General features: G+C 44.2%; 2 protein-coding genes and 2 pseudogenes across 4 annotated transcripts; 2 read left to right on the forward strand and 2 right to left on the reverse strand.

Moving 5' to 3' along the window:
• Positions 1-13,819: 13,819 nt before the first annotated feature.
• LOC123183343 (disease resistance protein RGA2) lies at positions 13,820-20,175 on the forward strand. 3 transcript variants are annotated; one of them, XR_006492498.1, is made up of 4 exons: positions 13,824-14,143; positions 18,608-18,849; positions 19,426-19,509; positions 19,615-20,175. XR_006492498.1 is itself a non-coding variant. In XM_044596132.1 (3 exons), exon 1 carries the CDS (start codon positions 15,273-15,275, stop codon positions 16,650-16,652), a length of 1,380 nt encoding a protein of 459 aa, XP_044452067.1. In that variant the 5' UTR covers positions 13,820-15,272; the 3' UTR covers positions 16,653-18,849; positions 19,426-19,509; positions 19,615-20,175. The 3 variants fall into 3 exon arrangements, 2 of the variants coding, with proteins under 2 accessions (XP_044452067.1, XP_044452066.1); XM_044596132.1 differs by having other exon boundaries at positions 13,820-18,849; XM_044596131.1 differs by having other exon boundaries at positions 13,821-18,849.
• Positions 20,176-27,966: 7,791 nt separating this feature from the next.
• On the reverse strand, positions 27,967-29,180 carry LOC123161429 (MDIS1-interacting receptor like kinase 1-like; annotated as a pseudogene).
• An 8,085-nt stretch (positions 29,181-37,265) lies between these two features.
• On the reverse strand, positions 37,266-42,705 carry LOC123161440 (receptor-like protein kinase HSL1; annotated as a pseudogene).
• Positions 42,706-53,539: 10,834 nt separating this feature from the next.
• On the forward strand, positions 53,540-56,409 carry LOC123183344 (RNA polymerase sigma factor sigC). The gene is made up of 7 exons (XM_044596133.1): positions 53,540-53,810; positions 53,989-54,161; positions 54,243-54,821; positions 54,902-55,129; positions 55,223-55,363; positions 55,483-55,683; positions 55,896-56,409. Exons 1-7 carry the CDS (start codon positions 53,678-53,680, stop codon positions 56,175-56,177), a joined length of 1,737 nt encoding a protein of 578 aa, XP_044452068.1. The 5' UTR covers positions 53,540-53,677; the 3' UTR covers positions 56,178-56,409.
• The last annotated feature ends 15,680 nt before the right edge of the window (positions 56,410-72,089 follow it).

Here is a 72,089-nt window from a genome sequence, read left to right on the forward strand (position 1 = left end):
TTTTGATCAAGTCCATGCATGATAATACGTGTGCCAATTGCTCGCGATGGCCTTCTGGCCAATGGATTTATTGTGCAAATGTGTACGTTAAATGTTAGTTAAAGTTTTTGTCATGTGCAGCTTATGGAACCGGTCGAACGAACAAACGCAATGATTCTCTATTTTATGTTTCTTTCTTTCACATGAACACACTGCTTTCCCAGACACTCAATGGAAGAAAAAACATAAAGGATGTTCAATTACTAATGTGGTCCATGATGTCACCATTACATCAGCACATGCAATGTAGTCCGAGCTACTATTTCTTCTTGTCATGAGTTTCAGAATCCTAGTTTTTCACATGAATATACTATGATATGTTGCCCTTTGGTCGGACCATTATAGTTAGGTCCACCATATAACCGATGAATGGGAAGATTCAGTCTTTTTTTTTTTGGCAAAAACAGTATAACTGAATATGTAGGCCACCATTGATGTTTTCAATTTATTCTTGTTGGAATTCTGAAGAAGACGTGTATATCTTTTTAGGTTCATGCAAGATTTTTCCCTGCAAAGATATTTTTATCGTGAGTTTTTTTTGGTGCATACCGTTCATGTATTAAGAGTGTGATAATGCTTCTTTTGGGTTATAAAGTAAGATCGGGCGTGACTTTGGTCTAAAGAACTTTTACTTTAGTTACTGGGCTTTATTAAGAGAGATGCATATACTAATGGGCTTCTTAGGATCCTATCCATTGGTACGTGTTGACTTGCAGGAAAAACAGATAGTAAAAGTATAGTTTTGATACGTGTCAATGTATCCGATTTTTTGAAGAGAAAGGTGATATAGCAACTTATACAGTATGAATCTTCTTTTACCATGCAAAAGAATAAAAGTATAGTTTTGATACATCTCAATGTATCCGATTTTTTGAAGAGAAAGTTGATATAGCAACTTATACAGTATGAATATTTTTTTACCATGCAAAAGAATAAAAGTATAGTTTTGATACATCTCAATGTACCGATTTTTTGAAGAGAAAGGTGATATAGCAACTTATCCAATATGGATCTTTTTTTTACCATGCAAAAAAAGTATGAATATTTTTCAAATTTTATCTCAAGTAATTGTTTTTTAATTGCTTGCAGCATGTATGTTGCAACCCTTTTTTGTCCCTTCTTTTCTTTCCTATTAGGACATGCATGCACTAGTAGAAAAAGGGCCTATTGTCCCGGTTCGGGAGGGCCTTCTGTCCTGGTTTGTGAACCGGGACTAAAAGGTCATTACTAATGCCCTTGGCCTTTAATTCTGGTTCTTACATGAACCAGGACAGAAGATCCTCCACGTGGCCGCTGCGGCCAGCCCAGGCAAGGGGGCCTTTGGTCCCGGTTGGTTACACCAATCGGGACCAATAGGCGTCCACGCGTCAGCATCTGGCTGGAGCTGAGGTTTTTGTTTTTTTGAAAGGGGCTGATTTAGGGGTTTTGGGGGTTAATTTAGGTTGTTATTAGGTAGCTATTAGAGAGAAGTGTCCTCTCTTATATCTCCGTGCTTGGTTTACCAACGCTACGTACTGCTATGCCTAAACATGGCTTAGATTGAAGTGAAGGCAACATGTGGTGCATGTCGAAAGTAATACTAATCCTAACTTGATCAAGTTTGGATTGTACTACTTTCGACATGCACCACATGCATGTTGCCTTCACTTCAATCCAATCCATGTTTATTTCATCCGCTGATATATAATAACTCTTCATGCACGCATCATGCATCATCATATATAATAACAAGTCCTACTAATCATCATCATACAACTTCTACTCGTTATTAATAACAAGTCATACGATCATCATCCTCATAGTCATCAAACCAACCCTACTTAATTGTTCTTAGCACATGATCATCAGTATTAGGTAGGACCAAAATACCGTCTTTAAGGTAAAATAACATAAAACAATATAGACCCTGACTCTCCATTATGGAGAATGGAGATCATCATGTCTCCAATTCTTGCGCTTCGCTTCCTTTTGCTTCCAAGAACCTTCTTGCGACTGTCCATACATTTTTTCCATTCTTTGATTTGCATGTCTTCACTTCTTTTAGAAATCCGGTATGGACAGTTGAGATTCGTAGGATGACCTGGTTGTATGTTCCAAACATCAAGCCTACCATTCTGATACATCAAATGAGGCACACAATCCTCTGGGATTATCTGTTGAAAAACATAGTAATAACTTCATAGTTAGCAATGATGTACTAGTTTTAGAAGTATGCAAAAGATGCACGGATGTCGTAATAGTAAGAAATCTTACCAGGGTATCTCCATAGTAGTTACCGTAGTTCAACACGTGCACTAGTGGCACGTATTGACCATAATGTGGAGGAGTTTTACAATAGATATTGTAATTCTCAAGATCAGTACAAAATCCGACCAGATGAGTGTTCTCCTTATAAGTTAACTCAGAGTCGTCGGTGTAGTAGGTTCTGTCTACCATGTTCCGCACATTGTTTGAACAATCAAAATAAGCTGTCAATGAAAATAAGCTGTCAACTATTTTGAAATGAACAATATAAATTAGCTAATAACTATGTTTGATAAACTCACATAGCGGTAGAATTGGAGGCGTATCAACAAGGACCCAAATGCCCATATTGTCTTGCTCGATGTCAGGATCACCAAGATCCATGGTGACAAGCATACCCTCATCAAAACCATACATCTTGCAAAATGCTTCCCAATTTTTGCAACCAAAATGGGTTACGCTATCAGAATTATATAGATTTACTTCAAAATCTATATCATGATGGGTCCTTAGGTGAATTTTCTTTGTTTCCATACTTTCATGGTCTTCAAAACCCATCCTCTCCAAGACGTAGCGTCTTGCATGGCATGTGATAAGCTAGCCGAATTGTAAAAGATGAAAAGTACACGTTGAAATAGTTGAAGTCGTGCTTAATTACGAAAAAATAACACTTGTCGTCGTTGCGTACCGTTTCAACATCAAAGGTCTCCTCTAGCTTAATACTGAAGCGCCGATCTTCGTCCAGGTGAGGCCTGTCGCACTGACCTCGGTCGTCGTGGCACCAGTCGCACTCCCCCGGGAGACTTTCGTCATCCGAGTACGACATTTCCTATGTTCATAATTAAAATATTAAACGTCTACAATTAAATATATGTACTAAAAAACCTAAGTTAGATCATTATTATTCATCACGGGTTGACTATCGGTTTGTCGAGTCTTTTCTTGAAAACTCTCAGCTCACGTGGTGTATACATTCGACCGTTGGTGATGGTCGCTCCTCCATTTGTCCCCGAGTGCATTACACCAAAATGTCTAGCACACGGGAACAAAGGAGAAGCGACCCCCACGACAACAGTCGGGATTCTTCGTCCTCTCATATATATATGGTGGAACTCTCCCTCACTGATTCCTCTCTGACATTTGCGACCGTCGGTGATGGTAGCTCCTCCTTTCGTTCTCGAGTGCATTACACCGAATTGTCTAGCACACGGGAACGAAGGAGAAGCTACCCCCACGACAACAGTCAGGATTCTTTGTCCTCTCATATATGGTGGAGACTCGACAGACTTACAGTCAACCCGAAATATCGTTTAATTATCTTTCTAAAAGAGGATTTGGCTGGTCTCACCTCGATGTCGGAGGGGCGGTGAAGGGGACGACGGCGGGGATGATGGAGGGGCCGGGGGCTCCTAGATTTCTGCGAAAACAAAAACCCTATAAGCTATCAACTAATCATAGTGCTCTCCAATTTTAGCATTCAAAGTAGGAGTAGTTTTCCACTTTGAGCATTCAATAAGCAAAATCAAATCACAAAATAAAGTAGTATTCAAATTAGGATGCATTCAGTTATAAGCAAAACTACATCATCTCCATGCGTCCGTACATCGTCGAATATTATCACTAATACACCTCGAATACTATCATACATATAGCATCGCTAGTACAGCTGGAACAGTAGTGCCCGACGGGTATCGGCGCGAGCGGTGGACACCCAAAGGGATGGAACCATCACAGGATCATAGCTCCAGTGAGATCCCTGAAGAACCTGCCAGGTATTGTCGAACCTGCCCTCCAACGCAACCATTTAGCGACGGACATGCTGGTCCTCCTCGCTGACACGGTGACGTACCACCTCCACGGTGTCCGGAAGCCGGCACCGTCACTGGCCCACGCGACCGCCACCAAACAAGGCTCGGGTCAACGACGGGCTGACTCCTCACCAACCTACGCCCACCGGAAGGTAGCACCTCCCAAAACCAGCTCGGCGGAGCCCAGTCCCGGACATGGCCCCTCTGATCAAGCCGGTCTCCTCCGCCGAGTCGACGACGAGTATGCGGGATAGGCATCATCGACATCGATGCGGGAGTAATTGCTTTAACTAAAAAAAACTAGTTCTATTAATTCCCTTGCTAAAAATAAACTACTTCTATAGTAAAATAAACTAGTTTTGTTAACTCAACTAGTTCAACTACTAATTAAGCACTTACTATAAATAAAATAAAGTAGTTTTATTAATTAATCAACTACTTCAACTACTAAGCACTTACTATAAATAAATAAAATAAAGTAGTTCTTACTAAAAATAAACTACTTCTATATATAGTAAAATTTAATAAAATAGTTTTATTAATTAATCAACTAGTTGAACTACTAAGCACTTACTATAAATATATAAAATAAAGTAGTTCTTACTAAAAATAAACTACTTCTATATATAGTAAAATTTAATAAAATAGTTTTATTAAATGAACTAGTTCAACTACTAAGCACTAACCTAAAATCGATATCTACTAATAATTAACGTCAATAAAAAATTAATACATATATAAAAAAATGTATATAAACAAAAAAATTCTATGAACATTATATTCATACATACATAGCCACATCCATTCATCATATAGCTACCACATACATATATATACATTATATATATGAAAAAATGCAATGAACAAAAAAATAATACAAATTATATGAAAAAAATAAACAGAGCCGTGGCGTGGCGGCGGCTCACATCGGGCGACGGAGGGCGACGGCGTGGGCGGCGGAGGGCGACGGCGTGGGTGGCGGAGGGCGACCGCGACCGCGTCGGGCCGGGGGCGCGCTGAGGGCGACGGCGACGGTGACGGGCAACACGGTTCGGCGGCGCGCGGCGGAGGGCGACGGCGACGGCGGCGGGGGGTGGAGGACGACGGCGACGGCGGCGGGGCAGCCTGGTGTCGTAGATCGAGCTCGCAGCGTCGTCGGGCGGGGGGAAACTGGCGATGGAAATCTGAAATTTCCTAAGTGTTGGCTTATATAACAAAGGCTTTGGTCCCGGTTCGACGCACAAACCGGGACCAATGCCACCTTTAGTCCTGGTTGGTGGCACCAACCGGGACCAAAGGCCTCTTTTCACCAGCCCAAAGGGCGGGAAGCAGAGGGCTTTTGTCCCGGTTGGTGGCACCAACCGGGACTAAAGGGTGGGCATTGGTTCCGGTTGGTGCCACCAACCGGGACCAAAGGGGAGCATTGGTTCCGGTTGGAGCCACCAATCGGGACTAAAGGCCATGTGCTGGCGCGGTGCGGTGGGAAGTTTAGTCCCACCTCGCTAGCTGAGAGAGCTCAGCACCTGTTTATAAGCTGCGTTGTAGCTCAGGTGCTGAGCTCCTCTCTAATATGCAGGCATTACATGCCTACCCTTGTCACTGCCATGTTGGGCCTATTGGGCCTGCGGGCCTGCATCCTGGCCCATGTGCAGATGGGTTTCTAGTCGTATGCAGGCCGTGTTGCCCATTAGGCGGCTTTTTTTATTTTTTTCAGTATTTTTTTGTTTTTTGAATTATTTATTTCTTTTGATTTTTTTTATTTTTTTTTTGCTTTTAGCTCAGAATAATTATAAACTTTCTGTTACTCCATTAGTTTCCAAATTTGCATAGTTAAAATTTTAATTCTTTACGAAAATTCTTTTTGCTACTAAAGTTTCTAACAAATTTTTTTATGATAATTCTTTCTGCTTTTCATGTTTTAAACACAAAATACTTTGATAATTTTAGTTGCATAAATTTTATATAATTTTAGTTTAAAAAATACTAGAGGTTTATAAAAGCTTTTTAGTGTTTGTTACAAAGAGATTTCATTTTTTTAAACTTATTTGAACTCCTGACTTTTTGTGTGTTCAAAATACACCATTCAAAGCCACATCATCATTTTTCAATCCTTTCTGACTTCATTTGTTATTTTTCATGCATTTACTAATTATTTTGAGCTATAAGACCATAAAATTGAATAGCATTTCAAATGAACTCTGAAAAGGTTGAAAGTTGGCATGGTATCATCATTTCATCCACATAGCATGTGCAAGAAAGTTGAGAGGGTTACGGTAAAAACTGGATGCACTTCGTGTACAAAACGGACAATCTCTTTCAAAGTATCAGGATTTCATACGGAAACTCGTCTGTTACAAAGGGATTTCATTTTTTAAAACTTATTTGAACTCCTGACTTTTTGTGTGTTCAAAATGCACCATTCAAAGCCACATCATCATTTTTCAATCCTTTCTGACTTCATTTGTTATTTTTCATGCATTTACTAATTATTTTGAGCTATAAGACCCTAAAATTGAAAAGCATTTCAAATGAACTCTGAAAAGGTTGAAAGTTGGCATGGTATCATCATTTCATCCACATAGCATGTGCAAGAAAGTTGAGAGGGTTACGGCAAAAACTGGATGCACTTCGTGTACAAAACAGACAATCTCTTTCAAAGTATCAGGATTTCATACGAAAACTCGTCTGTTACAAAGGGATTTCATTTTTTAAAACTTATTTGAACTCCTGACTTTTTGTGTGTTCAAAATGCACCATTCAAAGCCACATCAGTATTTTTTAATCCTTTCTGACTTCATTTGTTATTTTTCATGCATTTACTAATTATTTTGAGCTATAAGACCATAAAATTGAAAAGCATTTCAAATGAACTCTGAAAAGGTTGAAAGTTGACATGGTATCATCATTTCATCCATATAGCATGTGCAAGAAAGTTGAGAGGGTTACGGCAAAAACTGGATGCACTTCGTGTACAAAACGGACAATCTCTTTCAAAGTATCACGATTTCATACGGAAACTCGTCTGTTACAAAGGGATTTCATTTTTTAAAACTTATTTGAACTCCTGACTTTTTGTGTGTTCAAAATGCACCATTCAAAGCCACATCATCATTTTCAATCCTTTCTGACTTCATTTGTTATTTTTCATGCATTTACTAATTATTTTGAGCTATAAGACCCTAAAATTGAAAAGCATTTCAAATGAACTCTGAAAAGCTTGAAAGTTGGCATGGTATCATCATTTCATCCACATAGCATGTGCAAGAAAGTTGAGAGGGTTACGGCAAAAACTGGATGCACTTCGTGTACAAAACGGACAATCTCTTTCAAAGTATCAGGATTTCATACGAAAACTCGTCTGTTACAAAGGGATTTCATTTTTTATAACTTATTTGAACTCCTGACTTTTTGTGTGTTCAAAATGCACCATTCAAAGCCATATACCCTAAAATTGAAAAGCATTTCAAATGAACTTGAAATTGAAAAGCATTTCAAATAAACTCTGAAAAGGTTGAAAGTTGGCATGGTATCATTATTTCACCCACATAGCATGTGCTAAAAAGTTGAGAGGGTCCCCGCAAAAGGTGGATGCACTTCGTGAACAAAATGGACAATCTCTTTCGAAGTATCAGGGTTTCGGACGAAAGCTCATCTGTTACAAAGGGATTTCATTTTCTTGAACTTATTTGAACTCCAGACTTTTTGTGTGTTCAAAATGAACCATTCAAAGCAGAGACTGATTTTGAATGGTGCATATTCAACACACAAAAAGTCTGTAAAGATCGCCAACCCCAACATAAAAAAATGAGCATAGATGCGCCTATAGAGAGAATTCAACCTAAATTTATAATAAATTTCTATGAATTTTAGAGAAACTCACCGTGAATTTAGGTCAAATTCCTTGTATAAAGGCATCTATTTTCATTTTGAGAGGAGCTCAACAAGGCAGAGAGGGACGGGCTTATAAACCGGTATGAGCGCCCTTCGGTTGGCGAGGTGGGACTAAACTCTGACCGCAACGAGAACCAACCCTTTAGTCCCAGTTTATGGCACAAACCGGGACTAATGGTCATGGGCCAGGGGCGAGGCGCATTGGTCCCGATTCGTGCGTGGAACCGGGACCAAAAGGTCCAGACGAACCGGGACCAGTGGCCCACGTGGCCCGGCCGGCCCCCTGGGCTCACGAACCGGGACTAATGCACCCCATGGTTCCCGGTTCGTGCAGAACCGGGACTAATGGGCTGGCCAGGCCCGAACGAAAGCCCTGTTTTCTACTAGTGATGCTTCCTTCACGTATATGTGCTGGACTCGGAGACGTGGGCATGTTTGTCCGGCTTATTTTGTAACTGAAATATAAGAAGGTTTTGAAGATGAGAAAGAGAAAATAAAATAAAATAAGTTATTAACAAAAAGAAAATAAAGTAACAACAGCGTCGGCGTAATCGTAAATTTTTTTTATAAAAAAGACTGGCCCTCCTCATGCACGACTTTACAGCAACTTCAGGTGATAGGCCCGTGGCTTGGCCCAGCTAGAAGTGTGGTGTGACTCCTTTTTGCCTCAGCATACGTATTTAGAACAGCTTTGCGTCGTCGGCGAATAGATGGCCGGATACACGCTATTTAAGCTGCAAAACAAGTTGTATAGCAGGCGGTGTGGTACTATTAATAGAAGAAGCGGAACAGAAACGATAAAGTCACGACGAGCTGGCCTGTCGATCGGGTGGATTTTTTCGGCCCACCAGACGTCTCGGGTGGATTAGAAGTTGCCAGGGCTGGCGGCGGAGGCGATGCAGCGCTGTTTGCCACCATCTTCTGCAGGAGGACACGGCCGGGCGTAGAGTGGAGGCCGCGGCGTCAGGTCGGCGCCGCCGGGGGATCTCTTCCATTGGACTTGGGAGCCCGCGGGGAGGAGCCGGAAGAGCAGGAGCCACGCGTCGTGTTCACCGTCTCCTCTTCACGCGAGCCAAGCGATGGCATTGTCCTTGGCGCCGAAGTTGCTGCGTTGCCCCTGCCGGGGCGCTGGGATCGGAGGAGGCAGAGCCGCGCGCGCATGCCATGCCAAGGGTATCGGCCGGGGACGGGGAGCCATGGCCCCGTGTCTTGGAGCGTCACGCGCCGTGGCTCCACGCGCACGCCGTGTCTTGGGGCGGAGCGCGTCGGGGTGCCATGGCCCTTGGTCTTGGAGCCCCGCGCGCACGCCATGTTGGGCCTGCTCGGAGCAGCGAGGCAGCCTCCTTCGCCTCGGCCTCGCGCAACTCGGGGTCTCCCGTGCAGGCCTTCTCCGGCGCCACCATCGACTCTGGAGCGCGAGGCGGTGACCTCTCCTCTGCGCGCGCCAGCTCGCACGGCATGCCACTACTCGTGTTGTTGCCCAAGTAGTGCAGGGCAGGGCAGAGGCTTACAGAGCTTCCTGTTGAAGAGCTCCTACGACAGCCTACAGGTGCTCGGCTAGTGGAGCAGCGTCTCCGCTTGCATCCAACAGACAAGATACAACAAGCAGCCAGTGGCGTTTCTGCCAAAAGATACAGGTACATAAGGCAACAAACAACAAGTTCATTCGATTGATTTTCCTTGATGCTTGGATCGACCGGGAGCACGCACAATTATAGCAACGGGCAGGCACAATTAGCTACACGTAATACTTTGTTTGTGTCAGCGGGCGCCTCCCCTGGTGCTACTGGCTGGCGCTCATCCCCTCTAGCTGCTACTGGCTGGCGCTCATCTCATCTTGCGATGGTGACGACGAGGACGACGACCACGGTGGCGCTGCCATTAGCTAGGAGCGATGAAGACGTGCACGACGACGATGGCGGCCAACAGCAGGATCATGGTCCCGCTGACACGCATCGCCTGGTTGGCCACGTCGTCGTCCTAGCCCCCAGCCGGTCGGCTAACGCGGGCAGCGTGTGTCCCATCCTGTAGGCAGGGCTGGCGCGAGGACGATTGGGCAATGACGAGCGGCTCCGGGGACGCATGTTACAGGCGGCATGAGGAGAGCAGCTGGCTGGGTCTTGGCGTCTTGCACGCGACCATCGGTCATCTGCAGGTCCATGCTCTGCGAGAGAGACGATAGACGAGGGTCGCGAGGGTCGGCCAGAACAACGACAGCGGCACCCTCTGCGCGTTCAGAGCCGAAGAGGTACGTCCACCGACAATTACTCCCGCAAGGCGTAGCCCCTTGCACACCCAAGAAGCCACTAGTCATCGAGAAGTCTGAGCCGAGCGCAATCCATGCTATACCTCAACGACAATCACTCCAACGCCGCCAAGACCGACGAGGCACAACGGCGAGGGCGAGCGCGGTCACCGCAAAGGCCATGCTACTTGTGGCACACGTGTACCGACGAGGACACGGGCTCTGCCGCCGCCCACACACACATCACCATCATCATGCATGGAGAACGTGAAGCGAAGACGACAAAGACGACCACACAGCTCAATCGGAGGTATCCCGTGGAGCAACCCGTAGAAGTAATTAACGCCGGAAGCCTTCCGAGGCCCCGAGAACCAGGAGATCACACAATCGCCACAGTCAGTCTGGCCGCGCTAGTAGGCCATGGAGCGCACCTTTTTATTATGGGATCTTATAATTTTATTTCTCCAATGAGATTAATGAAATACTTGTTTCCCGTATCATATTTCTTTGTGTACTTCGTACACTGGCACGCCCGCATACTTTTTTTCCTTTCCCCGGCGTATGAGAGAAATACACTCTCTCTTCCTTTCTCCTGAAGTCTTAGATATTTTTCTCGTGTCAAACATCGGATAATCCCGTATGCAATTCTCTTTGTCCGGCGATATGTTATTTGACCGAGATTCGGTCGTCGGTATCTCCATACCTAGTTCAATTTTGTTACCGACAAGTCTCTTTACTCGTTCTGTAATATAAGATCTTGTGACTAACTCATTACCACATTGTTTGCAAGCTCTTTACGATGTTGTATTACCGAGAGGGCCCAAAGATATGTCTCCGTCACACAGAGTAACAAATCACAGTCTCGATCCATACCAACCCAACAGACACCTTCGAAGATACATTTAGATCATCTTTATGATCACCCAGTTAGGAAGTGACGTTTGATAACACACATGGTATTCCTCCGGTATCCGGAGTTGTATGATCTCATGGTCTTAGGAATAGGTACTTGACATGAAAAAAGCTATAGAAATAAACTCAAGTGATACGATCCAATGCTAAGCTTACGGTTGAGTCTTGTCCATCATATCATTCTTCTAGTGATGTGATTCCGTTATCAAATGACAACTCATGTCTATGGTTAGCAAACCTTAACCATCTATGATCAACGAGCTAGTCTAGTAGAGGCTCACTAGGGAGATCGTATTTGTTTATGTATTCACACTTGTATTTAAGTTTTCGGTCAATACAATTCTAGAATGAATAATAAACCTTTATCATGAATAAGGAAATATGATAATAACCAATTTATTATTGCCTTTAGGGCATATTTCCAACAGATGGGATTATCAGGGTGAAAATGTTAAGCATGAGTATGGAGCGGCAACGTTTGCACAGTTCACTCAATTTCAAAAAATACGTGATTGGACAACTCACATTCAACTTTAAGATGACATGAGACGGGTGGTCGGTCCCGGCGCTGGCTCGGCGCAGGTCCAACGCTTTCCCCCTGCAATGCTCGTTGCCAGAGTCGAAGCTGCTTGGTCTTCGGCGCGTGCGGTGGACTGTTTGGCGTTGTCCGGCGCAGGCCTCGACACTCGTTTATGGTGAGGGCTTCTTCGGTGGTCGTTGATGGTGGAGTCGGAGTCGCCCTGGCAGAGGTGTGATGACGATGACACCGGATTGCTACCTCGACGCCGCTTCCCTCCTCGACGGCGTGTGTGCGTTCTTGTGTGGGTTGCCAGGTCGCCCTAGTGTCCTGTGTGGGCATGTTGTAACGGTTTTCGCCCGGTTTTCTGTTAACTAACCGGGCAATTCTCTTCTTCTTTATTAATGAGATGAGGCAAAACTTTTACCTCCGTTTCAAAATAAATAAATAAATTGATTGAGCATACGTGGACTCACATAGGAAAACCAACAGAAGTATCTTTTTCTTCAATGTATTTGGTACAATTTTAAATTTATTTGGATGTAAATCATGTTATTTTTATTTATTTGAGTTGTAAACTACTACCTCCGGACGCGTCATGAAAAACAGGGCAAAACCATTGGCGCGCCGCTGAAACGGCTGCGAACGGCGACACAGACAAAAAAATATGTACGACGGGGATACGGGCAAAAATGTGCACGACGGCCATCAAGGACGAAATTGCACTTGCGCTATAAAAAGAGGGCAAAGCCATGGGCACACCACCTACACGGCTATTCTATTTTTTTACAGAGGAAGTATGTGTTTGTTCAATAATGTTTAATTCGATTCGGTTGTTATTTGGGTGTGAATGATAATTAAAAGAATGAACGGTACAGATTAGAAGGCGGCACGTTCGGGAGTTATCTTTATCGGAAAAAGCAATTTTTGTAGTATATTCAAAAAGATTCCATCCTATAGGTTTCCCACTGATTTCACACACACACACACACAAAAAAAGGAGCCCTTGTTTTCCTTGCCCTGCACGGAGGAATGGGCCAAAACTTGGGCGATTCCTATTTGACGCATAGGTCATTGGGTAGCCTCAATGCCCCTCCAGTGAGCCATGTTCTATGTATAAGGCTGGCCCAGTCTAGTTTCTTTCCCATCGGTTTTGGGAAGATTTAAGAATACCTGAACTTTTTTTTCTTTTATCTTTTTAAGTTTTTCCTTCTTTTATTTTCAATCTGTTTGTCATTTCAGTTTTTTTCCTGTTTGGTTTTTATTTTATTTTCTATTCCATTTTTTGTTTTTTTTTAATTTCTGTGTTTCTTCGGGAAACATCTTTCAAATCCGTGAACCTTTTTTGTATACATAAACTTTCTAATTATGGAAACAACTTTTAAAAATTCATGAATATTTTCTGAAATCATGAAAAAATTCAAATTCGCAAGAAAGTTCAAGCTCGTAAACATTTTTTGAGTCGGCGAGCATTTTTTGAAATTTGAGAACAATTTTTGAAGGTGAGTAATTTTTAAATTCACTCGTAATTTTTCACAAATGGCGCGACTGGACTTAAGAGTGATGTATTCGACATAAACAACTTTGTCTGCGCGCCATGAAAAACAGGGCACAACACCGACGTGGCTATTATATTTCTTTACAGAGGGAGTATGTGTTTGTTCAGTAGTGTTTAATCGGATTGGGTTGTTATTTGGGTGCGAATGATAATTTAAAAAATGGACGGGGCATATCAAATGGGTCGGCCAGTTGGGTGCATTGACAAGAAACGCGCGCTCATGTGCAGACGTCGGCCAAACTGGCAACCGAAACAGACAAAAAAATAGATAAAATTCACGTTCATCTAGGTTGGCGCGTTAGAGTTGCCCTTAGGCCTTTTCGTGAAAAAACATCGTATAACCAATACCAAACTATTTAGCCCCATTTTAACGTAAAATCAATATGCAAAGTAATTTCTTTATTTCAAAATATGTTGTATGTTTTCTTAAGTTTTGCTGTAAAGTCAAATTTTGTAAAATGTGTTCAAACTTCTATATTCTACATATAGCAGGTACACATAATCTGAACCCACGTTATATTTGTTAGAGAAAAAAAAGAACGCTTTTCGCACACGTCCAAATTCCCACTCTCCGCAGTGAGGACTTGTCGGCCGGCCGCCTCGCGAGGGCGCGAGTCCACTGCCAGCACGGCGCCCGCCTCATCGGCCTACCCCGCGCCACATGATAAGTCCCAGCCCTTCCCCGGCTCCCGGCCGGACCGCCGCGAAACTTCTTCTGACTCTGCCGCCGGCCCTCCCTCCTGCCGCGTCAGAAATGGAGGCAATGGCGGCGAGATCGCCCGGGAGGAGGTATCCCAAGGTCTCGGCGGCCTAGCTTTCTCGCTCGCCAAGCCTCTCCGCAGAAAGGTGCGTGCTCTGCTCTTTGGTGCGCGGGCAACGGACTGCGCTTCCTCTGCTCGATGAAATGCCCCTGAGAATGAGAGAAACAGGTATCTTCATGATAACTATCGGTCCTTGGTGGCGTTGGCTGTGGGGTATTTACATGCTGTTGTGTGCTTCTGGCAATCGTGCTGAGTTGTGTGCTACTAAACCAAGCACTAGTGTTGGCACTCTAGTTTGGGTAATTAGTTATAATTTTTGCTAGTAGTATTAGAGATTCCTTGAATGACGCTAGCTATGGCCTTACGAGGGGCAACCATATCGTGTCAGTGATACCCACCCCTCTCTACTAGTATAACGTAAACGTTACTTTGGGAGAAGGGGTGCCCCCTCACAAAAGGGGGTCGCGGTAACCGGTGGAACGACTATATTTACATCAATAAATAACTCTTTCTTGCTAGAAGTGCCAATAATATCCTAATCTTAGTCTCGAGATCGGCAAAAGTTACTTAACTTCAAGTGGATACATTGGGTGCATTTTTCTATGAGCAGACAGATGCTATCACACGGTTTGTGGCTGAAGGTAAAACTTCTCACATGGTAAATTGGTGATGATGTACCTTATTGTCTTGAGATCTCGATCTCACAGACAAATCATACCGCTGATGAAACAAAAATTATCTAAAACTGGTCTTCTTTACTTTATCAAATTAGACACCTCTTAAAACATGACACACGGCAATACCAATCTCAAAGTACTTATCTCTTAACGTTATCTTAAGTCTTAACCCATCTGCTCCTCTTCTACTTCCCAATGATTCCATTAATGAGCAGTACACAGCTTGTGCTATATGAGTCCATGACTTCAGTGGGAAACAAAATAGTTTGTCTTACCATACAAGGAGCTCCAAGTAAGACATGTGAGTACAAGCTAAAAATAACCAATGAAGAGCACAATCGAGTGAGCCAATTAAATTGGAATCCACATCGAGATTGGTGGATACTCACGAGAAGCTAGCTTTGCATAAAAAGAGAGAGCAGGCCTTGTATTATAGTAGGATTTACTTCTGCTGACCCCCCCCCCCCCCCCTCTTCTAAAGGGAAGTCAGCTAACACACGCTCATCTAGGTGTCCTTGATCTAGATCTGCGCAGCCGCACCCCATATACCATTTCTCTTCTGCACACACTTGTGTTTCCCTGTGTCTGTACAGTGTGAGTTGCAAACTGTTGGAGCAATCATGGCTGAGTATGCAGTTGGGCCACTGATCTCCATGCTGAAGGACAAGGTGTCCAGCTACCTCCTGGAGCGGTACAAGGTGATGGATGGCATGGAGGAGCAGCGTGAGATCCTGGAGCGCAAGCTTCCAGCCATCTTGAATATCATAGAAGATGCGGAGGAGCAAGGAGCTTACCGATCTGGAGTAAGCGCTTGGCTCAAAGCTCTCAAGAAGGTGGCCTGTGAGGCAAACGATATCTTTGACGAATTCAAGTATGAGGTTCTCCGGCGTGACGCCAAGGATAAGGGACACTACAAGAAGCTTGGCTTTGACATCGTAAGCCTCTTCCCTGCTCACAGCCCCATTATATTTCGGTACAGGATGGGCAAGAAGCTGCGCAGGATTGTGCGCATCATTGAGGTCCTTTTCACAGAGATGAATGAACTTGGATTGAAACACCTGCAGAAAGCACCACCATCCAAGCAGTGGCGTAGCACGGATTCAATAATACTCGACTCCGAGAAGGATATTGTCAGCAGGTCAAGAGACGAAGAGAAGAAGAAGATAGTGAGTATATTGGTTAATCAAGCTAGCGACAGGGACCTCATTGTCCTTCCCATTGTTGGAATGGGTGGGCTGGGCAAGACCACCTTTGCTCAACTGGTCTACAATGACCCTGCAATCAAGGAGTATTTTCAACTCCGGAGATGGTGTTGTGTGTCAGATGATTTTGATGTTGTTAAGATTGCAAATAGCATCTGTCAGGACAGTGAGAGTGACCGTGACAAGGCATTGCAGAACCTTCAAAATGAAGTAAGTGGGAAGCGATACCTTATTGTGTTGGATGACGTATGGAATGAAGATGCTGACAAGTGGAAAAAACTCAGGACCTGCCTCAAGCATTGTGGCAAGGGTAGTGCAGTACTGACGACCACTCGTAATGAAAAGGTTGCTCAAAGCATGAAGATGTGTGTTGATTATAGCCATAATCTCGAAAAGCTACATAAAGTGTTTCTTAAGGAAATATTTGAGAATAGAGCATTCTGTTCGCAAAAGATAGATGCTTCTGAGATAAGTAACATGGTTGAACAGATACTGCACAGATGCGGGGGCTCTCCTTTAGCTGCCAAAGCCTTTGGGTCTATGCTGAGTACCAAGACTAGCATAAAAGAATGGACGGACGTACTGACCAGAAGCAATAGCTGCAATGAGAAGACAGACACTTTACTTATACTCAAGCTCAGCTATGAGGACTTGCCATTACACTTGAAACAGTGCTTTGCTTTTTGTGCAGTATTTCCAAAAGATTATGAGATTGATGTGGAGATTTTAATACAGCTATGGATGGCACATGATTTCATACCACTGAAGGAAGATGACAATCTTGAAAAGGTAGGCTGAGAAATTTTTGACGAGCTAACTTGGAGGTCATTCTTTCAAGATGTCAAGCAAACCCCTCCTCAAAGAGAACAGAGTGAGCTTCGTTCTAGAACAGTATGCAAGATACATGATCTTATGCATGACGTTGCCTTATGTGTTATGGGAAAAGATTGCCTTACCATAGTTGGTAGGCCTAATCAAAAGGAGCTGTTGTCAGCAGGCCCTGCTCGCCACCTGTTCTTATCAAGTCGTGTCATCGGAACTCTTTTGGATGATCATCTGAAGAAACAGTCTCCAGCTCTTCAGACATTGTTGTATACATATATAAGGCCTCTTGGTCCAGTACCACACTTGTCGAAGTACAGTCATCTGCGAGCACTGCAACTCTTTGAATTGAGAAAGCTCCCACTTCGGCCAAGGCACTTACAACACCTGAGGTATCTTGATCTCTCAAACAATGAATTGATCAAAGAGCTTCCCAAGGAAATAAGCGTACTGTATAATCTACAAACTCTTAAAGTTTGTAATTGCAAGAGACTTTGTCGACTTCCAAAGGATATGAAATATATGACAAATCTCCGTCACCTCTATGCTAGTGGATGCACATCATTAGAGTGCATGCCTCCAGACCTGGGGCAACTCACTTCTCTTCAGACTCTAACATATTTTGTGGTGGGTTCTGGTCCTGGTTGCAGTACTATTAGAGAACTATGTGGCTTAAATCTTGGTGGTGAGCTAGAGCTATCTTGTCTTGAATATGTAACTGAAGAGCATGCTAAAGCATCCAGTCTTGGAAATAAAGAGGAACTCACACATCTATCTCTTAAATGGAGTGATGACAGCATCGAGGAACTGGACCAACATAGGAATGTGCTTGATGCTCTTAAACCTCATGCTGCGCTGGAGTTTCTAGGAATATATTCTTACAGAGGTACTGCTTTCCCAACATGGATGACAAGTCATACTTTTCTGCAGCATTTGACTGAGCTCCACCTAGATGGTTGTACGATGTGCGAGCAATTTCCACAATTCGGTCAATTTAAGGCCCTTGAAGTTCTCGTTTTGAAAAGATTGAACAGATTGCAAATCCTATGCGGTAGCAATTCATCTGCAGCATTTCCAGCATTAAAAGACCTCAGAATTGAAAATTTGGAGATTTTTGAGGGATGGGTTGCAACAGAACAAGAAGAATCAACATTTCCTTTACTTGAGAATGTTCGAATTGAGAACTGCCCAAAGCTGACAACTCTGCCTGAAGCAACCAGACTCAAAGTTCTAGAGCTAGAAGAAGACAAGCCTCAACTATCCTTATCGATATTGAAATCCAGGTACATGTCTTATTTGTCTGAATTATTCCTGTCTGTTTGTGATACAGAAGCAACACCAACACCGAAGATTGATCAAGATCCTGAAGTATCTCTTTCAAGAATGGTGTTGACTGGTTGCAGCTTCCTGTTCCCATCAAGTCCATTGCAGCCAGCAGTTGGTGTCTGGAAATGGTTTGGTCAGCTTGTGAGATTGGATATTGATTCTTGCGATACGCTCATCTCTTGGCCCGAAGAAGAGCTCCGAAGCTTGGTATCATTGAAGATTCTGGTCATTAAGAACTGCAGCGAGCTAATAGGCCTCGCTGAGGTGAAAGGATGTTGTACTCGAGGAAGCCTGCCCAATCTAACAGAGCTAGCTATAGTACACTGTGTCAACTTAACAGAGCTTTTCGTTCTCCCCCCATCTCTCACGAGTCTGACATTAGAAGAGTGCCATAGTGTAGAGTTCATACTGGGGCAGGGTGATGCAACAGCATCGTCGGAACACTGCAATGACCTTGCATCCAATAATATGCCAGAGCAGTCACCTCCGCCCAAAGTTAATCCTTTGCTATGTCTCAAGTATTTAATAATACAAAGCTGCAACAAGATACGTTCCGTGCCAGGGCCATTGGACACCCTCACGAATCTGAATATTGGTGATTGCAGTGGGCTGGAGTCATTAGATTCTTTGGGCGACCTACCGTTACTGCAAGCATTATCCCTAGTGGACTGCAAGAATCTGGCATCCGTACCGGGTAGTAATGGAAACTACTCAGCCCTTGAGAAGATCATGATTAGATACTGCCCAGCTATAAATATGAGGCCACTTTATGGTCACCTCCAACGACGGTGCAATAGCCTTGAATACAAGGATCTATCTCATGCTGGTTCAAGCAATCCTATCAAAGGTACCTTTCAATTTGTTTTACTTCATTTCATTTCCTTTTCTAGCCTTGCCCATTGTGTTGCAAAATGTACATCTTGTGGCCTGCAGTTTGAAGCTTTACTCAACACTCTTTGTGTTTTTCCTTTTGGAAACATATTTGGTATTTCTGTTTTTTTATCATAAAAAACTAATAGGGTGTTCTGATGTCTTGAGTAAATAAAGGGTGCGGTTTGCTTTCAATACGAAGGTCACCACTGTATCCTAGAAAAAGAAAGCGTAGGTAGCCACTGTATCCTAGATAAAAATAATACGGCATCTTATATTTATGAACGGAGGGAGTAGCTATTAACTTTGATGCAACAATTTTGGATCTCACCTAAATCACAATTTATATGGGCGACAAATATGCGTATACATATGTGACTGCATCTGTATTTTCTATAATTTGATAAAAGTCAATGCACGTGTAAGGATGTTCTCTTTTGTAGCAACAATGGGCACACGTTGTTCTGATATGTCCATTCCAGTCTCATTTATTGATATGGTTATGTAATTTCGACTTGGATGCAAGATTCTTGATGTCGTTTTCCATGTGCAGGGCCTAAACTATGGGAACCGAAATCTTGGAAATATGTTATTCCTCGACAGTGGCCAGTGTACTGAACAGCGATGAGCTTATTATGTATGTTTGTGGAATCAATTTTTGCATCTCGTATCCTAAATTTTGTGTAGGCTAAAAGAATACGTCTTTGTTGTGCTGAGCGCGTGAATGGTGAACCCCTTGCAGGACTGCTCCTGCAGGCACTGATGGTCGACATAAACCGATAGTTGCCCTCTTGAGGGGAATCTTCAGTGCTGAGATCTGGTTTTGTTTTCCCTGTTTGGTAATTTGCTGCGGAGACAAGCCACTCGAAGGCCCGAACCCTCGGTAAAATGGACCCCAAGTCGCAGAAGCAGCGGAGAAGGTTGTGCTGAAACATGCTACTCTGTGCAGAAGAAGCATCTGTGAGTAAGGCACCGTTCGGTTTCTCTCCACTCCGCTCAACTCCGCGGAGCTGCGGAGCTCGGTTTGAGCAGCTCCGTAAAAAGCTGCAGCAGCTTGCTCCGCTCCGGGAGCTGAGTCGCGGGAGCGGAGAGAAACCGAACAGGCCCTAAGTGTAGGTACACCTGCATGCATGCTACTAGTATTTCACATCTCTTTTTTGGGTTTTTTTTCACACCCTGTTGAGTAGAGCATGGTCGAGGTAGTAGTTTTGACTGCTGGGCTGGCTGCGTGTGTCGCTGCCAGTGGACTGATGGTAAACTTTGTAGCGCAAATTCCTTCCTCGAGGATTGGTTCTGAAAGCTATTTTCTTCTTCTTCTACTAATACTTTGCCTCCATTGATTGCCTTTTTCTCTTGTTCTCTTTGAGTTGGTGGCTGTAACCGAAACATTTGCGTACTCACTTGAGCCCGGTGCATCGCAGAGCCACCCGTCAAAGCCATAGCCAAGTCTTCTTCAAAACATGGTAATATCGTACCGTGCAGCATTGTGCGGCGACATCGTCAGTTCATCAGGTTCATCAGACCTGGAACTCTGAGAAGGCCTGATGAACAAGGCTATGCACCTCGCTGTGCTTGCGCACACTGTTGCAGTGAAAAGAAGATGACAAGAGGTTAATTATCAATCCATCCATCCTGAGACTTGAAAGGCCAGACAAGGGTTTGTTTCTTTCTTGTTTTGTGGACAACCGTAGCAAATTTATTCATCTCTAAAGGTTACGCTGGATGTTGTTCAAGATACATATAGAGGTGTACTCTGGGGTCAAGGATCTAGTTGGGAGAGGGTAAGAAGACCGGACCTGTTGTTAAGCATTGATGATGATGGTCCAAAGCGTAGCAAATCAGAACCAAGAGCAGAGGATTATCTTCTTTTACCTTTTTTTATCAGAAAAGATCAGATCTGTTATAAAAATTCATCGAAAGTACAAAACATCACAAACATAATAAAAATTACACCAAGGTCCATGGACCACCGAACGACCATTGCGACCGCCAGAACGAGCCGCTGTCGCCGGTCCCATACTAGAGCCGGCTTGACCTTGTTGATGACGACCGAGATGTCTTCGTGCACGTGCCCCTAAGGACCACCACCCTGGAGCCACAGTTCTCGTCGTTGAATCGATTTGAAGATCCTCACACCAAATATCGTCATTGCGTATGCACGGCGAGAAACACTGATCTCGCCGCCCTGAGGAGCTGGCAGGAATCTACGGCAGAACTCTGTCTAATTCATCCCAACAGACGAACTTGAGGAGGATCGGAACCCGGAGGACTGACTCTAAGAAGAAGCGCCGCCATCCATCCAAACGACCCTGCCTATCTACTAGATGGAGTCGGGGCACCATGAATCTCCTCCTCGCCACCGTCCGCCGAAGCAGCATGCAGAGGGAAGGCAAAGTCACGGGCTTACCGGTGGAGATTAAGGGGTGGAAGACTTTCCCTAGTGGCCTTGCAAGAGGGGTAAGAAAAGCCCTACAGAGGAATATCTTCTGTAAAAGTAAAACAATGGCATACAAGAAATGGACTTTTAGTATAATCACCGGACGAGTCGTCTCTTGCTAATCATCTTCAGTAAAAAAAAGGCAAAAAAAAAACGTTCAGAGGTGTTTTTTCTTTAAGGGTAAAAACTTTTTTTTTGAACAATTTTAAAATTCCGAACAGAGGTGCTAATGTTATACTGTCTGTATTTGGAGCCGGTTATAAAATCCTGCCCATGCTTGAGCTGTTGGTTATGTGTTAATAATGAGTAAGTTGAGATTTGAGAGGGGTGAAGTGCTATGGCTGTGCCTAACGTTCTCGTCGTCAGCAGTCTGTCTCCTCGGACGAAGAACCGGCATGCGGGAGCTCCTATACGCCGCACTTTGCGGCAAATGGACGCTCCTCCGCACAGGATACGCACCGATTGGGCCGGGCCATTGCGGACGCCTTTGTAGCGAGCGGACGCGATGGAAAGCTTCCACATGTACTGTAGCACAACAGGAAAAAATCACGAAAAAGCAGCACGCTGTAGAGGTATCAAACCCGAGACCTCTCAGCAATGAAGTGTTGCCGATAGAAATGGGAGCTGATGATTGTAAGTGACTGATTCACAGCGCTAATATTTAAGAACTAACCACAGTGCCAGAACTCAAACATTTTTTGATTTTATTTGAACAATTCTTGGAAATTATAAAAAATTAAAGGTAAGTAATGTTTTTATATAATTTTTTTGACGAACAAATTTTGAAATTCAATATTTTTATATAAAGATTATTTTTAAAATTGTCAATAATTTTTGAATCCCAAACACTTTCCAATTGTGAACAAGTTTTTGAACATGCGAACATTTATTTAACAACGCCATTTTTTCGAACCTTCAAAATTTTCTTAATAAGAGCAAACAAATTTAAAAACAGTGGTCTTTTCTTATTTTTTTAATTTCGAACAAATTTAGAAGCCCGAACATTTTTTGAAAATCTCAAAACTTTTTGAATCTGTGAACAACTCTTGAAAAACAGGAAGCTTTTTTAGAATTGAAGACAAATTCAAACCACAAACATTTTTGGAATTTTTGAACAAATTTCAGAAAATGGGAACATTTTTTGAAAACACAATAATTTTTAAATCCTGAACATTTTAGGACGTAAAACAATTTTTTATAAATTTGTGAACAAAATTTTAAAAAATAAACATTTTTGAAATTCTGAATTCAAACTTTCCTAAAGGAAAACAAAATTTGAAAAAGAAAGAAAATGAAAAAAATCGAAAATGAAACAGAAAAAACGGAAAATAAAACTTGAAAAGGAAGAAAGAAGAAAAGAAAAGAAACAGAAACAGAAAAAAGGAAAAAAGAAAAGGAAAATCTGAAAAGCCAAAAAAAACCGGTAAAAACCGGTTTGGGAGCGGCACAGGGAGAAAAAGGAATAGAGGATGGATTGCATAATCTAAAATTTCCAAACCAGCTGAATGTGCTACATACTTAAATTGGAATCCACAACAAGGTTGTTGCATATGTGTTAAAAAAACAAGATTGTTGCATAGTACTCTTTTCTAGAGGCGCTTCATCTACGAATTCTTTTATCAAAAGGTCATTATGTTTATGTCCACCTTAAGTTTAGGACCCTGATAACTACCGAACATCAGATTCTGAGATCCTCTCACGCGAACGTTCCATGGGGACGAACGAGCGAAGGATCTCGTTCGATGCATTAGCGACTTAGCACGAATCTGGGGCTCTTTAACATGGGCTGCCCGCGAGAAAAGGAAAAACTATTGAACGTGCTGGGCCCAAGTATTGTGTTCCAGAAAAAAAGATTGCCTGATAATGGAAAAATCAAAGAAATGATGAAAACATTGCCACGAATAAGATGGAACAAAAATTGCGATTGCCAAAAAATATTAATAAAATAAAGTTTATAAAATTTCGCAAGACTCTTAAGATGCCATCTAAAAAAACAAAATACTTGAATTTAAAATGGCAAAAAAGCATAAATTTGCCACAAACCTACAAAATACCAAGCCAACACATATAGTCACACAAAAAAGGCATCTCAAAACAGTTTAAAAAGTCAAGATTTTTTTGTTATCTAAATGCACCCAAACGAATATATGGGCCCCTAGCTGGCGAGCCAAAAAAGGATCAAGATAAAAAACATAACATTTTCCCTGCTATACACAGAAAGAATTGCCGTGCCCAACCACCACATGTTAATGATTTCAAACATATGTTTAAAAAAATCAAAGAGAGTTGTCGTGTTATAGATAATATATTTGCCATGGATCTTAAACTAAAATTTACCGTTGTTCTAAAAACTAGCTATCCTATGACAATGCAAATTGTCATGTATCAAAAATTTAAAATTTCCATGGATGTAAAATTGCCATAGTCCGGGAAAGTAATTTGCCGTGGATGTGGAATTAAATTTGCCATAGAACTAAATTTTCATGTGCTAAGGAATTTCTTTTTGTGAAAACTAAAATAAACTACCATGAAAACTTCCATAGCAAAATATGGTTATGATTCTCTGCCATGGCAAACAAACATAAGATGTTTGCCATGGTAAAAGCCTTAAAATATATTATAAGAACAATTTCTAAACTTGCCATCTGATCAATACAAAACTGGTGTAACATTGCCATGAACTATGGAACATTTTCCTAATAGTTTTGCCATAAAATAGAATCCAAGGACTATTTTTTGACATGGCACCTGTACATACATCATGTCAACTTGATGTCAAAAAAAGTTGGTTATGTTTCTTTGCCATGACAAAAAACATTACATGCCATGTACCAAACATTTAAAAAATTGTTATAAGAACAGTTTTTAAACCCGCCCTCTGATCAAAATAAAAATTGACATGCCATGTACCAAACATTTGCCAAGCTACATACAAAGGATTTTCAATCCACGTTACAGAAAACGTGTGGTTGTAACCCCCCCCCCCCCCCCAATCCCTGATCAATTTTTTTCCATGTTATGTCTATGACATTAGCCATACTACGCACACAGAATCTGTCATGCCCACCTACCACATAGCAATGTTTTTGGAAACATGCAAAGTATATGTAGTTAAAAAGAAAATGAAAGTGAAATTGCCACATTGTAGACATTAAAATTGTCTTGGCTATTGAACAAATTTTAACATGGCTCTAAAAAAATAAATTTGCCATTTATATAAATCTAGCTATGTCCCAGAAGTGCAATTTTTCATGTCTCGGAAATTTAAATTTTCCATGAATATAAAACTTGACATGGTGCAAAAAACTAATTTGACATGGATTTCGAAATTAATTTGCCATGGATGTCGCCTCTACTATTACCACAAGTAACAATATAGCCCACTGCGAGCTACTTTAGCCGTCTTATATAGGAAGTGACAGTTACACCGCACTTCTAGCCCGAACAACATGTCCTGTCGAAATTGGAAGTCCGAAATATTCTACTGTGTCCCTAGTGTATAGATCCCGGAGGTGTCGGGCAACAAAGCCCATAATTTATTCATACTAAATATTTTTACTTATTAACAAGTATAAATCATTTCTCGACATGTAATATTAACCACCACTGTTTCTATTATACCTTGACAATGTAAAAACAAAACTAAAAATCATGATACAATATTTTATTATAAAATTTTAATCCCATCCACAGTCAATGTTGTGGAAATAAATTGAAGCATGTATTGTGAACAAAGTTACATTAGTTGTTTCTCCTCCAATTCACCCCCTCTTAGGGATACTTTGTTAAGCTAGTGTAACAGACTCGTAAAAAACAAAAACATAAAAACAAAATTCTCGCATCACAAATTAATTCGTGCCACTTATACGAATTGGAAAGTATGTGTCGGTCTATATTTACTTCCTTAAATATTATGGCAGAGAGGTTTCTAGAGTGCATGATGTACTGTTTAGTTTTTAGTAAATCGAATAGATAATTATGGACATGATAAATATAACATCCTAGAGTATACAAAACATCTCTGAAGGTTTATTCTTGAATTGTTGCATTTCTCAGTCACAACTTATTTCATGTCGAAATATGTCTCCCATGTTCCCGGGTTCAATAGTTAGCTGGTGTCACAAAGATACTTTGCACTTGGTCTTAAAGAAACATCATTCAACTCAACTTGCATAAACATGTCTAGTTTCTATTTTTCTTGGTTTCATCCATGCTTCGTGATATCCCCGGCTAGTAATTATGCTTGTTAGATGAATACCTTGTTGGGACCTAAAGCGCAAGGTTTCTAACAAGGAGCAAGTTTTCCCATCATACGAGAAGCAAGGTATCAATCTGTGGAGTTATTCTAACAACGAATGATCAATACATGCACACAACTAAGACACTTCATTTGGTCCCAACACTTGTAGTGTGGTTGTCAATCTCACAAGCTTTGCTAGTTACAAATATTAATGTGTCGTGTGATAGGAAATGATTTTTTAAGCAATGAAATAAAAATTCATACTGTAAAAGAATAGAAAATAAAGTGATTGAGGTTGTGACTATGAGGAAAAAAAGACTGGGGATCCATAACTTCACAAGTGGCATCTCTCCATATAACCATTGGTGTAGTAAACAAATTACAGTTGCATTTTAATTGAATATTTCCATTTATGGTTAATCATATGTATCACGATTGCATATAGGCATTACGTCCTTGTACCCATAGACCATTATCCAAATGCATCTATAGCTAATACTCCACCAAAACCCCTAACCAACCCGCATCTCCAAGTATTAAGTAAAACATCACATTGCATTAAGAAAAGTGACATCATGTTGATATTGTATTCTCTTTACCTCTAACTAGTAGAGTGGCCCCGGCTTGACGTAGAGGGTACTGCTATGCAGTGGCGCATCGGTTTTCTAGCCCATCACAAGTAGCTGATGGGTTCGTGGATAAGTGAGATGACGACAACACAAGGTTGACTTTGATGGTGGTGCTTGTTGAGTACCCGGCCTCGAGCTACAAGTAAAAACCCAGGTCTTACCTAAGTTGGTTATATATACCTAGCAATGCTATGTTTTTGCATCGATACCTTCTTGAAGGCATTGCTCGGATATGCTTGGACTGATTCTTCATGGTGAAAACCTAAAATCTGATCTTTGGTGATTGGACCCGGTGACAAAGGCGCTTGAGTGGCGCTCCCTTACTGAAGTCGTTGCTATTGAAGAATCTCATTGTCTTTATGGTGTCATGAGAGTTTGTGCAGATATGGTCATTGCTATAGTATATCGATCGCGGATTTTATCACTTTGTATTTTCCTCCCTTAGCCATAGCTTTGTATGTGTGTTTTGGTGTTGGTTGTGTGCATCCTAGCTACTGGTTGTTTGCTCATTGTATTTGTATTATTTTGATGCTTCATTTTGAGTTAATAAAATTCACCCTATCGAGAAAAGCCTCTATGAGAATTGGGAGAAGCAGCTTTGCAGAGCATTTATTTTAGTGAAAACATGGGCAATTAGAATAACCAAGAGGGGGAAAGGTGGTCACCCTATTTCAACCCCTTTTGCAGCAACACTAATTAGTTACTCCCTTCGATCCATTTTCCTCACTAATCTACCGTGCATGGGATATCTCGCTTCGAAGTGGTTCCTTTGATTTTTGCCTTGTTTCAATGCGTATCATCATGTTTCATTGTGCATACCAATAAAAAAATAATGCACTTGTTATGGATTGGGTTTGCTGATGCATGATGACACACAATGAAACATTAATGTACACTTTGGAATGTGAAGAAAAAATAATGTAACACTATGAAACCGGATAAAAATGTAGCACGGATTTCAAAGCAACCACGGACGGTGGATCAATGCACGGGATATCCCTTGCACAGTGAAATTGCTTTTCTCAAACTTATTCTATCTGGAAGACAAAAAAGCACCTTGCTGAAAAACTTGTTGTCATGACTCGCAACGCACAAGCCACATGGGCGTGGCACAATCATCAGGGATTGCCTATACGCCGGGTGCCTGAAAAACATATGTTGCATCAATCACTTTCATCAAGGGCCATTAGGTCTTCATCCAACGGCTAAAAAATATATCATAGCAATGTTCATCTTCAACCTCCAGCTTTCTCTTCCTCGCGTAGTGGCCGGCCAACCCAGCCCTAACCGCTTGCCTCCCCGCACCCCCACACCCCCTCGCGGCCAGCAGCTATTGTCGCCCTACCGCCCTCCCCTCAACCTCTCCCCACCGCCATGCTGCCCCCCCCCCCCCCCGGGCATCCCTCTAAGCCCTCCACTGGTGAACAACTCCGATGATCTCCCTGCACCCCACATCCCTAAGATAGATAGGGAGGTTGCTTCTTCTCCATCAAGGTCTGGCTACCCCTCCCGCGTGCTTGGGATGAAAAAAATAGTCACTGACGCCAAGAATAATTTCAGGCACTTGAGGTTTTTAGCATAACTTCAATCATCAAGGTCTACCTGGATTGAACCGTTCGAAGTGGTTCTGCCCGACACTGAGTCCACCAACTTGCCTTTGTCGCAGAAACCCGCAGAATCTCGCGGGGAGCTGGTTATTGTTAGAGTGCTACATAATCATGTTATTTTAATCATATAATATAAAATTATAGATTTGTTTCTCATATATACACTTTTGATACACCAAAATTAATTTTCTAGTATAGTTATGTAAAAGAAAGAAGGCACATTGCCAGAAAGCTTGTTGTTGCGAAGTATCAATCGCTTGAGTGTGGCGCAACCAGCGAGGCTTGCTGGGATGGAGCCACTCAAGATGTTTTGTCCGACATTGAGATACTCCAACTTGCCGTTCTCGCACAAACCCTCGGGTATCTGACCAGAGAAGTTGTTGTAGAACAAGTTCAACGTTTGGAGCTTCGGCAAGTGAGCAAAGGCTTTCGGAATCGGCCCACTTAGCTTGTGATTCGCGGACAGGTCGATGGTGACCAAATTCAAGGCGCCGAAAGCACCATCGCTGACGACGACCTCGCCGGTGAGGTTGTTTGCATATATAGTCAGAAATCATAACTTGGTGAGGTTCCAGAGGCCCGGAGGTATACTTCCTGTCAAGGCGTTGATGGAGAGACCGAGCTCCTCCAACTCCGGCATCTCTGTCACATAGCTCGGGAAGTGGCCGGTGAGGTTGGAACTCCTCGCCTGCAAGATTTTCAGCTTGGTCAGGTTCTTAAACGACGCCGGCAGTTCGCCCATGCCGAATGAGTTGTACCCAAGCGTCAGCGTCTGGAGGCCCCTCAGGGCGCCGAGCTCTGGCGGGATGGTGCCGGCGAGGTAGTTGTTGTCCAGCTCAAGCGACCGCAGGTTCTGAAGTCGGGACAAGGAGGTGGGGATGGTACCGGTGAAGTAGTTCCCGTTCAGCATTAGGGAGGTGAGGTTCGCTCCGAGGGCGCGGCCGATGCCGGCGGGGAGCTCGCCCTTGAGGTAGTTATAGGACAGGTCGAGATGCCGGAGCGAAGCGCAGCGGTACACGCTGGTCGCCTCAATGGTTCTCCAAAATGGTTAGAGATTGACTGCCTACCAAGCGCAGGAGCGATCTATTTTGCTGGGGTTGGTCAGGTGGTGGGGAGTGACCAATGTATATTGAGCTGGGCATATTAGGGGGACAAGCTTTCCATGTTGCAGCCAATTTTATTCTATAAGTTGAAGGAATCTCTTCAGAATATAATATTGAAGAAAATGGTCCCTGATATGAAGCAGATGCACGGAGAAGATCTGTAAACAAAGACACACGTGAATGGCAACGAGATGCAGTTGTTCTTGGTGATCCTCTGAAAGTTTCCATGAAGGACACACCTAAGCAGAAGCAAAAAGGCAATGTAAAAGAGGGCCCAAAAGTGTGAAAACATGATAGAACAAAAGCATTCGACGTGAAAATTGGTCATTTATGCGGCATCTGCCATAAACTAGGTCATAACTCGCAAACATGCAGCGAAAATACAAAGTAAGTGTTTCATATGTTTATGTTATGTGTTGGTTGTCTTTTTTTTTTTGCAAAGAGAGCCTTGGCTCAGTGGTTGGGCATACAGCTGTGCAGCCTAACGACCCGAGTTCAATTCCTAGAATTAACAGGTGATGCACAGGGGTTTTTCCCATTTATTGAGGATCAAGTTTGGTGTGTGGTGGAACCACTCATCAAAAAATATCTTAATACTCATTTAAAAAATTCCGAGGACCATGTTTATCTTGGTACTCATACTAAAATGACCGTATGCATCCCTAGTTGGTGCAGAGGCCGGGGAAGTGAAATTCTCCCCCAATTTTTAGAGGTCCACACTGCATCTGCTTGGGGGCCAACCCCCCTCCCCCGCGTGCGGCGGTGCCACGCCGCACCGGGGCCAACCCGACGGGCCTCCTTCTCCTCCCCCCAGCGAACGACTCTCCTGCCGCCGCCGAGGGCATCTCAGGCTAAGCCTGCGGGTCGCAGCGGTGGCGACGGCAACCTTCCTCGGCCGGCGATCGGATCTGGGTGGTGGCGACCCACTCCGGCCGATTTAAGGGCGGTGGTGCAGGCCGGCGGCGTCCAGGGTTGTCGTGCTGGCGGCGGCGACGAAGAGATCACGTCGGCGGCGAGGGTGCCAGATCTGGATCCCTCGGATCTGGGTGGTGGTTCCTCGAGCCGTCGTGCGCATCCTTTGTTCCGGCGCGGCAAGCGGCCTCTGGGCTAGGCCCGCGACACGAGGACTTCGGTGGCTCCGGCCCTGGGCGTGGAGGTGGTGGCCACCTTCTTCACCGGAGGTGGTCGGCTAGATGGTTGTGGATTCTCGCATCCAGTCTCGGCGTCGAGTGGGGAGACGAGGTTGCCGGTGAAAACCGTGCTATGACTCGGGTCATGGCGGGCGATGGCGGCGTTTTCGCGTCGTTATCTTGTTGAAGACATCGCCACTGCAGCTTCTGTCGACTTGCTTGCGCTGCTCTGGGTGAAAGCCTAGACCCGGAGTTTCCGGATCGGACGATGGCGGTGCTTTTGGCGTCGTTTTCCCTCATGGGGGCACCGTTTTTTGAGCAGCGGCTGGATGTAGGACCAGAGGACGGATTCTTTGATGGAGTGGTGCGGCATCTCACTCATTGATGGCGGCGGGTCTCGGCGGCATGGCGCTGTGGTGACTCTGCGTCCGATGCGCGGAGATGGACTTGCGCAGGAGGGTGACGCGGTCTGGCGTCGTGGTGGCGTCGACGGCAGCTAGACCGGGCAAGGTAGATGCAGCAGTACAGCTCTGAAGATGGATTGGTGGCAGGTGGCTGCGGCGGCTTCAGACCCGACAGGCGTCCTGGTTGAGGAGTGCGCCGGACTGGTAGGTGCCCCATACCCGGCAGGCGTCCTGGTTGGGACCTCATGTCTTAGATGTTAGGTTTGGCTGCGAGGTTTGTGGTAGTAGGCTCAGACTATCAACATCCCTTCATCACTTGGATAGGAGTAGCGACACTTTTGTTGCCTAGACGGTGGCTTCAGTCTTACTGTTGTATGACTTTATAAGGTCTTGTGTGAATAATTAATAAAGTGGCTGCATGCATCATCCAGATGCTATGCAGAGGCCGGGGGTCCTCTTCCATTTCTAAAAAAAAGAATTTCACTTCCATTTGTCGAAGCTGAGACAGCTAGTTACTCAGCATAAACGTAAAGAACTTGTGTTCTAGTTCAAATTTCTACGTGTCTGTGATGTTTTGATGTCAAATAAGATATTTGTGCGAGAGTGTTGCAATGTGTGAGAAGCAAAAAATTTGGGGGTCTACATCTTAACGCGATGACATAAAAGATGCCTAACAAACGCGCATGAACAACTTGTAGTCAAGAGTTCTTGTCACGCCCTATGATTTTTTTTATTAGTTTCCTCTAATTTTTTTAAATATTTTTTTTAATAAATTACAGAAATAATACGTAAAAAAAAGATTTTTCAAAAATAATACACCATCGGCCTACTGTAGGCCGACAGAGCCCAGTTGGCCCACCGCAGGCCGACTGGTGGCCCATCAGTTTGCTGCTGGCCGATTGGGCTGTCGGCCACCAGATTCAAGCCCAGTCGGCCTGTAGTTGGCCGACAGGGTCCAGTCGGCCTGCAGTACACCGATAGGCCTGTAGTGGGCCGACTATGCTCAGTTGGCCTGCTGTGGGCCGACTGGTGCATGCCTATTTTTAATAATACATGATGATATTTTTTAAAAGTATATATTTTAACACGTTATGAATACATGGTAACATTTCTTCAAATACATTTTTAATGGAAATACCATTTTTTTAAACTACACAACATTTTTTTAAATGCTTTTCTGAAATTTTCACAAACTTTTTTTAGAAACACGCGAATATTTTCTTAAAATGTCATGATCCATCTAAACATTTGTTAACCCACGTGATATGTGAGTATATTGATTGTAATATCATCTTATATTATGGGATGAAGGGAGTACCATTTTGTACAATGTCATGGATATTTTTTGGAAACACGAGAATATTTCCAGCAAAGGTGTCGTACATTTATTTAGTGGCACGAACCATTTCTTATCATATTTTCCAAAAAAATTGCATGCATTTTTTGAAAGGCGGGAACCTTTTTCCATTGTGATGAACATTTGTTTTGAAAGTTATCGACATTTTCAAACTGCGCTTTTCCCGCCATCCATTTCCCGCCACCCATTTCCCGCCACCCATTTCCCGCCAACCAATTTCCCGCCACCCGTTTCCCTCCTCCCATTTCCCGCCAACCTTTCCCGCCATACCGCAGTCGTTCTTTCCCGCCATTTTCTCGTCTCTATCTATAAAACCCCCTTCAGACGGAGCTGGATAAGCATTGCAGTGTAGTGTAGTTGAGATGTCCCATTATCCTTTCGATCGTAGTTTTCACCCTGGGATGAGCAGGACTCTTCTGAGGCTAGCTACCGATTTCAGGATGGATAATAGGATAGTTCCATGGGACGAACTCACCGGTAGTGACACCATAATGAATGAGTTGGCTCACCAATTACGTAGTTCTGGGTGGCCTGAAAGGACCTATGAGGAGGTACGTAAAGAACTTCTTAGGTTGCATGACAGGTGGAAGAAGGTAGTGGTGCCGAAGAGTGAAACTTTCAGAAGGATTGCAGCAAATAATCCATGTTTATGGACTGAGGAGAGCGAGGACGAAGATGATATCTTCATGCCGCCGCTTTCGGGTTCTGCATCGTCGAAGGGCAAGAGTTCTTCATCATCGAAGGGCAAGGTTTCTGCATCGTCGAAGGGCAAGAGTTCTTCATCATCGAAGGGCAAGGTTTCTGCATCGTCGAAGGGCAAGAGTTCTACATCGTCGAAGGGCAAGAGTTCTGCATCGATCGAGGATGACGATGATGACTTCATGTAGTTTTTATGCTGTATGTTGTGAGTTCAGTTACGTGCCATTTAATTTAGATGTAGTTCTATCTAGTTGTTTGTAATGTCTCGTTGTATGAATATTATGTTCTATCTAAATTGATCTTGTAGAGTAGGCATATGTCTCGTACATAAGTACATAGTCATTTGTCTCATACATAGAATAGACATAAGTCTCACACAGAAATAGATGGTAATGTCTCTACTGATACATAGGAGCGGCAATGACGACGTCTGGCCTGCCGGGGAGGCGGATCTGGAATGACAAATGCATCACATATAACTCGGTTTCCTGTAGCAATGCAACTGAACAACCCTTTTCCATTCCCATTCGCTCAGCATTTCTTGAATCTTGCCATCATCAGTTATGTCAATCAATTTTCTTTCCCCAGGGCCATCTGAATGCTTCCTGCTGACGTAGTACACAAAATCGTCTTCCTTCAACCCTTGCTTCAACATGAATTTAGTCTTCAACCAATCAAAAGTGAGGTCCACTTCACTAACTTGCACAACACTTGGAGACAAGTCTTGGACATGAACAATAGGGCTAAGCACCCACTGAGTACCCTCAGCCATCTGCAACACACAAATCGCATTGAGTACCTACCCTACCCCTTTATATCCCCACTAACAAATATTAGACATGTCTATATATTACGAAGCTATATATTACAGAATATTAACGGAGCAACTAATACAATTCACCCTCCTACAATTATATTACGAATATTTGCCGTAGCAACTACAAATATTGACAGATTAATTAGTTGACATCTAAATATATTAACAAATACAACCGGAGCACCTACGAAAAATAAAATGTGGGCTTAAATATACCCTTGAAGCGTGCGTGCGAAGGATGAACGACGAACGGCGGCCACCAAACTGCCGGTGCTCCGGCTCCAACGAAGAACGACGAACAACAGCTTCACCTCCTCCACAGTGCTCCAATTTCACCACCAGCACACTGCAATGCTTATGCAGCTCCGTCTGAAGGGGGTTTTATAGGTAGAGAGGAGAAAATGGCGGGAAAGAACGACTGCGATATGGCGGGAAAGGGTTGGCGGGAAATGGGAGGAGGGAAACGGGTGGCGGGAAACGGGTGGCGGGAAAAAGTTGGCGGGAACATATGGCGGGACCATAAGCATTTCCTCCTTCTACATGACTGCTCTGTCCTTCGTAGCCGCCCTCCCCTTCATGTGCAGTGACCTCCTTCACGATGGGAAGCACTAAAGCAACAGGATTGCATCCCCTTCGTTCACAACCTTGTAACCACCGCGTGTCAAGTATTAAGCAACAACTTATTATCCCACTAACAACTAATACAATTCACACACCTACAATTATATTACGAATATTTGCCGTAGCAACTACAAATATTTACGTATACTACCGGGGCAAATAACAATAATCGCACACAAATTTATTTTCACATGGAACGAAGCGTGCGTGCGAACGAATAATATTTACGTATACTACCGGGGCAAATAACAATATTTCCGTATACTACCGGGCCAAAAAACAATAATCGCACACAAATATTTACGTATACTACCGCGGCAAATAACAATATTTACGTATACTCCCGGAGCACCTATGAAAAATAAAATGAGGGCTGAAATATACCCTTGAAGCGTGCGTGCGAACGAAGAACGAAGAACGAAGAACCACGAACGAAGAACGAAGAACGACGAACGACGAACGACCTCCACCACCACCACCTCCACCACCTCCACCACCACCACCACCTCACCACCCCAACTGCCCCAACGACGAACACTGCCCCAACTTCACCACCACCACCTCCACCAAAATGCTCACCACGACCACCACGAGCTACCCCGTCAGTAGATCGACACCTCTTTTCGCTGCCCTAAATGAGTTGAACCCATTCACGGTGCCAAAATCGCGAAAATGTAGCTCATTTAGGTGTACAAATGTGTGCCATTTTTCTGTAGAGAGAGGAGGAGGAAGAACACAGCAGAATGAGCCACGGGAGAAGAATAATGGAGGAAGGAGAGGATATGGGCGGGCAGGGGAGAAGAAATAATGCAGGAAAGAGAGAAGGAGAGGATAAGGGCGGGCTGGCCAGCGCTCGTCAGGTCGGCAGCACCCTGTCGGCCACCAGGTGGCCGATCGGCGGGCGGCAGGCCGACAGGGGCGCACCACGCCGACAGGCCGCTGCCTCCCCCCTCGCGACGTGGCACGACCAACCACAGGCCGCCGCGTGGCTGCCCGGCCTGCAGTCGGCCTCCTGATAGCCGATCGGCCTGCTGTGGGCCGACTGGGCTCAGTCGGCCTGCAGTGGGCCGACGGTGGATTATTCTTGTAAATTCTTTTTTCTGCGTATTATTTCTGTAATTTAAAAAAAAATTGTATTATTTTAAAAAAATTGGCCAGATTTTCATCGAGCAGCGGACTTGACAACCTAAACCTACTCGACATAGGACACGGCCTAACTTGGAAACTAACTAGACCATGGGACTCTACGAATCCTAACCGGACGTACTCTCTCGCAAAAACAAACAACAAGAAAACTAACAAGCCTACTCGATGGTTGCTTCCATGGCCGAATCGATCTATCTATATCCCTCCAACGGAAGCACCTACGTAAATAAGGCACCACGACTGATTTCGATCACCCATGGCGGCGCTGCTTCTACGCGAGGCTAGGACGCTCGGCACTCGCTGTGGTCTTCTGCGAACTGGTGCTTCTGTTGCGGCGGAGGGGCAACGCCGGCTCATCCACGGCGGCGCCGCTGCTCTTCGACGTACTGGCGCTTCTGTTGCGGCGGAGGGGAGACCCCGGGTCATCTGCGACGGCGCCCCTGCTCTTCCGCGAACCGGCCCTTATGTTGCGGTGGAAGGGCGACGCCGGCTCATCCACGACGGCGCCGCTGCTGCCGAGGTATGTATGAGGTCCCCATTGCATTCCTTTACTGTCGTCGTATTAGTTTTGTCCTAAGTTAGCCTTTGTAAACTTTGACCAAATTCATATTAAAAATTATCATAAATTACAATATCAAATAAAATACAATATGAACATATATTTCTTGATGGATCTAGTGAGTTACATTGACTTGGTATTGTGAATGTTGGTATTTTTTAATAAATTTGATTAAACTTCATAAAATTTCACTTAACACAAACCAAATATTTGAAGTAAAAAGAAACGGACATCTCTCTTTCTGGGCTATTATTAATATGAATAGATACATATGCCTATTCACACAATGCGCTCGGATTTTATTGACATACATGAATGGACTGGCCAAACAGAGTCGTGCGCAGCAGCTACGTAGGAGTACTATATAAGCAAATGAGAGGTGGCAGAAGAGTTGTATGACCAAGAAATCCGAAAGATGGTCAATCCTTGGCCAACACGCTTCTACTGGTTCTGGATAGCGTGTATGGCGACTACGAGGATCCTCGAAGTTCTCGTGTGCCGGAAGAGAAGAAGAGAAAAGGCTGATTGATCCACCAATTGTACAAGGCTTCCTTTGATTGCTCTCTCGTAAGTGGTTGGATATTTCCCAAGTTTAAGGGTTATGTAATCTAGCAATAAGTATTTCACTCGATTATAGAACCAAGCTTATCAATCAGAAAGAGTTCTTTCAGCAAACATAGTCACTGGCACATGCACACACAAAACAAAATAAACTTGTTCACAACACGTCAAGAAGAAGGTTATCAAGCTTCTTGTCTTGTTAGTTATTACAAGATTAAATTGCAAGTAATAATGATAAATTGATAGATAAATAAAATGGTATAATAAAGAATAATATTTTTGTAAAGTTTTCAGTAATGGACAATAGACCTAGGAGGCCATAGGTTCACTAGTGGCATCTCTCTTCAGCATACAAGTATGGTGTGGTGAATAAATTACAGTTAGCCTGGGCAGCAACTAAATTGCAATATTTATATTTAAGATTATGATCATTCAGGGTATAATATCATATATACATTACGTCTGTGATAAGTAGACTATTATCCAACTGCATGTACTACTAATGCTCCACTCATATACATCTATCCAGCATGACCACGAAGTATTAAGTTTATAAGAAACAGAGCATTGCAATAAACACGATGACACAAAGATGACAGTAAAACATCAATCAATATGACGAGACACCATCATTTCATCCTTAATGTCAACAATAGAATACGTGTCTTGTCCCTTTTTGTTACTGGGATATAGAACCTCGAAAGATTAGTACCTACTATAATGCACAACTCCCGCTGAAGATAAACATATCAAACTTGGCGAAAAAAGACAAATAGATTGGAGAACAACAAGACAAATCTAATTAGAAGTACCACCTGATTGTCCTTAGCACTATTAAGAATTGCCACTTGTTGCAACCTTGTTACTTTTGTTATTTGTTACTTGATATCCATTATTTTGCTATCAAATTATCTATCAAAACTATCTTACAACACATGCATTAACTATAAAACCCTCGGTATCTCGCCCAGGAGCTGGTTATTGTTAGAGTGCTACATAATCATGTTATTTTAATCATATACTATAAAACTATAAAATTATAGGTTTGTTTCTCATATATACACTTTTGATACACCTAAAGAATTATGTAGTATAGTTATCTAAAAGAAAAAAAGGCACATTGCCAGAAAGCTTGTTGTTGCTAAGTATCAATCGCTTGAGTGTGGTGCAACCAGTGAGGCTTGCTGGGATGGAGCCGCTCAAGAGGTTTTGTCCGACATTGAGATACTCCAACTTGCTGTTCTCGCACAAACCCTCAGGTATCTGACCAGAGAAGTTGTTGTAGAACAAGTTCAACGTTTCCAGCTTTGGCAAGTGAGCAAAGGCTTCCGGAATCGGCCCACTTAGCTTGTGATTCGCGGAAAGGTCGATGGTCACCAAATTCAACGCGCCGAAAGCACCATCGCCGACGACGACCTCGCCGGTGAGGTTGTTTGCATATATAGTCAGAAGTCGTAACTTGGTGAGGTTCCAGAGGCCCGGAGGTATACTTCCTGTCAAGGCATTGACGGAGAGACCAAGCACCTCCAACTCCGGCATCTCGGTCACATAGCTCGGGAAGTCGCCGGTGAGGTTGGAACTCCTCGCCCGCAAGATTTTCAGTTTGGTCAGGTTCTTAAACGACGCCGGCAGCTCGCCCATGTCGAACGAGTTGTACCCGAGCGTCAACGTCTGGAGGCCCGTCAGGTCGCCGAGCTCGGGCGGGATGGTGCCAGCGAGGTAATTGTTGTCCAGCTCAAGCGACCGCAGGTTCTGTAGCTGGGACAAGGAGGTGGGGATGGTACCATTGAAGCAGTTGCCGTTCAGAATTAGAAAGGTGAGGTTCTCTCCGAGGGCATGGCCAATGCTGGCGGGGAGCTCTCCGTGGAGGTAGTTATAGGACAGGTCGAGGTGCCGCAGCGAAGCGCAGCGGTACACGCTGGTCGGGAAGGCACCGGTGAGGCTGTTGTTGAAGAGGTTGAGGCTGGTGAGGCCGGAGAGGCCCCCGATGGCGTCCGGGAACGGGCCGACGACCTTGGTGTTGGCGAGGGAGAGGCTCGTGACCCGCCCGGACGGCACGTCGCAGGTCACGTAAGGCCAGGCGCAGTGGTCGCCCGATCCCGAGCCGTTGCTCCACGCCGCGAGCACGGGCGGGTCACCCCACGTGTGCTTCATCTGCATGAGAAGCTGCCGCTCGTCGGCAGCTCGTGCGGCGCGGTGCACGAGCAGCAGCAGGAGGAGGAGGAGGGACGCCATTGTTGGGTTTGTCGAGCTTCCGTGCGTTGTGCTACTGCTAGGGTGGACGTTGGGTATTTGTGCTCTGTCTCTGCGCCGTGTTTGCTTGGAAGCTTTGAAATGAGGTGTCGGTGTCAAACCGTGTGATTTTTCCTTGAAATGAGGTGTCGGTGTGAAACCGTTGTACACGAGGTCCAGCGAAAAGTCAGTGATTTTGCCTTGACTCCACCGGTCCATGTAGCGAGGTAGTCACGCGAGTCGTTGTGCGGCACCACAACCGCGTTCAGACACAGGTGCCACGCACGCTACAAGCTGTGAGTGGGACCAAAGAGATTAGCGTTAATTAGTGAAAGACCAGATGATAACCATAGTCCGTCTTTTTGGAGCCTCGGTCCCTTCGGTTGCGGTTGGCCAACGGCTTCACATGCAGGGGCTGTTTGGTTAGTGCCCAGGGCTGCCCTGCCAATTGAGGGCTTGCCAATTTTTTGGTGGAGAATTCTGCCGCCTCTGCCATGCCAACGCATGGGCGTAAAAAGTGAAAGGGATGTGTACTAGCGACCAAAAATTTGGCAAGGTAAGAAGAGGCTGGCACCAATCCAAACGCCTTCCCAAGCTGATGGTCAACGCCAAAATATTGGCATGGTAGCTCTCGGCTGCCAGCCAAACATACCCGCAGCGTCCTCGAATCTGACATGGCATGGTCTCCGTGGTCTTTTATCTTATACACGTGCCCTTGGTGTCATCATTCTTAGGCTAGTCATAGTGGGAGTAACTTAGGTAGTAACATAACACAGTTCAAGAAAATTTTACTTATGTGGCATGTAGTTAATGAGCAGAGAGGTGTTTAGAGTAACATAATATGTTACTGTAACATAGCGCTTCCCGAGAAAGGATGAGTCTACAAGCTAATAAATGAAGCCATCTATGACACTACTACTATATTATTTTGCACTATGAAGATAGTAACTTAGACTAGTGTCATATGCATGACACTAGTATATAAGTTACTCGCCACCATGACCAGCCTTAGTGCTCGCTGTCGCCTAGTAGGATCGACACTCCAGGACCCGAAGCGAAAATGCAGGCGACCCACTTCGGACATAGCTTGGTGTGTTTGATACAATAGTGTCCCGTGGTTTCTCAAGGCGGTATGGTTTCAATCATGTTCAGTAGTTTATGTTGATTCCTATTAGGTGTGGCGTCTCCTGATTTCGCGTTTGGGTTGAGTTGGTAGTGTTTGTGCTACTTGCTTGGTTGCCATTTTTCATTTGATCTGTTTGTGCTAGGATTTTCTCATCACTTTGTATCGGTTCGGCCGTTTGAGCTTTATCTATAAATCAAAGCAAAACCCTGTTTTGAGGGATGCATTGGCAAGTCATTTTTAGTGACTGGTACCATGGTATATATCATGCCGTGCAGCTTTGCGACGCTGTTGTTGCTTGATCCATCTATCCATCCTGTTATGCAAAAGGGAAGATTACAAGAGGCTATCTATCCATCCCGTTTCTTGTTTTATTTTTTTACTTCTTTTGTGTACAAATGTAGCAAATTCATCTCCAATGGTCTGAATGATATTCAAGATATATTGCACTCCAGGCTCATTTGATTGAGTGGTACTGTAGTCAGAGGATCTCCATCAAGGAGAAGTAAGACAGACCTTAAGCATTTAGGGAACTGCACAATCGTTAAAAATACAGTTGTACAGAACGAATTCTCTAAAGATAAAAAATGCACCATTGACTAGAACTAAAGGCAGGCATCACAAAAATCAATGTTACCATGTCAAACGTGGATCCAGACACATTTATGAACCAACAGCTGTTCTTGGCAGCAACAATAGCCTAACCTCAAGCTAAATACCTGAAAGCCTTCATATGGTAAATACATACGGCGCACAATAGCCTAACCTCAAGCTAAATTAAATACCTGAAAGCCGAGCGGGTGCGCTGGCCGAGCGGGGTCTCTGCTGCGGGCTCGGCCTTGACGCCGAACATCGCCGGAGAGCCGGAGGAGTGGGAAGAGGAACGGGACGAGGACGACGAGTCGGAGACAAACCTCCTGGGCATCCATTGCCCGGCGCCGCGGTGGGGGACTGGGGCGGCGGCCGTGTACGTGAGCGACAGGTTGTTGCCGCCCTCGAGGTGCGCGAGAACCTCGCGGAGCGTCCGGCCGGGGGCGGCCCACCACAGGTGTCGCCCCTCGCTGTTCCACCGCCCCCCACCACCGGCGCCCCGTTGGTGCAGGCGAGGCGCTACTCGTGACGGCGCTGGAAGTACGCCGCCCACACCTCGTGGTTGTCGGCGGCGTACTGCGCGGAGGCGCGCTGCTCCTCGGTCAGCGCGACCGAACGCGGTCGACCTCGCCGGCGAAGTAGTCGGGGCGCGCATCGACGTCCGGCAGTGGGGGAACGGGGACGCCTCCGGCGCTGAACCTTCATCCTGTCGGCCCAGCGCGCATGTCTGGAGGCGCCGGGATGTTGGCCTCGGAAAGCAGGTGCGCCTCCCACGTGTGCAGCGAGCGGCGGCCGAAGCCGTTGGCCGCCGCTCCGTCGCCGGGGAACCGCTCGCACATCGTCGCGGCTGGGATGGGGAGAGAGGAGAGGTTCGTCGGCGGCGGAGAAAGAGGTAGAGAGCACGGCGTCTGTGGCGAGCGGCGGGGGGGGGGGCTTTTTATAGCCGCCGGGGAGACGTGTGTACGAGTGAGGCAACGCCGCGCCGCCCGTGAAGAGACGCCCCGTGGTGAGGAATCAATGGAAGGCTGACTGGCGGCAGCCTTGGCATTGATTCCCCGCGGGAAACCGAGGTGTTCTGAGGATGACGAGGCGAGTGTCGCTGACTCGGCGGGCCCGCGGCTCTTTCGCACCAAAACCGTTTCGCCCGGCGCTCCCGAGCGCCCCCCAGCGCGTCGGGTTCGGCTTGGGTCCGCCGGCGCCAAATTCGGCCTGAGCCGATGAAAATTGGGTTTCTGGGGACGTGGCTGGGCCGATTTTTATGCGCCGGCGCGAAAAAATCGCCTGAGGAGGGCGTGTTGGGGGCGCGGCTGAAGATGCTCTTTAAGGTGGGAGAGCGTGGCACAACGAGCGAGCCCTGCTGGGATGGAGCCTGTTAAGCGGTTTTGCCCGGCAGTCAGATACTCCAATTTGCCGTTGGCGCAAAGCCCCTCCGGTATCGCACCTGTGATCTCGTTGTCATCAACTTCAACATAAATCAACCCCGATGAGCTGTTGCCGAAGTCCGGAGGGAGCATGCCGTTGAGACGATTGCCGAACAATCCCAAGTTCACCAGTGAAGGCGACCGGCCGATGCTCGCAGGTATCTCACCGGAGAAGTTGTTGTAGTACAAGTTCAGTGTTTCCAGCTTCGGCAAGTGACCGAAGACTTCGGCAATCGGCCCACTTAATCTGTGATTCGTGGACAGGTCGATCGTCACCAAATTCACCGCGCCGAAAGCACCGTCGCCCAAGACGAGCTCGCCGGTGAGGTTGTTTTCATATATAGTCAGAAGTTCCAACTTGGTGAGGTTCCAGATGCCCGGAGGTATAGTTCCGGTCAAGTAGTTGAGGGAGAGGTCGAGCACCTCCAACTCTGGCATCTCCGTCACATAGCCCGGGAAGTTGCCGGTGAGGCTGCAGTTCTTCGCCCAGAAGGTTTTCAGCTTGGTCAGGCTTGAACGACGCCGGCAGCTCGCCGGCGCTAAACCAGTTGTACGCGAGCCAAAGCGTCTGGAGGGACGTCAGGCCACCAAGCTCTGCCGGTATGGTGCCGGACAGATAGTTGTTGTCCAGCGCCAGCGACTGGAGGTTCCGTAGTCGAGACAAGGACGTGGGGATGGTACCGGTGAAGTAGTTCCCGTTGAGCATCAGAGAGGTAAGGTTCTCCCCGAGCGCGTGGCCGATGCCGGCGGGGAGCTCGCCGCCGAGGTAGGTAAGCGACAGATCGAGGTGCCGCAGAGAAGCGCATCTGTACACGCTGGTTGGGAAGGCGCCGGTGATGTTGTTGTGGGAGAGGTTGAGGCTCGTGAGGCCGGAGAGGCCGCCGATGGCGTCTGGGAACGGGCCGCTGATGTTGGTGTTGCCGAGGGAGAGGCTCGTCACGCGCCCAGACAGCGCGTCGCAGGTCACGTAGGGCCAGGCGCAGTGGTGGCCCGAGCCTGAGCCGTTGTTCCACGCCGCGAGCACCGGCGGGTGGCGCCACACGTGCTTGATCTGCATGAGAAGCTGCCTCTCGTCGGCGGCGGTCGTGTGGTGCTGGTGCACGAGCAGCACGAGGAGGAGGAAGACGAGGGACGCGCGGCATGGTGACGTCGCCATTTTTCTTGGTTGTCTGTGTGTGCTCCTTCCAGTGATCGTGGAAGAGCAAGAGACACACGATCGATTCCAAGAAGGCAATGATCGTGAACGGCGAGCCAATTAGAAGAAGAGAAGACTGCTAGCAGAAGGATAAGAAAAAGAATGCAATCAATGGAGGGACGCGCGGCAATGCGAGGTCGCCATTTTTTTTGGTTGGTCTCGGTCTGCTGTGGTGCTTGTGCAAACCACTGGCTTCCATGTATTAGCGGGTAGAGAAAACGTACATGGCGACTTGTAGGTCAAGGATTACAATTAGAAGACTCAGAAAGGAAAATGAGTGAAAGAGGAGAAAGAACTTGAACGACCATTCACTTGCCGCCACTGTCCTCGATGAATTGGACTAGGTGTAATTTCCTTATTTTCTATGATGAATTGTATAGCTGAAAGTCTTTCATATTTAATATATATAAATCCCGAGCTCTTTCCTAAAAGGAAAAAAACTTGCACGACCATTCACTTACCGTCACACTTTCCTTGAAGAGTTTTTTTGACAAGTCTTTTAATACTCCCTCCGTTTCATAATGTAGTGCACCCGCATTTTCTGAGATCTAAGTTTGACCGTAAATATAGCCAACGAGACCCTGCGGCGGGAGCAAAAATTATATCACTGAATTCATATCGAAAATACGAACTCAATGGTATTATTTTTGCTCCCGTCGTAATCGGTCTCGTTGGTTAAATTTACGGTCAAACTTGAATCTCCGAAAACGCGGACGCACTACATTGTGGAATGGAGGGAGTATGAATCTAGAGCTCTTCATGAAAGAAAAAATTTGCACGGCCATTCACTTGACGTCATTGTCCTTGATGAGTTGGACTAGTTATAATTTCCTTATTTTTCTGGGATGACTCGTATCGTTGCAAGTCTTTTTAATATAATAAATTCGGAGCTTTTGCGCAAAAAGAAAACTTGCATGGCTATTCACTTGCCGTCACTGTCCTTGATGAGTTGGACTAGTTGTCCGTGTGTGCTCCATGCATCCGGTGATCCTGGAGGAGGCACGATGATTTCAAGAAAGCAATGATTGTGAACAGCCAATTATAAGAAGAGTAGCTACTAGAAGCAGTAGAAGGTGATGATGATCTCAAACGAAAAATGTTAGCCCAAGTGTTTTCCTCCCTCACTCCACCCTCCCGTGAAACCCTATAAGCTAGGGCGGCGCACCGATCTACATCCTGGCTAGTGAGATTGATAATGGGCCCATCTTCCTCTGCCCGCCGCTTCGGTGATGGTAGGGGGTGATACATTTATTTTGCATCATGTTTTTACTGATATTTCTAATGTTCTTGATCATTTAAACACTTTGTGATGCAATCCTAATGCCTTTTCTCTCTTAATTTGCAAGATTTACATGAAGAGGGAGATTGCCGACAACTAGAATTTTGCACCTGAAAAACACACATCAGAGATACCTATTTTGCAGAGCTCCAAATGACCTGAAATTTCACGAAGAATTTTTATGGAATATATAATAAATACTGGATCAAAGAAGTATAGGGGGCCACCAGTTGCCCACAAGGAACAGGGCGCGTCCATCACCCCTGGGCGCACCATGATGCCTTGTGGGGCCCACAGCTAGCCTCCAGCCCCCATCTTCTGCTATATGAAGAGTTTTGATCTAAAAAAAATAAAATGGGACTTTTAGAACGAAGTACCGCCGTCTCGAGGCGGAATCTAGGCAGGAGCACTTTTGCTCTCCGGCGAAGCGATTCCGCCGAGAATAATTCCCTCTGGGGGGGGGGGGGGAACTGAAGTCATCGACATTACGAACGATCCTCTCATCGTGGGAGGACCAATCTTCATCAACATATTCACCAGCACCATCTCGTCTCAAACCCTAGTACATCGCTTGTATTCAATCTTTGTCTCGAAACCTCATATTGGTACCTGTGGATTGCTAGTAGTGTTGATTACATCTAATAGTTGATGCTAGTTGATTTATTTGATAGAAGATTCTATGTTCAGATCCTTGATGGTATTGCATACCCCTCTGATTTTGAACATGAATATGATTTGTGAGTAGTTACTTTTGTTCTTGAATACATGAGAGAAGTCTTGTTATAAGTAATCATGCGAATTTGGTATCCGTTTGATATTTTTATGATGTGTATGTTGTTGCTTCCTTTAGTGGTGTCATGTGAATGTCGACTACATGAACACTTCACCATACTTGGGCCCAAGGAAAGGCATGGTGGAGTAGTAAGTAGATGATGTGTTGCTAGAGTGATAGAAGTTTAAACCCTTGTTTATGTGTTATTCCATAAGGGGCTTATTTGGATCCATATGTTTCATGCTATGCTTAGATTTATCTTAATTCTTTTTTCGTAGTTGCGGATGCTTGCGAGAGGGGACAATCATAAGTGGGAGGCTTGTTCAAGTAAGAACAACACCCAAGCACTGGTCGACCCACATACCAAATTATCAAAGTAACGAATGCGAATCAAATAAACATGATGAAAGTAACTAGATGATAATCCCATGTGTCCTTGAGAACACTTTGCTTATTATAAGAGATCGTTCCGGCTTGTCCTTTTCTATAAAAAGGATTGAGCCATCTTGCTGCACCTTTGTTACTTTTGCTACTTGTCACTTGTTACAAATTACCTTTGCTATCAAACTATTTGTTACCGATAATTTCAGTGCCTGCAGAGAATACCTTGCTGAAAACCGCTTTTCATTTCCTTTTGTTCCTTGTTGGGTTCGACACTCTTACTTATCGAAAGGACTACAACTGACCCCCTATACTTGTGGGTTATGGACTGATGGTGATGGGATGAGGCACTACTATAGAACCGAACAACACTGACCGAATAAATCATATCATCACTGACTGGTTTTTGGCCGGTCAGTGCCTCGGAGTTAGTGATGACATTGTCAATACTGACAGGTTAGTTGGTCGGTCGCTAATCACTAGAACCTGTAATCACTAACCGCCCAAATGGCCGGTCACGGATGTGCTCCAGTAGGCGATAAAATAGCAGTGGCTAGCTGCACAGAAGATCCCACGCAAACAAAGTCCACCATAAGTGAATTTTCACAAAGATCACATATACAATTACCTATAATCTTTTCAAAGAAAATCACATATAGATCGATCTTCTCATAGAAGGTAACATAAACACAAGGAGAAAAAAATGCCAGCCATGGCTTATATAGTTAACATATAATTGTTTTCCCCACAAGCACCAATATATATAGATTTACACCTAATTCAATCTCCAACCTTATGAGTCATCCTCAAACTTTCTTCTCCAAAGACCACAAACACATAGAGAAACAAGTCTTAGATCCAAACATTTGACTTGTAGAAATTTACAAATCTTAGGACTCAAAAACATGCATCAACCTATGCAAATATCTTCTTACTGCTAACATATATAGAGAACCCCTAACTTGAGCCACCACCTGGCATTTGCCCCTAATTTTCAGCTATGCTGAAAAATACCCCTCTTCCGTCAAGTCACCTTACAGAAATGCCCTTGTCGTCCGGTCAAAGGGCTTTAATCGCTTGGTGAATAGTAAATTTGAAAAAAATAGCAAAAAAATTTAAAAAATCTAAAATTTTGTGGGATCGAAGATACTCAAGGGTGGAAGGTGTGTGCAAATTTCTGTGTTGTTTGGACGTTCCAGGAACTCGTGGCAAAGGAAAAAAAATGTAAATCTATACGCTGTGAACAGTAAATTAATAAAAAGCAAGAAATTTTTAAATAATATGATTTTTTTGGAATCAAAGAGGCTATGGTGCGCAAGGCGCTTGTAAATTTTTGTGATCAAATGACATGCGAGGTGCTCTAGCAAAAAAAAACCAAAATAGTGCATTTTTTCAAAGTTTTTTTGGCGTCAAAGTTTGTTTTTTTCTCCACGAGCTCCTATAGCGTCAAAACACAACAAAAATTTGCACTCACCTTGCGCACCCCAGCCTCTTTGATGCATAAAAATTTCATATTTTTTTGAATTTACTGTTCACAGCGTACATTTTAAAGATTTTTCTTTGACACGAGCTGCTGGAATGTCGAAAATGCGTGAAAATTTGCATGCACCTTGCTCCCTTGAGTATCTTCGATCCCATAAAATTTTAGATTTTTTTATTTTTTTTCTATTTTTTGAATTTACTATTCACCATGTTACCGTTCACCGGACGATCAAATCCCTTTGACCGGACGGTAACGGCACAGAAGGGCATTTCCATAAGGTGACTTGACGGCAGAGGGGTATTTTTGAGCATACCAGAAAAATAGGGGCAAATGCCAGGTGGTGGCTCAAATTAGGGGGAGAAATGGAATTGTCCCATAATATTGACAATAAATATGAGTAATAGGAGAACAGAGTTGTATACCTTAGGAGTTGAGGAAGAGGGTGCAGTCGATTGTCTTGGTGAGCACCCTGACAAATTTGTTGAGCTTCTTGAGCAGGGTGTCGTCATCGTCCTACATTAAGAAAAAGGAAGAAAAGTCCACATTTCAACGTATCTCACAATATGTTTCTTCAGACTCGATGAAACTTTCTCAGATTACAAGACATAATATGCTTGATTATGTGTAAGAAATTGAAAAAATTCCGGGCACTTTTTTTTCGGGTCAAATTTTTGGCCAAACTATAAATTCGATGACTATCACAATATGTTTCTCTAAGCTTGATGAAATTTTCCGAATTACTAGACATACTATGCTAGATGCTATGTAAAATTTTCAGCAAATTCTGGGCACTTCTTTATGTTGACAATTTTGGTCAAACATACAATGTATTCTCCAAACTTGATGGAAATTTCCCATATTACTACACATAATATGCTTGACATTGTGTAAAATTTTAATAAAATTATGGACATGTTTTTTTAGGTCAAAATTTTGGCCAAAATTGAAAATCCATTGAATCTCACAATCTGTTTTTCCAACCTTGATGAAAATTTCCTTCATTACTTCACAAAATATGCTTGCTGCTGTGTAATTTTTTTAGACATTCTAGAAATTTTTAGTTTCGGTGAAATGTTTGGCCAAAATTTGGCTAAAACTGAAAATTTGATGAATATCAGAATCTATTTTCCCAGACTTGATGAAACATTCCCAGATTACTACACATAATATTCTTATATTGTGTACAAATTTCATAAAGTTCAGGGCACAACATAGCAACACGCATAGACATACTATGCTTAATACAAAATAGTTCAGTTGCTCGTTGTTCTGTAAAAAAAAAATTTACCACTTAACCAACTGCAGCAAATAAATACATCTCGGCTATATACAGAAAATTTCCCGAACCTTTGGTTAAAGGGACGGAGAAAAGAATTATGCAGCAAAAAAATAAAATAGGTCTCAGAAAAATTCATGGATAAATCTTATCATAAAGTGAAAATTCATCCTATCCCAACAAACATATTTAACAGAATACATTAGATGGATCACAATCATGTAGGGCATCTGATATGATCTTTGATTTGAAATAGCAAGGAAGAGAAAATCTTCTAGCTACTACTACCGAGTATGGACCCATACTCCAAAGGAAACTACTCGTGGGCGATCATGGCGGCCTTCAAGTTGATGTATATGGCCACCGAGAAGACTTCCCCCTCTTGTAAAATTCTAGAAAAGGCCTCCAGATTGGATCGGCGCGAAACAGATGTGTGTAGTGGGCGAAAAAATTAGGGTGTAAAATTCCTCGAATGTTTCATAGGTATATATAGCCACAGGGACCAAGAGGCGGAGGAACGGAGCACTCCGGGGGGGGGGGGGGGGCACACGACTCTCTTGGCGCGTGAGGCCTATGGGCGCCCACTAGCTTATGTCGGTTGCCGCCGGAAGCTTCTGGATCCAAAACTTATGTTGATTTTTTTGGATTTTTTTAGCCCGATAAAATTGATTTTCTTGAAAACATGCAGAAACATCAACTCACACTGGGCACTAAATTAACATGTTATTCCGTAAATATAATGGTATCAAAAGTATGCTAAATTGATATAAACATGACATGAAGCAATCAGAAAATACAGATATGTGTGAGACGTATCAATGTGCAATCACACATATTTTTTCTTTATCTTTTGTATGCGATGTGGATATGTTACACTATACGAGCCCGCCTTTCCTAAGAAAACCTAAAACTGTTACTTTATGCACCCTATCATCCTGATTATAGAAGACGGTGGAGCAACTCAGTCTATCATTCCCTCCTCCCCATCTAAATGAGGAGACTCATGTTTGTGTGCGCGTGGGAGGACCAGGCGTCTCTTATCCTCGACCAGATATAGCAAGGGGATGACATGGTGGCCCAAAGAAAAGGATCTTTGAGGACGTGGCGGTGTGGGAGGAGATGGGGTGAGTGATTTGCCAAAGTGGAAGGAAACGAGGAAGGTGGTGTGGTCTGAAGAGAGGAAGATGATGTGTCGATGCCAGGATGATAGGAGGAGTCTATCGTGAGGGAGTGACAGCGATTTCTATGTCGTTTTTCAATTATGTCCATTGCCCATAATACGCTATGCGTTTGCGGAGATGGTTTCGGAGGAGCCATGACCATAGATATGTCGTTGTCATCATGGGTCTACCGCAGCCCATCGACGACTAGTCAAGAATTTTATTGTAGGTGCAAATCCTTTCTTCTACAAACGATCTCGACTCCCTGTTGTGAACTACACTAATCGAGTCCCACTGCGGAAATTTTACACTCATGCTATGATCATGAGGAACCGTGGGAAAAACATTATCTGCAATTGAATAAGACCCCCTCACCAAAATGCTATGCCGCATGTGCCTCCAATTGAGGAAGCAACCACTACACTATCGACGTAGATTAGATATTTGTTGGGGGATTTTAAGGGAGAACTAACCGTACATCCCCCAAGTCTCATCTGTCACCGAGATCTTCGCGACAATCTCATGCTGACCGTAATATCCTATGGCATATGGTGTGAGATTCGATAGGAAGTGGGAACTGGATGAACTTGGATGAGCAGAAACCGCAAATGAAAATGACGGATTAAAATTTCACTCCATTCATCTTGGTTTGCCGGTTGGACGAGCTCCAACTTTCATAGTTTCGTAAAAGCACATCCATGTTGGAATATAAGCACGCAACCATCATTAAGTGGGACACTTTGATCACCGAGTTTGCGAAACTCGACATCGATGTGGTTTTTTACTACCGCCCATGGCTATCAAGACGAACTACATCAGGTCAGGTGGTTTTGGGTTAGAGATGCGTATATGTGCCACTATAGCAACGGGTCTACCGCGACCCAATAGTTGAGTACTTTCTTGTTTTATTATATGCACGCCCTTTCCTCTACAACAGATCCCAATTCGTTGTGTGAATAACGATAATCGAGTCACTGCCCGAAATTTCACACTCACAGAGATAATCATAAACAATTGCAGAGGACACTGGATTTTTAACCGAATAATACTTCGCCTCCAAAACACAAAGCCATTAGTGTCATTGATTGAGGAAGCAACCACCACGCCGTCGTTGCGGATTGGATGTTTGATAGCAGATTTTAGAGAACCCTATAGGAAGAACCACGTGAGGTGGGGGCACTGGTCACTAATTTTTTTACTTATTAATAACTTGTTCTCTTAACATATGATCTTAACCTTGTAAAGATCTCCTTTTTGCAAGTAAGTCTTAAAAACATTGTTTAAATTGAATTCTTACATATTTTAAGAAAAGATATAGAATGAATGTGTCCAAAAATGAATTGTGCTACCTAAGTGAATTGCAAATATATGCATAATTTTAGTTACTTAAATATCATCGCAGATAGATCCAAAAACGATACGGGTTTCTAGAGTGCATGTTGTCCTTTTAGGTTCATTTAAATAGAAGGAACAATTATAAATGTAATAAATAGAAAAATCTAGAATTTTAAAATATCACATTGAATTGTTGCAGTATTTGTTTACATGTTCTTTCTTGTCCAAATATGTCTTCACGCTCCTAGGTTCAGCAACCAACTTACTTCGCATTGCACTTGGTTTTGACATAGCATCATTTCAGTCAGCTCACATCAAATGCGCCTAATTTATTATTGGTTTGATCCACTTCCTAAACAAAATTACTTCTCTTGTACTTGATAAAATAATATCAGTTGCAATAGCTATGCGGGGAATTTTTTGCATTAGGTTTTTCTTAGTATGATGTGCAATCTGTGTAAGAATGGGAACATCAACCGAAAAGTGGTGACTTTAACCCCTCATCTTAACTCGCTAAAAATCAAGCAAACATTGTTTTTTGAATTCAACATTTAATGGATACATATTCCCTAGCCCTACTAGGAGAGATGTGATTCTGTGGAGGATGGGTGGCGTGGAGAAGCTCACCTGTGCTTAGTGGTGGAGATTCTCTTGGGAAAAAGCAGGCCATGATCTGCCATCCCAGTTGTGAGCCTCCTATGATGCACCCAGCCCATGGACGTGGAATGGCATCCTAGGAACAAATTGCTTCATCTTGGCCCACCCAAGCTCTGTGCTACTGCTTGTGTTGATGGTTGTTGGGAGAGGTTCTCTGGTGGCCCGACCTATTTTGTGGTGGTAGTAGGGGTACGAGGTAGGACGAGAGAAATCTTTGCTCTAGTTATGGTATTGGCTGCGAGCGTTATTGATGCTTCATGGTTGTCATGTTCTCCTCCGTTAGACGTCTAAGCTCTAGGGAAATCCTCGGGTATAATTTTGGAATTGAGGCTCACCAGAGGGGCATATGTTTGGTGGCTTGTCCACATGGACATAGAGGATGCTGCCCTATATGCTTTGCATGTTGATTTGTTTGGCAACAAGGATGGGAGTCCAGCAGAGAGTTTCACTGTGGCGTGCGTATAGGTAGTCAACTTTGATGGTGTGTCCAATTAGCCTTTCGTGCTTCACCATTTGTTGTCAAGTAGGAGATGTCGTGGAGTGCCTCGATGTCGATGATGATACATGTGAGGGTGATCGTTTGCGGGAGTATTGGTCAGTGCAAACCCTACATATTTATCCTCTGATGCTCTTCATCAAAGTTGGAGTTGTCTATCACTAACATGTATAATCAATTGTTTGGCTAAAGTTTTTGATGATTGCTCCAGGGATGGTTGTAAGGGAAGTTGAAGTCTAAGTATCAAAAACGATGTATGATGACGATGACGCAGGTAGTCAAACTCGACATATGCCCTCTTCTCATAGTGTGTGTATGGTGTAACGGTTTTTGCCTTGTTTTTGGTTATTAACATGCAACCTTCTTTGTAATCAATGGAATTGATCTTTAGCCTTAGTGTCATAAAGAAGCAATTTTGGAATAAAGTATTGTAGTCGTGAGATGGAGCACCACCTTTGTGTCATGAAAGATCATATGACTACAAGCCAAGCTTCTGGGTGCTTCTCTAAGCCCACAACAATGTCCTAGAACTAGAAAGGGAGGCGGTGTTGCCGGAAGAGGATGGTACCTTACCACCAGAGATAACGACGGTAATGATTTGACAACAGTAAGGGCCAAGTGAATCGTGACTCATAATGGCTTAGGTACAAGGTTGACATAAGAGTTGGTGTCACTAATGGCTTCACGGAAACTATATTGGTAGGCTTGCTATTTGAAATTCTTTGCTTATTCTGAGTGATGTAATGCACTATTTGAACCGGTGAGGATTTCACCTTTTATTTTTCACCTTAAGCTATTAATTAATTATAGGTCAGACATAGTAATTATAATACCTATTTACATGCTTCTAAATTCAAATTACAATTAATATAGGTTTAATTATAGGTTTAATTTGTAAATACATAATTACACAAACACAAATCTATGCAATTTAGGGATTCAAGTGCAAACCACTTGATTATACATTTATAACCCCCCAGATCAACCAAGATATACTCCCTCCGTTCCAGAATATAAGGTGTATTGATTTCCGTGCAAGTCAACCATTTGAATGTTTGACCAAGATTATAGAATAAAATAACAACATTTGCAATATCTAATAGATAAAATATGAAACTACTTTTCATGATGGATCAAATGATATAAATTCCGTATTGTGGATATTGACATACTTTTGTTAAAAATTGATCAAACATGCACTCGTTTGACTTTTCAAAAAACAAATACACCTTATATAGAGGAACGGAGAAAGTATGTGCAAACTCAGGGTTACAAATGTGCATATTACTGAATTGCACATTTCTAAACCAAAAATTGCATCAGAACGATTATCTGCAATTTCTCCCTTAAAAAGTGCAAATTACCTCAATTGGACATTTTCAAACCTGGAATTTCAAAATAATAATAATAATAATAATAATGATGATGATGATAATAATGCAAATACATGTTCGAGAGAGTCAGAATATCCATCCCACATTGTAATCTAACAGTTTGACAATTTAAAAATTACATAATAAAAAATACTACATTGAAAAAAAGCCTGTAATCTACTTAATTGCACATTTCTAATTCCACAACTACACAAAAACAATTATGTGCAATCTACCCCAGGGTACACATTTATAACCCAACTACACCCTAAAAAATGTGCAAATATTGGTTGGTTAAATGCAAAACTTAAATGAGAAACTGTCAAGGGAAGAAAAAAAATGTATGCAAGAACAAAGAATTAAACCCAAGCAAAATAAAAAAAATAGAACATGTTCACATGAATTACACAAGTAAAGCCCTAGCATAAATTTTCATGTTTGACCATGTGTTTATACCCATATTTGAAAATAAATTAAATTTGTTTTTCATGTTGTCTAAATATGAGGATGGCAAAATATCTCATGATGAGAGAAACAAAAAAGATCCCAACTCGCTTTCACCCTCAAAAGATCCCATCTTTTCTCTCTTCTCGCCTGCGCAAGTGTCCGCCCCAACCAGAAACAGGGCAGGCCTGGATTGATAGGCCCCCTGCGACTCTATCCATTTCCTCTAGCCCATTCTCTCCTCCCACCGGCGCCATTGCCGCAGCTGTCCGGCGCCATGGGTCTGCCCATGGTGCGCGGCCCGTGCTTCTGCTCGCCATCGCCTTCGTCGTCGTCGTCGTCGTCCTCCTCCTCCTCGCCGTGGATGCTGCAGGCCCATCTCCCCAAGCACCCCCACCCTCGCCATGGATGTGAGTGCTCGAGCCTCTTCACTTCTTGTCCTCTCTTATTCTCCTCCCCGTGCAAGAACAGCGTTACCTGACGGTTAATACTTGTCTGAAATCTGAATGACTCTGTATGACTGCATGTTTGGATGGATAATTTGGTAGGTCGCAATCTGAAAATTTCTTGTTTCTGTGCTGGATGCAGTGAGTGGGAGGTCAGTTTGGTCTGAATCCCTGAGAGTTCTGGCCCTGCATCTCTTGCTCAATCGGCGCGCTGATCTTTGCCGGCGCCGGGGCGACATCGCCAGAACTGCTGCATCTTCATCCGGGTTGCTTCAGATTACAGAGAACAAGGCAACCAGCTCGCCAAAAACAAAGGTCCATACTCTGTTTCAGTCACATGTGTGGCCTTACTTTTCTGAATTTTGGTACAGAAAATGACCACATTGTCAATTCCAGGTCGATGCAGAAAGAACATCACTTGTTGGCTCTCTTGACAGAAATGCGGGGTTTGACATGATTTATGAGGACATGTCTTCTTGGATGGATGTGGCACACACAAGTAGCAACAGCTTGGAGTATAACTTGTTGATGCAAAACATCCATGTGTTACAGAGTAGTTTGGCTGCTCAAGATTTGGTGGTGCTGGAAAGAGATATCCTTGTACATATTGAACAGCTTGGAGCTCTGAAATGGTTTAACGCCTCGAGGTCCAGCGCCACCATAACACCGACCTCACTTGAATCAGATTTTGCACTCCCTTGGAATGATACTGAATTCGCCCCGGTGACTCCTCTCGATGAGCAAAGCGACGACGATCAACTGGTCGTTATTCGGAGCGGGAAAAGCCAAGAGAGGAAACTGAAGAGAATTAGAGCATCAGAAAACATCTCCGGGGTTTGTGTAAAAGTATCCTCACGAAAACCAAGAAAATCACGCAAGTCCACTAGTAGTCAATTTATATCTGAGTGGAAAAACTATCCAGGCCGGCGAAGGAGCATAGTTCGGGAACAGTCGGACTTGCTGGTGACTATCAAGGTATGCCCCTCATCAGTATTCTCATTGGCATATTGTTCATGTCCTCATCTGTAACGTTTTCTGAATGTGCGTGCTCCCAGGAATGTGCAAACCTTGAGAAGATCAGGGAAAACATGGTGAAGGAAGGGCAGGAGGTCTGCTATGATAAGTGGGCAAAAGCAGCTGGAGTTGATGAAGCGGTCCTGAAGAGTAGACTGCAAGCAGGCTACTGCTGCAGAGAGAGGTTACTGGTGACCACCGAGTGGCTTGTCAAGTACATTGCAAGGACATACACCGGAATGGGAACAGCTTTCGAGGATCTACTCCAGGTTGCAAGCTTGTACATTTAACCTCTCCTTATCTCCTGTACCTTGGCAACTAGCAACCTTTTGTAACCGGCCTCGTTGGAAATGACAATGCAGGCTGGGAAAATGGGTGTCCTTGATGGCGCTGAGAGGTTCGACAGCCAGAGAGGATGCAAATTCTCAACCTATGTGAAGTACTGGATAAGGAAACCCATGCTAGCGCTCCTCGCTGAAAATTCTGGAGTGATCCAGCTGCCCGTATGCCTCTGAAACCAACAACTATTTCAATATGTGTCAGTTTGTGCTTCATGCAAGAAAAGAAAAGCATATACCTTTGTTGATGATATGGAACTGACGATGGAATTATGCAAGTGTAGGCAAGGATGGACTGTATCATCCGAAAGGTCAGGGAAGCTAAGCGGGCGATTCGATCCAGCACTGGGAGGAATCCAATAGACGCGGAGATCGCGACCTTCGTTGGCGCGTCCGTTGCCAATGTTAGATTGGCGCGGAAGTGCTCCCGTCGTGTCGTTTCACTCTACATGGAGGTCGGAGCTGGACAGAACGCCAAGTTCGTGGTATGCCCTCACTCTAGCCACCCAAATGCCCTCTTACATTATCTTGATCGGTCATAGCATAAACCAGATTTATGAATGAACAAACCAATCCATGGAAATGTACACACTTTTCAGATAACAGAGCAAAAACTCCCCATTGTCCCAAAACTAACAGTTGATACACTCATTCAATTTGAACGGCGAATGGAGTCTGACGGGAGTTTAAACTGCAGGATGTGACCCCGGACACATCAATAGATGATCCAGAGGAGGCCATCTTCCGGAGGCAGCTGAGGGAGAGACTGCTCATGGTTCTGGACAGGCTCCCGACGAGAGAAGGGCGTGTGTTGAAGCTGCGGCATGGCCTCGAGGATGGCAGGTGCCGGTCCCTGGAGCAGATCGGAGGCATCTACCACGTGTCCAAGGAGTGGATCAGGAAGATTGAGAAATCGGCCATGTCGAAGCTCAGGAACGAGGACGTGCATGATGAGCTGAAGGACTTCTGTGGATTCTAGAGCTGCTAGCTACCTTTCTAGTGCAGATTGGCACAAGGTAGCTCAGCCATGAGGCCTAATTTTCACTGAGATTGTGATAGAGTTCCATAGGAGTTTGTATATATTTGAACCACATTGCAGCGCATGACACGCTTGTCCTGATGGTGGCTGATGGGTACATGTACAGTACAGTGTTTAACTTGATTATATGTCGGTGAATTGACAGTGAAACATGAAGTTCTTTATTTTTTCAGTCTTCTTATGATTGCCACAGATATTAATTCCAGTCTCAGGGTCTGGATCAAGGATTCCCTTTTTTTTACAAAAAAGACCAAGGATTCCTAGAACAAACAGAATCATTCACACCACAAAGACCACTGAGCTTCCTCCTACACCACATATTTCTTTTTGAGGGGTACCTGCACCACGGAAATGAGCCGGCCCTTTCGCGCAGGACCGCACAAATCAGCCGGCCTTCTTGCCCCACTTAACGGACCGCTTGCGCACCCTGGACCCCGAAAACAACCCGCAACCTGCGCGCTAGAAGAAACTCAGCAAACATTCTGGTGTGTGTTTTCTTTGTTTTACTCATGTACGTTTCTTTAATTTGCGAATTTGCAAAAAAAGAAATCTTGGATTTAAAAATTCTTTGTGAATTTAAAAAATTCAATGCATTTTAAAAATGTTTACAAATCTAAAAATGTACGTGAACTCAAAAAATGTATACATTTTAAAAATGTTTACCAAATTTTTTTTTTGCAATATCAAAAAATGTACACGGAATTGAAAATAGTTTGGAAATTCAAAAATATGTTCTCAAATTTGGAAAAAGGTTCTCGGATATAAATAACTGTTCAAGAATTTTAAAAATGTTCCGGGGCTTCAAACAATGTTCTGAATTTCAAACAATGTCCATGTAAAAGAGTTTAATAGTTTTATTTTTTTCCCAAAATTCAAAAATTGCCAATGAATTGTTAAATATTAATGAATTCAAAAAGGTTTTGTGAATAAAAAACAATGAATTCAGAAAATGTTCCGAATTTCAAAAGTATTTCCAAATTTGAAAAAGAAAAAGAAACAATAATAAAACCCAGAAAAACTCCGATTGAGGGAGTCTTGTACTCATACTCCAGAGGAACACCTGGCTGTTCCAAAAAAATTAAAGAGGAAGACCTGGAAATATTTACAGAACCCTCTAGTCCTGTACTCTCTCAAGCATGTCCATGTAGAACTAAATGTTCTCGCATCAGGCGTGATTATTATTTTTGTGACCATGCGAGAGAGTTGCATGTAATTCATCAAGAAAATAAATAAATTACCAGCGTATTATTACTCGTACATGAATGCGCTGAATTGTAGATGGGCTTTAGGCCCATATAGACAATGTTTCTTGGAAAACCTCAAAGGTCCATGTGGAGTGTCATGACATGGCGGAAAGTTTAGTACCACCCCCATTTTGCAGAAGAGTTGGAACCAACATATAAGGGATTCTTTTTCACATGATATTGTTTCACATGTGCTCCTCCAGACCGTCATGTGCGCGCTTTATTTTGGTCGGTTGGGAACGAATAATTAATTGACAATTAATTATGAGTCATTAATTTTACTGTATTGATTGATGGACGATGTAACCATGTAATCATGAATTTTGTGTTCGGTTTCCTCTTTTATGCCATGTACAGTAAATACAGCTGCAAGCTCCGCGAGTACTGATCATCAACCTACAGAAATCAATGTTGGATGCAAAAAACAAAGTGGGCAGCTGTGGTATGCCCGTCTGTCCAATGAGAAGGAAGAAGAACACCTACAGAAGCACCAAATGGCCCGACTAGAAAAGGAAAGCTGCATCTAAAAGTGAGCGCACCGAGTCGGAACTCGCGGCCCATGACCAAACCGCCACCGGAAACCATGTTGATGAAGGTCGGAGAAAACGCAACCTCGCTGGAAGTTGCTAAGACGCTTTGCCCCATGGTGAGCGCCAACTGTCGTGGTACTAAGTCTGACAATAAGAATAGGGGGTACGTATGAGGAGGCGAGGCCCTAGCTACGACGAGGTTGTACACACGAGTTTACGAGTTCAGGCCCCTCTCGGAGGAGGTAAAAACCCTACGTCTCGGTGCCCTGAGGCGGTCGACTGGAACATGGGTGTGTGTTACAAGGGGTGCGAACCCTTGGCCCAGAGGAGGGGGTGGCTTATATAGAGTGCGCCAGGACCCTAGCCATCCTCCGTTACAGGGGTTCCATGTACATTAAGATAGGTAACGCCAGCTATAAAGTGTTATTAATGATCTTTAAGACTACGTAATGAACGCCTGACCGTTGCCATCCTAAGTGACTCTAGGTCTTCTATACTCCGAGTGGTTTCCTGTATGGTCGAGTAAAATTGGGGGTATCCGAGTGAGGTGACTGGTCGAGTGGATTGCACTCGATGGCTTCAGTTGATACTTCCTGATGTGCTTTGAATGTATTTGCTTTTAGGGTAGTGACCTTGGGTGGGGCGTATAGGTCAGGCCTATGACCCTACCCTAGGTCTATGGCATCGTCAATGACCTCTCCATTACTGATGTTTACCTTTATGTATGCTAATAATATATCTCATGTTGTCAACTTCAGTGTCTGTTTCTACCCTTGGTGACGCTATTTTGATATCCAATATTACTCGAGCACTGCACTCAGATGATTTTGTCGATAGAAAATTTAAAGCTCCATGATTTAGGAAGAGGATTTGTGCAAGAAATTGTATACGTCTTAAAATTTTATGCAGTTTCAAGGCAACACAACAACGACATGAAAGCCGCATGCAAAGTCAGGGGGTGGGGGGTGGGGGGGAGGGCAATAGATTGAGACAATGAATGATGTATGGACGGTAAAGGTGATGGACAGCAAGTCCAACGGGAAAGCGCGGTGTGTGGTGTTTGTGAGAAAAGAGAGATGCCTGCATTTGTGTTGTGGATGAACATTCCATGTAATGTGCTCGTTTGTGGGGTTAAAAATGAGCATTCTTTACAAATTCATTTATTGGCCCGTGGCAACGCACGGACAGTCTACTAGTTGACAATTAATTACGAGTCATTAGTGAATGCATTATGATCCGGCGTATCGGATCGTGGGTTGTTGTTGACTTGTCGTGGGCTTGACCCAATGTCTCCCTACCCGACTGCATGTTGTCGACTCGATTGTGAACCTAAGAATGCTATTGTGGATGGCTTGAGATTGTTTCATGACTTCTTTTTGACAAAACACAACGGGTGTTGCATTTCATTGTTGATGAAGAAGAACATACTACAAAGCTAGATGGGACGAGCTAATTCGAAAATGATCACACCCTCGCCAATCCGGCTTCAAATGAAAACGGTAGGCCTGCCCACCACATGAATGAGAGCTTGGATCGCATTTGCCAAGTGCCATCAACACCGACCACCGCCTACCAATGGTCCGTCCAACCGGTAGCCACTCCTAAAACGATGTCCTAAGAGCAGCGATGCGCCAGCGTCATCTGCTACGTCTTGAGCTTGCGTTGGTTTTTCTTAAAGAGGAAAGGGTGATGCAACACAGTAGCGTAAGTATTTCCCTCAGTTTTTGAAAACCAAGGTATCAATCCAGTAGGAGGCTCCTCAAAAGTCCCACGCACCTACACAAACAAACAAAGAACTCGCAACCAACGCAATAAAGGGGTTGTCAATCCCTTCACGGCCACTTGCGAAAGTGAGATCTGATAGAGATAGTATGATAAGATAAATATATTTTTGGTATTTTATAATATAGATTGAAAAAGTAAAGATGCGAATAAAAGTAAATAGCAAACTTATATGATAAAAGATAGACCCGGGGGCCATAGGTTTCACTAGTGGCTTCTCTCAACATAGCATAAGTATTACGGTGGGTGAACAAATTACTGTCGAGCAATTGATAGAAAAGCGAATAATTATGAGATTATCTAGGCATGATCATGTATATAGGCATCACGTCCGTGACAAGTAGACCGACTCCTGCCTGCATCTACTACTATTACTCCACACATCGACCGCTATCCAGCATGCATCTAGAGTATTAAGTTCATAAAGAACAGAGTAACGCATTAAGAAAGATGACATGATGTAGAGGGATAAACTCATGCAATATGATATAAACCCCATCTTTTTATCCTCGATGGCAACAATACAATACGTGCCTTGCTGCCCCTGCTGTCACTGGGAAAGGACACCGCAAGATTGAACCCAAAGCTAAGCACTTCTCCCATTGCAAGAAAGGTCAATCTAGTAGGCCAAACCAGACTGATAATTCGAAGAGATTTGCAAAGATAAATTAATCACACATAAAAGAATTCAGAGGAGATTCAAATATTTATCATAGATAAACTTGATCATAAACCCACAATTCGTCGGATCTCGACAAACACACCGCAAAAAGAGTTACATCGAATAGATCAGCAAGAAGATCGAGGAGAACTTTGTATTGAGATTCAAAGAGAGAGAAGAAGCCATCTAGCTAATAACTATGGACCCGAAGGTCTGTGGTAAACTACTCACAACTCATCGAAGGGGCTATGGTGTTGATGTAGAAGCCCTCCGTGGTCGATTCCCCCTCCGGCGGAGCGCCGGCGAAGGCTCCAAGATGGGATCTCGCGGATACAGAAGGTTACGGTGGTGGAAATAGTTTTTCGTGGTCGCCTCTGATGTTTTCGGGGTACGTGGGTATATATAGGAGGAAGAAGTAGGTCGGTGGACGCCCGAGGGGCCCACGAGACAGGGGGGCGCGCCCAACAGGGAAGGGCGCGCCCTCCACACTCGTGGCCTCGTCGATTGCTTCTTGACGTGCACTCCAAGTCCTCTGGATCACGTTCGTTCCAAAAATCACGCTCCCGAAGGTTTCATTCCGTTTGGACTCCGTTTGATATTCCTTTTCTTCTAAATACTGAAATAGGCAAAAAAACAGCAATACGGGATGGGCCTCCGGTTAGTAGGTTAATCCCAAAAATGATATAAATGTATAAAGTAAAGCCCATAAACATCCAAAACAAGTAATATAATAGCATGGAATAATCAAAAATTATAGATACGTTGGAGACGTATCAAGTATCCCCAAGCTTAATTCCTGCTCGTCCTCGAGTAGGTAAATGATAAAAACAGAATTTTTGATGTGGAATGCTACCTAGCATAATTCTCAATGTAATTTTCTTATTGTGGCATGAATGTTCAGATCCAAATGATTCAAAATAAAAGTTCATATTGACATAAGAAATAGTGATACTTCAAGCATACTAATCAAAGTAATCATGTCTTCTCAATAGCATGACTAAAGAAAGTTCATCCCTACAAAATCATATAGTTAGGTCATGCTTCATTTTCGTCACACAAAAATTCTCCCATCTTGTACACCCACGATGACAAGCCAAGCAATTGTTTCGTACTTAAATAATCTCAAACTTTTCAACCTTCACGCAATTCATGAGCGTGAGCCATGGACATAGCACTATGGGTGGAATAGAATATAATGATGGGGATTGTGCGGAGAAGACAAAAAAAGAGAAAGTCTCACATTGACGAGGATAATCAACGGGCTATGGAGATGCCCATCAATTGATGTCAACATGAGGAGTAGGCATTGCCATGCAACGGATGCACTAGAGCTAAAAATGTATTAAAGCTCAACAAAAGAAACTAAGTGGGTGTGCATCCAACTTGCTTGCTCACGAAGACCTAGGGCATTTGAGGAAGCCCATAGTAGGAATATACAAGCCAAGTTCTATAATGAAAAATTCCCACTAGTATATAAAAGTAATAACATATGAGACTCTCTATATGAAGAACATGGTGCTACTTTGAAGCACAAGTGTGGAAAAGGATAGTAACATTGTCCCCTTTTTTTTGGGCCTCTTTTTTTTATTTGGCCTTTTTTTATTTGGGACAATGCTCTAATAATGATGATCATCACACTTCTATTTACAACTTTATGGATTACAACTCAAAACTAGAGTAAGATATGACTCTATATGAATGCCTCCGGCGGTGTACCGGGATGGGCTATGAATCAAGAGTGACATGTAAAAAATTATGGATGGTGGCTTTGCCACAAATACGATGTGAACTACATTATCATGCAAGGCAATATGACAATGGTGATGCGTGTCATGATGATAAACGGAACGATGGAAAGTTGCATGGCAATATATCTTGGAATGGCTATGGAAATGCCATAATAGGTAGGTATGGTGGCTGTTTTGAGGAAGATATAAGGAGGTTTATGTGTGATAGAGCATATCGTATCACGGGGTTTGGATGCACCGGCGAAGTTCGCACCAACTCTCAAGGTGAGAAAGGGCAATGCACGGTACCGAAGAGGCTAGCAATGGTGGAAGAGTAAGAGTGCGTATAATCCATGGACTCAACATTAGTCATAAAGAACTCATATACTTATTGCAAAAATCTACAAGTCATCAAAAACCTAAGCACTACGCGCATGCTCCTAGGGGGATAGATTGGTAGGAAAAGACCATCGCTCGTCCCCGACCGCCACTCATAAGGATGCACAATCTAAGAACACCTCATGTTTCAAATTTGTTACACAACTTTTACCATACGTGCATGCTACGGGACTTGCTAACTTCAACACAAGCATTCTTTAAATTCATAATCACCCAACTAGCATGACTTTAATATCACTACCTCCATATCTCAAAACAATTATCAAGTATCAAATTTATCATAGCATCCAATTCACTTCCTATGATAGTTTTTATTATACCCAACTTGGATGCCCATCATTCTAGGACCAATTTTATTTAACCATAGCAAATACCATGCTGTTCTAAAAGACTCGCAAAATAATATAAGTGAAGCATGAGAGATCAACAATTTCTACAAAATTAAGCCACCACCGTGCTCAAAGAAATATAAGTGAAGCACTAGAGCAAAAATACTTAACTCAAAAGATATAAGTGAAGCTCATAGAGTATTCTAATAAATTCTAATCATGTGGGTTTCTCCCAAAAGGTGTGTACAGCAAGGATGATTGTGTCAAACTAAAAAGCAAAGACTAATATCATACAAGACGCTCCAAGCAAAACACATATCATGTGGTGAATAAAAATATAGCTCCAAGTAAAGTTACCGATAAACGAAGACAAAAGAGGGGATGCCTTCCCGGGGCATCCCCAAGCTTAGGCTTTTGGCTATTCTTGAATATCTTGGGGTGCCATGGGCATCCCCAAGCTTCGGCTCTTGCCACTCCTTATTCCATAGTCCATCAAATCTTTACCCAAAACTTGAAAACTTCACAACACAAAACTCAACAGAAATCTCGTAAGCTCCGTTAGCGAAAGAAAGCAAAACACCACTTCAAGGTACTGTAAATAACTCATTATTTATTTATATTGGTGTTAAACCTACTGTATTCCAACTTCTCTAGGGTTTATAAACTATTTTACTAGCCATAGATGCATCAAAATAAGCAAACAACACACGGAAAACAGAATCTGTCAAAAACAGAACAGTCTGTAGTAATCTGTAACTAACGCAAACTTCTAGAACTCAAAAAATTCCACCAAAATAGGAAGACCTAGATAATTTTTTTATTGATCTACTGCAATTGGAATCAGTATTTTATCACGTTCTGGTGATTTTAAACAATTGTTTTCGTGAACAGAAAGTTTCTGGAATTTTCAGCAAGATCAAATATTTGTCATCCAAGAAAATCCTGTAGGTTCTACTTGGCACAAACACTAATTAAAACATAAAAACACATCTAAACAGAAGGTAGATGATAAATTTATTACTAAACAGAAACAAAAACAAAAAACACAAAGAAAATTAGGTTGCCTCCCAACTAGCGCTATCGTTTAACGCCCCTAGCTAGGCATAAGAACAAGGATAGATCTAAGTAGTGCCATCTTTGGCACTCAATTCATAAGTAGCTCGCATGATAGATTCATAAGGTAATTTGACTTTCTTTCTTGGAAAGTGCTCCATGCCTTTCTTTAATGGAAATTGGAATCTAATATTCCCTTCCTTCATATCAATAATTGCACCAATCGTTCTAAGGAAAGGTCTACCAAGAATAATAGGACAAGAAAGATTGCAATCTATATCAAGAACGATAAAATCTACGGGCACCAAATTCCTATTTGCAACAATAAGAACATCATTGATTCTTCCCATTGGCTTTTTAATGGTGGAATCCGCAAGGTGCAAATTTAAAGAGCAATCATCAAGATCATGGAAACCTAGAATATCACATAAAGTTTTCGGAATCGTGGAAACACTAGCACTCAAATCACATAAAGCATAACACTCATGATCTTTAATTCTAATCTTTATAGTAGGTTCCCATTCATCATAAAGTTTTCTAGGTATAGAAACTTCCAAATTAAGTTTTTCATCATAAGTTTGCATCAAGGCATCAACAATATGTTTGGTAAAAGCTTTATTTTGACTATAAGCATGAGGAGAATTCACAATGGATTGCAACAAGGAAATACAATCTTTTAAAGAACAATTATCATATTAAACTCCTTGAAATCCAAGATAGTGGGTTCAACGTTATTTAAAGTCTTGACCTCTCCAATCCCACTTTTACCAAATTTAGCATCAAGATCTAAAAACTCCGAATCATTGGGACGCCTTTTAACTAAATTTGACTCATCTCCAGTCCCATCATTATTAAGATTAATATTGCAAAAGAAAGATCTAATAGGGGACACATCAATAACTTTAAGATCTTCATCATTATTTTCATGCATCTTTTCTGGTTTGGCAGCCATCTTATTGACCAAGGTAGCTTGCTTATCAGAAATTTGGGCCATATATTTTTCAAGATGAGTAATTCGAGAGCTTAAGACGTATAATTCTTTAGTCATATCATCAAGCTCTTTGTTCATAAACCCCATAAACCTTTTTATTCTTTTAATTCATTTCAGAAGAAATTATTGTGCTCAAATTGTAAAGTCATAAAGCTTCTAACGTTTGATTCAATCTCTTCTAATCTTCTAAGATGAAGGTCAGAGTTTTTGGGCAAAGCCATAAGGGCAAACAGGCACAAGCAAGCAAAAAGGCAAACGAAACAGAGAGGAGATTGGGAAAGAGAGGGCGAATAAAACGGCAAGGGTGAAGTGGGGGACAGGAAAACGAGAGGCAAATGGCAAATAATGTAAATGCGAGGGAGATGAGTTCGTGATGGGTACTTGGTATGTCTTGACTTGAGCGAAGACCTCCCCGGCAACGGCGCCAGAAATCCTTCTTGCTACGTCTTGAGCTTGCGTTGGTTTTCCTTGAAGAGGAAAGGGTGATGCAGCACAGTAGCGTAAGTATTTCCCTCAGTTTTTGAGAACCAATGTATCAATCCAGTAGGAGGCTCCTCAAAAGTCCCACGCACCTACACAAACAAACAAAGAACTCGCAACCAACGCAATAAAGGGGTTGTCAATCCCTTCACGGCCACTTGCGAAAGTGAGATCTGATAGAGATAGTATGATAAGATAAATATATTTTTGGTATTTTATAATATAGATTGGAAAAGTAAAGATGCGAATAAAAGTAAATAGCAAACTTATATGATAAAAGATAGACCCGGGGGCCATAGGTTTCACTAGTGGCTTCTCTCAACATAGCATAAGTATTACGGTGGGTGAACAAATTACTGTCGAGCAATTGATAGAAAAGCGAATAATTATGAGATTATCTAGGCATGATCATGTATATAGGCATCACGTCCGTGACAAGTAGACCGACTCCTGCCTGCATCTACTACTATTACTCCACACATCGACCGCTATCCAGCATGCATCTAGAGTATTAAGTTCATAAAGAACAGAGTAACACATTAAGAAAGATGACATGATGTAGAGGGATAAACTCATGCAATATGATATAAACCCCATCTTTTTATCCTCGATGGCAACAATACAATACGTGCCTTGCTGCCCCTGCTGTCACTGGGAAAGGACACCGCAAGATTGAACTCAAAGCTAAGCACTTCTCCCATTGCAAGAAAGATCAATTTAGTAGGCCAAACCAAACTGATAATTCGAAGAGACTTGCAAAGATAACTTAATCACACATAAAAGAATTCAGAGGAGATTCAAATATTTCTCATAGATAAACTTGATCATAAACCCACAATTCATCGGATCTCGACAAACACACCGCAAAAAGAGTTACATCGAATAGATCTCCAAGAAGATCGAGGAGAACTTTGTATTGAGATTCAAAGAGAGAGAAGAAGCCATCTAGCTAATAACTATGGACCCGAAGGTCTGTGGTAAACTACTCACAACTCATCGGAGGGGCTATGGTGTTGATGTAGAAGCCCTCTGTGGTCGATTCCCCCTCCGACGGAGCGCCGGCGAAGGCTCCAAGATGGGATCTCGCGGATACAGAAGGTTACGGTGGTGGAAATAGTTTTTCGTGGTCGCCTCTGATGTTTTCGGGGTACGTGGGGATATATAGGAGGAAGAAGTAGGTCGGTGGACGCCCGAGGGGCCCACGAGACAGTGGGGCACGCCCACCTGGGAAGGGCGTGTAACATCCCCAGCATCACACTACAGTAATCTCCCCCTAATGAAGGTCATGTCATCATGATCATCATGCCAAAATGCCACTTGTCCAAAATCTGCTTCAAATTCTAATTCAAATTGCATGTCAAATATTTGCGTCTTCTTTCATGCAAATAAAATAGTTCATCCTATGGCAAATAATCCCTAGATATTTGTCATGTTGAAGCCAACATTTATGGAATTCCCAAATTTGCCCTTGAGAATTTATTATCTGGTCCAGCAGTATTTAAGATGTCCTTTTCATTTTCTAAAATGCTTGGACAATTCCTGATGGCCCCAAACTTTTTGTGACAGTGCCCAATAATTGCTTAAAATTGTTTTGGCCAGTGGCATATTTTTGCAAAGTCAATTGTGGCTAAAAGAAAATGCAAAAGCTGCTAAAAGAAAAAGCAAAAGTTAAAAAAAATAAAAAGAAAAGAGAAAGAGCACAGGCCACTGTGCACTGGGCCAAGTGCACAGTGCCTGGCCCGAGCCAACTGGCCCAGCAGGCTGGCCCACACCCCCTCCCCGGTCGCTTCCTGTTCCTCCGACCGGGCGAGACAGCGCGCGCCCGTCGCCGTCCAACCACCTCGCCGGCGACGCCCGACGAGGGGATAAGGCTCCGGACGCCTCGGTCCTCTCCCCCGCTCTCCACTGTCGCCCGCTCCGCCTCTCCCTCTCCCACCAGATCCCTCCTTGCTCCCCACCCCTCGTTCCCCACCTCAACCGAGCGCCGCTGTCGCCATGGCTGTGCCGTAGCCGCGGCCACCGCACACCCCGCGCCTCGCCAGCACGTCCACAAGACGCGCCGTCGACCTCTACCTCGACTACGGCTCGCCATCAAGCTCGAGGAGCACCGCAGGCCGTGCATCGAGCCGCCCCCTCTCTTCTCGGGCTCCGGCGATCTTCTCCGTCTCCGTCAACCTCTGCAGCTCCTAAGCCGTCACGGGCCTACGTGTGAGCCGCACGGTGAGCCTCTCCCCCTTTTCCCTGTCTCCGCAAAGCTTTTCGCCGCTCGTAGCCACCGCTCCGCTAGCACCGAGCTCATTGCCGTCATTGTGGCCGTTGACACGCTCGCCCGAGCTCACCGTTGTGCTCCTGGGGTTCACAGGAGACCAACGCGCACACGCACGCGCCTTCCCGTGCCCCCTAAGAAACTAGCTCGACGAGCGCCCGAGAACGCCGCCGCCTCCGCTCGTCGCCAATGCCGATTCCGGCCGATTCCGGCGAAACCACCACCACCACCAGCTGCGCCGCTCACTCCCCGTTCGAACGCGACCAGCCGCGGCCGGTTTGGCGCCCCGTAGGCTTCTCCCGACGCGCTCCCGAACGCCGCTGCCGCCTCCGCTCGCCACCGGCGATGCTCCGGTCGTCCCCGACGCCGGTCGTCGTCACCATCGTGTGCGCGGTGCCGGGCCGCACCCTTAGGTCCAAGCCGCAGGTCCGGAGGCCCCGTGTAGCGCGGCTCCGGCCAACTCCGGCGAGGCGCCGCCGTTTCTTTGGTCGTCGGAGCCGCTCCGTCGCCGGCGTCCGACGTGGCGCCGCGTGGCATCCCCTGTGAGGCTGACGTGTGGGCCCATGGGGCCCTGTTGACTGTGTTGACCCAGTCAAGTCGCTGACTGGGCAGCCCAGAGCCACTGACAGGCAGGCCCCATTCCTTTAATCAACGTTTTAATAATTAAAACTTATTTAGTTAAACTAATTAGACACTGACAGGTGGGGCCTACTAGCTAATTAACTTAGTTTAGTTAAATTAGCCACTGTTAATTAGTCCAGTCACTGACCAGTGGGACCCACTGGACCCACAGGTCAGTTTTGACCTGGTCAGCGTGTCTGTTGACCGCTGACATCATCCCCACGCAATGCTGACGTCATATTTCCTTTTCTGTTAATTCTATCAATTTAAATAATTTCAGAAAATGTTTAAACCTTTAGAAATTCATATAAAATAAACCATAACTCCGATGAAAATATTTTCTACATGAAAGTTGCTCGGAAAAATCCAATGAATCCGAATACGCGGTCCGTTCATCTGTCACATGCCCCTAGCATGCTGAACATGGAACATTCCCCCTCCGGTCATCTGTTTGATACAGGTCCGGAACCGGGAATACATTCCCGGTTGAATTCCCCCTTCACCTTTATTGTGTAGACATACGTTAGGTCACACCCGGCACAGCATATTGCCATGTTATGCTTTGTGATGCTATGCTTGCTTTATATTTATTGTTTCTTCCCCCTCTTCTCTCCGGTAGACCCCGAGACCGATGCCGCCCCTGTGATCGACTACGTCGACGACGACCCCTCCTTGCCAGAGCAACCAAGCAAGCCCCCCCTTTGATCATCCCGATATCGCCCATTCCATTCTCTCATGCTTGCATTAGATTTTGCTACTGTTATTGTTTGCTCCTATTCTGATGCATAGCCCGCTTTTGTAACCTGCTCATTGTTACCTACATACTTATCCTAAACTGCTTAGTATAGGTTGGTTAGTGATCCATCAGTGACCCCCACCTTGTCCTTGTTGCCCCTGCTTCATCATCGAAGACCCAATCAACGAAATTGAAGACCAGGCCCCGGCACCCCACATCACTTTCCCCTTAGTTGCTCGACACTACTGGGTTACTATCGAGTGGAATTCACCGGGGGTGATTCCTCGGGTTTTCCCCTTGATGTTTGGACACACAGTTACTATGGTTACTATGACTTTACACCGAACCATGTTACTAAAGACGAGTCGGCCCTGAGGGGTACCCGCGCGAACTTAATTGCGAGTGATGTGGAGACGGGTTGACCTGGAGGGTGCCCGCGAGATAATTACGAGGCGTGGCCGGGCATTCCTAGCCCTTGCCGCAAGTCCTCGAGACGGGGCAACGGGGTCACATCTTTCGTGAGTCTCTGCTTGTTACCGCGTGCTCCTAATCCACTACGATTTGGATATTTGATCCGAGGGGCCTCTGGCATGATAGCACTAACCATCACGTGGGCATAGTATGGGCGTTCTGCGTCGTATACATCAGCCGAAGCTTAATAGACGTCATGCGACTGAGCGGCGCACGCCGGGTTGGACTGGTAAGCTCTCGCCTTTTTTTAAGGAGGTAGCTAGGTCTGCTCACCGGCCGCCCACGCAACGTGGAGGAGTTCCCGGGGCGATGGCCCATGACCCCTGGGGGCATAGGTTTAGTCCGGCATGCTTGACCTCTCTATTAAGCCTAGGTCGGGTTGCGGCGTATTGTTTGGCCGAGGCCGGGCATGACCCAAGAAAGTGTGTCCGGCCGGAGTTAATCGAGCGTGGTGGGTAAGTTGGTGCACCCCTGCAGGGAAGAAAACATCTATCGGTAGCCTGTCCTACGGTAACAGACACTTGGAGTTGTATCCCGATCGATACAACTAGAACTGGATACTTGTGATGAGTAATGGATTGTGATGATAACTGGATAGTATGGCTCTGGGATTGCTTTCTCGCAGGGAGTCGAGAAAGGATCTCTGGCCGAGGTTGATAACACTACTACTACTTTACTTTATGCTACTCTACTCCCTCCTGTTGCTGCAAGATGGTGGTTTCCAGAAGATGCTAGTCTTCGATAGGCTAGGCTTTCCCCTTCTCTTCTGGCATTCTGCAGTTCAGTCCACATATACTACCCTTTTCATTGATATCGATGCATATGTAGTGTAGATCCTTGCTTGCGAGTACTTTGGATGAGTACTCACGGTTGCTTTGCTCCCCCTTTTCCCCCTTTCTTCTTCTTTCCGGTTGATGCAACCAGATGTCGGAGCCCAGGAGCCAGTTGCCACCGTCGATGCCTACTACTACGTGGAGACCGCCGACGACCAGGAGTAGTTAGGAGGCTCCCAGGCAGGAGGCCTTGCCTTTTCGATCGTTGTTGCTTTTGTGCTAGCCTTCTTAAGGCAAACTTGTGTAACTCATGTCTGTACTTAGATATTATTGCTTCCGCTGCCTCTTGTGTATTTGAGCTTATGTATTCGAGCCCTCGAGGCCCCTGGCTTGTAATATAATGCTTGTATTATTTTTTATTTGTGTCTAGAGTTGTGTTGTGATATCTTCCCGTGAGTCCTTGATCTTGATCGTACACATTTACGTGTATGATTAGTGCACGATTGAATCGAGGGCGTCACAGGGCGCGCCCTCCACCCTCGTGGCCTCCTCGATTGCTTCTTGACGTGCACTCCAAGTCCTCTGGATCACGTTCGTTCCAAAAATCACGATCCCGAAGGTTTCATTCCGTTTGGACTCCGTTTGATATTCCTTTTCTTCGAAATACTGAAATAGGCAAAAAAACAGCAATACGGGCTGGGCCTCCGGTTAGTAGGTTAGTCCCAAAAATGATATAAATGTGTAAAGTAAAGCCCATAAATATCCAAAACAAGTAATATAATAGCATGGAACAATCAAAAATTATAGATACGTTGAAGACGTATCATCATCATCATATGGTCCCTTAGAGGATACGAGGTTTCCCCGGAGTTGCCTAGGGCGAAGAAGCGAGCATTCGGCCTGAATGACGCCTTCAAGAAGGAAGCAGATGCTCGCGGGCACTTCCGGCATCTGCCACGGCTGCAACCGGAAGTAAGGCGCAAGCCCGATCCAATACTGGTTGGCCCACCACCACCACCGCCATGAGACCGCGTTGGACAACCGCCGTCCCCTTGCGCCCGACTATCGCCATAGCCACCAACATATATGGGCACCGTGGCCCAGATCCACCACACGCTGACCTCTCGGAGCCAAGTGAGCTCACAGACGCCGGGGCACACCATCGTCAGCAGCACCACCACACTCACGACCAGATCGGTGCCCCGCTCCTGCGTGGCCCTCCTCTGTCGCGGCACCGAGCACAAGAACTACGGTGGTCAGCCTGAGGCCCAGATTCTGTCCTCGGTAAACGATGCCGACTGCATCATCGAGCTCGGTCCACATGCTCCGGACCACAAATCGACGTGTCACCGCTCACCCTCCTCACCATCATAGGCACCGGAGCAAAGGGGCTCAACCTTTGCTTCATGTGGGCTGACAACCGTGCACCGCGAGTGAGCGCTCCACTGCCACCATTCTCGAAAGCATCGTGTGCTTTCTCGCTGGCTTTCTCTAGTACGACGACCGTAGGAAGGTGGGAGAGTAGGGTGGCGGTGGCTAGTCAGGGTCGCCTCCCGTGTCGCCCCGAGGGAGCGATGCGGGGGCAGGGGGATGCTATATACTAGAGCTATTGGCACAAGTTGTTTCTTTGCCAGACTATTTGATGACTTGATTGCTTTCATTTGAAAAAGAAGTCATTCTGAAGCGGACTACCAGTAATCATATAGCTTTCTTCATGCGATTTGTCTACTAGACGACCCGTTGCACCCTTGGCATAAAATCCAAATTGAACCAAAAAGTGAAGTGAACT

The sequence above is a fragment of the Triticum aestivum genome, chromosome 1D (assembly GCF_018294505.1).
Source record: "Triticum aestivum cultivar Chinese Spring chromosome 1D, IWGSC CS RefSeq v2.1, whole genome shotgun sequence".
Taxonomy (NCBI): Eukaryota; Viridiplantae; Streptophyta; class Magnoliopsida; order Poales; family Poaceae; genus Triticum; species Triticum aestivum.

What these genes read in the sequence shown, in the direction of transcription:
- LOC123183343 (XM_044596131.1), top strand. Translation starts at nt 16,767, where the DNA reads ATGCATGACGTTGCCTTATGTGTTATGGGAAAAGATTGCCTTACCATA. An exon ending in TTCAAGCAATCCTATCAAAG is followed by an intron (nt 18,850 to 19,425) that starts GTACCTTTCAAT and finishes TTCCATGTGCAG; the next exon opens with GGCCTAAACTATGGGAACCG.
- LOC123183344 (XM_044596133.1), top strand. Translation starts at nt 53,678, where the DNA reads ATGGGTCTGCCCATGGTGCGCGGCCCGTGCTTCTGCTCGCCATCGCCT. An exon ending in CTTTCGAGGATCTACTCCAG is followed by an intron (nt 55,130 to 55,222) that starts GTTGCAAGCTTG and finishes ATGACAATGCAG; the next exon opens with GCTGGGAAAATGGGTGTCCT. An exon ending in GACAGAACGCCAAGTTCGTG is followed by an intron (nt 55,684 to 55,895) that starts GTATGCCCTCAC and finishes TTTAAACTGCAG; the next exon opens with GATGTGACCCCGGACACATC.